Genomic DNA, 60,948 nt, shown 5'->3' with positions numbered 1-60,948 from the left:
CAATATACCCGAACTTTCTTTAGAAAGTGCGGGTATAATTACTGTATCGAATAACCAATAACTTTGTCTCGTCCGTCAAAGAGGTGGAGGTTAAGTCTCTCATCGTTGTCAACAAAAATTTAGAGTTTCTGATGTTATCAATTTCTTAACCAATGAGAATCTATTCGCCATCTGACAGACGATAATTACGTACTGAGTAGCGCCGAGAATGCCACGCCTTAGTGAAAGTCCAAACTAAGGTGGAAATCGTCTTGACAAAAACAAACAATTCAAAAACTGTTGATCTAAGACAATGTGGCACCGTATAATGTATCGTTTTTTTTTTAACTTTCCCCTTATTAATGTTCCATAATTAATGGTCTCTTACAGTATTTTGATCTTCTCTTGTGGTATAAGGATCTACTCGTTAAGGATAGCTTGATCACCTCAATCTTTAGATTAACTGACTTAGAATATTGCCAATACTGTTGCTGGATACATCATTATCTAGAGGATCGATGTGAATCATCCGTGGGTTACCGATGATGCGACGATAGAGAATCGATGTGAATCATCCGTGGGTTACCGACGATGCGACGATAGAGAATCGATCATCCGTGGGTTATTGAAGATGACAAAATTGGGAACATCTAGTAAACATGGATCACTAAAATGACTTTTTCATTGTAGTTTGTGTTAAGAATGCATCACACTGAAAGAGATTATATTTATTTGCAGAATAACAAGAAGACATTGCGTAACACTGTAACAACAATGTATAATCACAAATAACAAAGCAAGAGCTTAACATTATAAAATTTGAAAAGCGATAATAAACAGTACTTGGTACTTCCTACAGAATACTTACTCAATTACTATAACACTAAAACTATTTTTAGTTATCAGATCTTCTTTTTCTAAAATAAAAGAATAAAAACAAAATACAGCACTATAATAAGAAAAAAATGCACTTTCTTTTATGTCATACTTGAGCAAAACTTTAGAAAATATTTAAAAATGTCAATACTTCAGTACGGTGGGGATTACAAGGACTAGAGATTAACTGTAGATAAATACTGAGATACATGTATACATAAAATAGTAAACCCTATGCCATAATGATAATTAAACGGAGATTATAAATGTTCTATACATGCATGATTAACAATATGTATAATAATACATGTATAACTAAATAAAATTGAAAAATTATTTTAAACATGAAATTAAAATTCATTTTGTCCTTGTTTCCAGCTGTAACCATCATGATCTTCATCTTCCTTCAATATTACAAACAATGGAATTTCTATTTATGTTGAGGTGGCCAGATGACCTTCAAATGCGACCCTGAACTAAAATTTTTCTATGAAATCCATAAACACAGAATTTGTTTAATAAATATTGTTATTAATGTTACAGAGTTATCATTGGATGAAACTCCTGTATGCCCTTGATAAGAAATATGTACATACTGGCATTAAGGAACAAAAAAAATTGCTTATGTTAAGCTTAAAAATAAATTTGATAAAAATATATAACTATCATAAAACATAAAATCACCACTTTAAACATTAGTATTTCTTTAATAATACCCTATAAGTAAAGTTTGTCACATGTTGCCATATGACAAAAGGATCAATGTGCATGAATATTGCGTAATAATAAAATAAATAAATCTGGAGGGATTTGTAGAGATAAATATGTCAAATAGAATGATATTTCCTCACTTGATATACAAATCTGTAAAAATATTATAAGGAGAACTATATTTGGAGTCGTTCCAATTAATATTAACACTGATTTATTTATCAGTCCCAAAGACACCCCTTCTCCCTATAGATGAGTCAATAATGCCCAAAACATGGTAGCTGTCAACTGCATGCTTTGATCAGGTCTTTTAAAAATGTAACGTGTTTGTACATTGAATATTAATGTAAAATGGGGGTGCAGCAAAACACACAAGCTTGAAAAATACTGTGTTACACAGAACAGGTGCACATGTAAAGATATACAGTCTAAAAGAAATTTAACATCAATAAAATTCTGATACAATAAGGAATGCATTTAATACATATATCAAAAAAATTACCGGTATTTTACCATAATCAAATATTTACTGTTACTATAATAAACAAATCTTACACCTTCTTTAGCTTGAAAACAAACTTAAGCACTAGATGTTCATTCATGAAATAAGATAATAAATTGATCTTCACTCAGTTCCTTGATGACAGCGGACTATGAAAATCCACTAAGCCATTTGTTCATATTTGGATTTTCTGACCCGCTTTGCCAAACAGCATGCTAGTAATGCCCCAAGTAGCTGAAAAAAAGTCACATTAATTTACTTGTAATTGTTCAATATGTACAGTACTATCATTTTTAATTTTTAACCTAAGAATAGTATACTTAATGTGCTACAGATTGAGCATTGAGCTAATCCTCCAGTACACATGTCAACAGATCACTGCCCAGGGGTCATAAAAAAGTATGCATGTGGGACTTCCTTTTTTTTTAATTTAACTTTTTTTTTCTTTGTGGACAGAATAAAGCATCAGCACTCAAAAGCAAAAGTTTTTGAAGCAATATTCTAATCTGAAAGTCAGAAAAAATGTTTCCAACATACCTGGAAGAAAGAAATACCGAACGCCACCCCAGCTATGACTGCCATATTTGATTTCATGAAGTCCACGACCGTGTTGTAGCATCCCTGAAATAAGAGGCAACAAATAATGGATGGCACAGGAATTCACAAACTCAGGATAGCATTATCATGTCATGTGACTAATCAACATGGTTTTAAATGTAATGTGTATTTTACACTTTAACTGGACAATTTGTCACATAAATATGATTTTGCGATGCTGAGCCAATTTCCTGTTTTTAAGTTTATGCGATGATATGCACTTAGACTTTTTATAAGGACTATCATTAAGACTTGATAATAATTCAATACATGTGATAATTTTTTTAATCCATCCATATGCATGGCAACCATATCTTTATTCTTGAATATGGTTGGATAATCAATGCTTGTTCATCATTTGGCATGAGTATTACTCTGACCAGTCACAAAATGAGAAGGGGTATGCAATTAGAATGCTTAAACTCCATGGAAAAATATATTAATGTACCAATATGTCCAAGTAAATATGCTTTCCCCCCAGAGATTGTCTTTTCAATGGTTTACTGATAGTCATACTAAAATGAAGAATTTAGATAGATTGCTCACCACTGTGTAGATATCTGTGGCGTTTACACTGACATCCAGATTGTTACACACAGCGTCTTTACAGCAGGAGTGGGGCACGGCTCTACTGGAGTTGACTGTCTTCTCCCACGGGGTGATGAACCAGTCCTGGTAACTCTCACTCCCACAGCAGTGCAGCTGTCAGGCAAAGTACAGAATTTTAAATGCTGTTACGTTAATCACACTAATACTATCAAGCAAAATATGTAAAACCTACTTCCATCTGAAAAAATGGAAAAGCAAGGTGATTTATTATCAATGAATTATATAATAAAATTGAGTTTTTATGATAATTTCTTTCACTGACCTAAACAGATGATATTGAATTAAGCTCTCTATAAAATGATTACATATTCCTCCAAATTCATAATGAAAAAAAAAATACAAATTTTACTTTATCATTAAATGAGTTGGAATATACAAAAAAAGTTTTTATCCCTTGTAACTTCTTTTTAAAGCTTAGGTCATGCAAGTACATCTTAAACCCTTACTACAAGAGTATACACATATCAGGACAAAAAATTACCTGGGACTGCAACTCATCCATTGCTTTGCTACTATTGCCATACTGTTTAAGTGCATTATCCAGTCCCTCTTTAAATCCTTGTTCCAGCTTAGTTTTAAAAAAAAAAATCAGAATCAGAGAAGTAACTTTTAAAGTTTATAAATGCCCTATAAAGTCAATTTTTTTCCACCTCGGAGAAATTTCCAAAAAACACATGACAAAAGATACAATTCCTATCTTACAGTAAATCTGTGAAACAATCTCATTTTTCAGATTCTACTTGGATATTCTGATAGGACAATGCTTTCAACATAATGACATAACATCCTCCCTACCTTTCCTTTGTAGAAAAATCCTGCTGCACCTGCTCCAAGTTCTACAGCAAACACCAGCACGAGGAAAAAGCCATACTGAAATCAATACAGTTCTTTACAATTTGATAGATATAATTTTACATGGGCATTTTCAACAGAGTTCAATCAAAGTTTAGTTTTACTGCTAAAGAAGAACACCTCAAAATAAGAACAGATAAGTACGTAAATCTAGCGTGCGTCACAAGAGGTTTCGAACTTTACATGTGTTTTTTAAAATCTTTTTCCCCCTTCAAAAATGTCTTAATTATATGAAGACAATATTACATGTTTATTCCAAGAGAAGTTATGGAAGATTCCAGAAGCTAGACAGTGACGGAGAAATATGGCGAGCCTTCTCTCTTCCCTACACACCAAAGGCAACAAAGGCAATAAGTAAATAATCTTAGTATTCTAAAATACTTGTGTTTCATGTAACTCTTTAGGGAAAGAAATGTTACCATATATAACAACACAGCATTTCCTTTGGCTGTACAGCAGCATCCGAAGGAACCCACAATCACTATTAAAGCACCCACAGCAATCAGAATCCAGGGAGAATCCTTGTAGTAGATGGTAGAAAATTCCATGTACTTGTACAGGTCAACTTTGGTCCATATTCCCAGAGCCAGGATGGCAATTCCAGTCACCTTACATGAAAGTATTAATATACATGTAAACATATTGTATTAATTGATCTTTTTTGGATGTTGTGATTTACTCTATGTCTATAGTGGTTTTACAATAACTATATTAACTTTCAACAACAACAAAAAAGAAGTTCCAAATAATCTATTTTGATTTATAAAAATTCAAAGATCTACACTTTTTTGTTTGCCAAAAGAAAGCTTCCATTTATTACACAGTACTTGCTAATTAAAACATAGGTAATCAAAGATTACGAAGCTCACCTCGAAGAATGTAATCAGTCTAAGTAATGCAAATCTCAAATCATATTTTCTTAACAGTTAGTATATATTCTGACAACAATATTTAAGCAAGTTCTATTTAAATAGGTCTTAAAGTTCATTGGGGATTGATCTGTTCCAAAAACTTTAACCTGGTCATTCGTTTGGAAAATGTAGGTCAGATCCAGCATCTGAAGCAAGTTTTGACTGTTCATCCTTAGATGCATCATCCATGCAAGTTTGGTCTAGGTAGGGCTTATAGTTACTTGGGAATAATCTAGTCACTAATCTGGAAAATGTAAGTCAGATCCAGCATCCGAAGCAAGTCTGGTAGTGTCCATCCCTAGATGCATCAGCCATGCAACTTTGGTCTGGGTAGGGCTAATACATGTAGTTACTTGGGAATCGACCAGCTCCAAAAATTTTAACCTGGTCACTCATCTGGAAAATGTAGGTCAGATCCAGCATCCGAAGCAAGTCTGGTAGTGTCCATCCCTAGATGCATCAGCCATGCAAGTTTGATCCGGGTAGGGCTTATAGTTACTTGGGAATGGACCTGCTCCAAAAACTTTCACCTGGTCATTCATCTGGAAAATGTAGGTCAGATCCAGCATCCGAAGCAAGTCTGGTAGTGTCCATCCCTAGATGGAACATCCATACAAGTATGGTCCAGGTAGGGCTTATAGTCACTTGGGAATGGACCTGCTCCAAAACTTTAACCTGGTCACTCATCTGGAAAATGTAGGTCAGATCCAGCATCCGAAGCAAGTTTGGTAGTGTCCATCCCTACATGCATCATCCATGCAAGTTTGGATGCTTATAGTTACTTGGGAATAGACCTGCTCCAAAAACTTTAACCTGGTCACTCATCTGGAAAATGTAGGTCAGATCTAGCATCCGAAGCAAATCTGGTAGTGTCCATCTCTAGATGCATCATTTATGCAAGTTTGGCCCGAGTAAGGCTTATAGTTACTTGGGAATGGACCTGCTCCTAAAACTTTAACCAGGACACTGACGCCGGGGGTATAGCATAAGCTCATCTCGACTTCGTCGAGGTGAGCTAAAAATAAATGTGATTTTTTGCATCCAGCATAATTTATTCAAATCATTTTATTGACATCACCATGTTGGTATGCAGTCAAAATAAGAAAACAAATGACAGACAATAGGTAAAAGAAAAATATAATAATGCAAATGCAGGAATACAATTTCACACAATTCTTTATAGACAATAGTCCCTGTATATTTGTTTTCACTGCATTATTTATTATTTTATAGTTACCCAAAATATAAAGTTGAAAATCATCAAAAGAGTCTTCAGGCATCCCATGGCAGCTGTTGTAGCCATGGTAGATTTCGCTCTGTCTCGATCCATTTGATGAATTAGTAAATGGCTTAACTAATTCTCAATTTCTGCAAAACAGATGCGCAATATGTCTTTGACACGGCATCTTAATTTCAATCAATATTTCAAAACACTCATATCAAAACGTATATAACACGCATTAAAATAGAGAGATGTTTAACCTAGGATCAATATCTTCTTCTATAAAAATACATACCTGCTTTCAATGCCTGTGATGCCGTTTATGTTTATTTTATGTTAATAACGAACATCTTATGACCGGAAAATGTCAAAAGCGGTATAAAATTCAAGCCTTTCTAAGATATATCCGGAATAATATTAGTACAAAACGGAGGCCAGAATGGCGAACACGGGTTGCAAAATGCCATTCAGTTTTTGAACTAAGTATTCCGGGCAGAGTTCTAAATATTGAAAGGTATAAAATCACAAGAAATCACTGTTCTGCAGAAAAAAATCTTTCAGCGAAAAAATATATTCAGTAATGATAGAGAAAAGTTAAAATATTTGATAAATTTATAAATTTGATAAATTCTAGGATTTTTTGCGAAATAAGACACTGACATGACTCAACACATATCACACAAATCATATGCAGATTTTGTGAAATGATCATTTTTGTCCTCTCGTATGTGCACATTCTAGAGTTATCTCTCTTATCATTCATTCATTTATCCCCCCCCCTCAAAAATAATTAAAATAATAATTATTATTATGAAATAAAAAATCAGTATATGATGGTACAAGGAATGTTTTAATTATAGGTAGGCCTATTTACAATAATTATAGAAAGACAGCGCATACCACTCATAAATTCGAGTGATAAAAATACACAATTTTCTACAAGGAATACAGGATGGGTATTTGTTATCAGCATTGGATGTACGTAATATTTTGTTAATTGTTTACTGAATATTACTTATTACATTGGATTCCAATAAGTTGTGAAATTAATCTCCAACTTGATTGCTATTACATTGTGACAGGTAACACTTATCTTTTTAACATTTTTCCATCTACTCGTCGATCTCTACATGAAAATGTTCTAAATCTTGCAATTAAAAAATGATTGGTTAAATAAGCAAGCTTCGAAGAACTTTTAAAAGGGAGTATATCTTGCATTTCTTTCTTTCTTTGTACTTTAAAAAAATATATTAATGAGTACATTGTATTCTTCAAGCTTTCATCTTAGGTTTTCTCGACATAAATTTTGTTAATTGTATAAATTACATAAAAGAGACCAAAAATTAATTTCTGATTCACACGATATGTTCAGTATAAATGATCTCCGGTATCGATCACCAAAACTTGTCTCCAACGGCATTAGCAACCTGACAGGTACCAGACTTCTTCCAAACACAAAATCACAATAGATCTTTAGTGTGCTATTACGTTTCCCTTTCAAACATTTCGCATGCATATCTGCTATTGGAATTTCTCAACGCCCTTCAATAGAAAGATTTCCTTTTTAAACTTCCCCCATGATCATTTACATTGTACTTTCTTAAGTCTGTGATACATCTAGACGTCCATGAAAGTGTCGAAAAGCTCTTGCGTAGTTTTGAGTACAACAAAATATCAAAATTTTAAACTTAAGTGCATTACAAATTATATGTGTACTCCAAGTATGTAGAGATTGATGCATCCACTGGCATTTGTTTCTGTTATAAATTTTTAGCTAATAGTAAAATAAATCATATTGTCTAAAAATTCCATTTTAGTCTGATGTTAAACTGAACTGTCTTCATCAAAAAAAAAAAAAAAAAAAAAAAAAAAAAAAGAAAGATCGAGGGAGCTCTGAATTAAATTTATCTTGAATCTTCTTTCAGGCAAACATAAAAAAAATACTGTTTCTTTTTTTTCTTTTCTTTTTTTTTTTTTTGATATTTTTTCTTAAAAAAGGCGTTAATGGTAATCTAACAACCAAGCTCTATGATAAACGTGATATGACTAACTTTTTAATCGCCAACTTGCCTTACTTATGCAGCAATATACATTCATCACCTGCATACGGAGTTTATATCTCAGTTGATTCGATACGCGAGAACATGCTCTATTTATGTTCGATTTCTAGGGAGGTAAATTATTGACAAATTGATGAAATAAGAATATCAGCAGTGTTACAACTCACTTTGAAAAATTACGCACTTTGAAAATTTTTTTCAAAGTGCGTTAAATTTTGGGACCAAGTCAACGCACTTTGAAAAAATAAAATTTCTTTTCAAACTGCGTTAATATGGACCATATTAACGCACTTTGAAAAACTGTGTATGGATTTGTCAATATTCCTGCAAATCTTAGGTATGATAAATAATTGAACCTGTTTGATAATTCTTCTGTGAAGATGTCACTTCAGGATGTGAAAGTGAGCGATTTTGATTTTTCCATACTTTGAAAATTCTTTCTCGCTTAAATGCTTTACTGTACTTATTTTTTTTCAAGTTTGCATGCATTTTATGTAAACTTAAATTTATTGAAAGTTTTCAACGTTATACCCGTTATGTAAACACATATATTTGGGTGTAGCATAGACATCAGTACCGGAAAGGGGGGTTACATGTAGGCATATAAATATTTTGCAAAGATATACATAATATATACATGTATGCATTAAAAATTGGGACTTACCTGTGGGGTCAACTTTCAATTTGCTACCGACGGCTATGTACAATGTTTAAGAAAAAAAAAAGTTGGGATAAGAGACCTTCTACTCGTCTTCTCCTTGTTCTCAATGAGGTTAAATGAGTTCATGTAAATTTTAAAAAGTTTTTCGAAAGATATAATTATTACAATTTGATTTCCTCTATTACTAAAATCTAAGTCTAGAATTTTTATTTTCATACATATCTTTTTTTCAAAGTGCGTTGCCACACAGCAGTCTCGTTTAAAGTCATCAGCTCTATGGTCAATACAATGACCTTGTCAGCAAATACAACTTATCATAAGTAAAATGCTGACTGACGTTTTTCCATACTAATTGTTATACACTGGATTGACAACGGATTTTTCCGTTATATTTCCCGATCATGACAAGGAGCAATGCTCACTCCTCCATGGCACCTGATCCCACCTCGATCTGATGTTTTGGAGGTCCGTGTTTGCGTTGCTCCTATTTTGTATTGTTTATGGACTTTTGAGCTTGAATACTGTACGTTATCTCCATATGTTTCATTGACATTCTAGACCTAAATGATTGTTTTTGACAAGGTTTTATAGATAACAGAATGTAATTTTTGGTATGTAATAAACTGCATGAATAGTTAGTAGCGTATACCTAATTAAGAGCGCACGGACAATAGAATCATATCTGATGATAGATTACAGTGTGAATAACTCAGCAGGTATGTTAGTATTTTAAAGATAATTTTAAAAGCCCTTGCATTTTACTTTTAAAATTTCCGGTAAGCCGAATTCTTATAACTTTATTTGTAATAAACATGCATATAAAACGACATTAATGCGAATCTATTTGGTGAATATGTAATTCAATGAGAAATAGGACGAATCATAGAATGAAAAATAATTTAAACGAGTTTGTTAAATTAAATCCCTGTAACGTTAAATTATCATGCAGTGTTACAACGCACTTTGAAAAATTACGCACTTTGAAAAAATTTTACAAAGTGCGTTAAATTTGGGACCAAGCTAACGCACTTTGAAAAAATTATTTTTTTTTTCAAAGTGCGCTAATATCGACCATATTAACGCACTTTGAAAAAAAAAATGTAAAGATTGATCATATTCCTACAAATAATCGGTATGATAAAGTCACTTCAGGACCTGAGATATTGACGTTTTAAATATTTGAGGTTTTGATAAAATAAAAGGGAAAAAGGGTCTTGAAAAAAAGAGTGACGATTGTTTAAGATCATTCATTCGTTTCTTTTTTCTTTTTTTTATTAATTCTAGTCTTTGATAAGTAGATGTAAAGGTGTAAAGGGGGCACTAACAGTGGACAGCTTTAAGCAACTTAGCATTTATCATAATAAAAAGGGGGCAATTTGATTGTTCAAAACTATGAAAATTCTTTCTCTCTCATACGTTTAATTGTACTTAAAAATTTCTAGTTTTCATCTGTTTTAATTAATCATTTAATATTGAAAGTTTTCAACGTTATACCAGTTATGTAAATACATATATAAATGTTTTAGGTATAGCATAGACATCGAGACCGGGCGAAGGGCCAGAGGAGGGGGGCTAAGCCCCCACTTATTTTAGAAAGATTATACATCGTATAAGCATTGAAAATGCACCTTATCCTTTTTGGGTTTTTTGCTCCCCTCCCCCGTTTGTTACCGACACCTATGTATTGGAAAGATAAAGATTTGGATTGAGGGATCTTATACCCGTCTTCTCCTCTTTTCGATGGGAGTAAATCAATTCTTTTGGGGGTTAGGGTTAGGGTTTTTTTTTTTAAAGATAAATAACAAATAAAATCTTTCAATTACTAAAATACATGTATGATTTATTTTTTTTTCAAAGTACATTAAGTGTCTCCATGGTAAAATATATTGATGTAGACTCTTAACGCACTTTGAAAAAATTTTTCAAAGTGCGTTGAGTTGGTCCCAAATTTAACGCACTTTGAAAATTTTCTTCAAAGTGCGTTGACTTTGTCCCAATTTTAACGCACTTTGAAAAAAAATTTCAAAGTGCGTATTTTTTTCAAAGTGCGTTGCCACAATGCAGTGAGTAGCATACCTCGCTGTAAAAATTGTTCATACTTAGAGCAATTCAAAGCTCTTGAATATAGCAAATAAGTTGAGACATGAACAACACAAGCAGATGATTACTACACAATTAATGTATAAGGAATGTTGACGATTGAAAAGCTGAAGTCATCTCGTTTGACATACATTGTAAGTTGACCCTAATCGTCTATACTCCGTAAATATCTAAACATGAAAATGATGTTTCATTGTCCATTAACGATTAATTGTCAAATAACAATGGTTATTAACATTCTTATATCGAAACGCTATATCCTGGTGAGCTTGAAATAAAATATACCAAATTAATAGTCTGACACAACTGTTTCTTAGAAACTTTACTGCAAAAAAGACGTTAATGGTAATCTAACAACTAAGCTTAATGACAAACGAGATGGCTTTAACTTTTCAATCGTCAACTTCCCTTACGCAACTATTGCAAGCAATATACCTTCATCACCTGCATGCGGGGTTTATATTTCTGAATTGATCGATACACAAGAGCATGCTCTACATATATACAGTTTTTAAAATTAGGTAAGTTTTTGACAAACTAGAGGTACTATGGACACTGAGCTCACTAAACGATAAACCTGCCCCCGCCTCCCATATGAATATAATGGCAAAGTCCATGTTTTGCTCTTGGAAATAAGTGTTAGATAAAAAAGTAAAATGGGAGGTGTATAATTGCAGTATGTAGTAAAAATTCAGTGAAAGTGTCATTAAAATACATTCAGTGGTATAAGAGGAATTGTAGTTAAAAGATGGATACCACAAAGCATAACAGAGGGACGGACGTACAGACGGACATCCCGATCACTATATACATTCCCACTTTTCCAGCGGGGGTATTACAAGTTGCTGAAATAAGAATATCAGCACTTTCGTTTAAAGTCATCATTTTGTAAGTTCTATGGTCGATACAATGACCTTGTCAGCAAATACAATTTATCATTAAGTCAAATGCTGACTGACGTTTTTAATACTACGGAGTATATAATTGTTAGACCATTATATACAACTGAATTTTAGACGGATATTTCCGTTCTTTTCCGATCATTACAAGAAGTATACAGCGGGTGTGACCGGTCTGCAGGTGATGCTCACTCCTCCATGGCACCTGATCCCATCTCTGATGTTTTGGAGGTCCGTGTTTGCTCTGCTCTTATTTTGTATTGTTTAATGGACTTTTGAGCCTGAATACTGTTCTTTGTTGTCTCCATATTTTTCGTGAAGCAGACTCCATGGCTTTTTTTTTATATCGAGTTGACAATGAAACTAACTAAACATCGTTGATAAACCCGAATGTCGAATTGAAAGCCAAGTGTTTTCTTTGGAAAGCAATAGGGGACCCACTGTTATCTAAATATTTCCATAGATTTCCTTTTCTTGTGTATAGAAGTGTTATCAGTAAAGTTGTTTGATTCGAGGAATCAGTATTTAGCCACAGCTACCCCGACGACTGGATGGTGTTAACCATCCACCAAGATATCTTTCGAGATTTTTTTCGAGATTTATTGCACCTACATTTCGATATCTCATATCCTCTCCCGCTTTTGTTAAAGATTGGCCGTCTACGTTTAATAAAAATGTAGCATTTTATATCATGTGAAGTGCCCATCTCTTACTTAACAAAAGCAGAAAATGCATGATATCAAATATCAGAATATAGGAAAGATATAGACTAGACATTCATGTATTTTAAATTAATTTTTGTGTCTAAGAAAAAATTCAAAAAGGGGGAGGGGAGGATTAGGTTCTATCATCCATTCAGCTAGCTGTGCATTCAGCCTTTAAAAATAGGATATAAGATGGATAATTAAATCCAATTTATGTACACTGTATAACATTCGAATGTCCTCATGTATGATAAGTTTTGAAAATGAATAACAAATATTCCAATATAAATATCAAGTTTTTTTTTTCAAATGTAAAACAATATTTGTATAATATAAATATTGCACGTAGTCGGGATACCTGTCCTCTGTATGCTTTGTATACTGTATACCCATGACACTAGTTTGACGTTGACGCGGGCCAGGCTATATTTAAACGTTTTACCTGTAATTACACTTTTGACATGATAGACTTGATAATCTAATATATTCTGAAGAGTCTAATTACATTCGATTAAACCCCAGGTATGACATAGATAAAGGAACTGACAAGACCTTTTAATATGTTATGACGCTTTCGTCGTCAATAAACAACTACAGAGGTATACAATGTAGGTTAAATTGACGAAATACCGGTCTGGTATTCCCTGACTGACTCGGCAGGTTTACTGTAGGTTAATGTTTCTTATAATGTCCAACAAATTGTAAAAAATGAAGGTCATCTAGTTCTTCTATATATGAAGAGAAATTAAATCAGTATGGACTATTGCTTAATTCATATAGTGTAACAGGCAAACTCCTTAATTCAAATTTTCATTTTCCCACTGTTTAATTGCAATGACAATGAATTTATTCTCATGAACTGACATTAGTACAGTGTTGAGAAAGATTACAAGTATAGTTAAACATATGTGCATGCGTGAAAAAGAAAAAAGTACAAAGTAACAAAACTAACAATGAGCTGCTGTCAAAGGCTGTACATAATTAATTCCATCATATCTAATTTCTTCTACCAAAGCTGATTGTTTAATATTCTTCGATGTTTGCCATATTGTCCTTCTTTAAAAAGAGTTACATTTAAGTATGTCAATTCATAAGAAATTCAAAACTATGATAAGATTGCGCAGGCACTTGTTTCGATAACAAGTATAAGTTATACTTATACTAAGAGTTAAAATTTTATAGGCAAAACAAGTGCCTATGTAAGATTGTTATAGATAATTTTGAATTTCTTAAATATACTGAAACACAAAAGAAACGCAACAAGCAGTAATCTACAAATGTTTGATTTTTTTATCTAATGATTTTCAAAAAAGTACAGTAAGGCTAAACTCACTTTTCAGAACAACAGAGATTTGATAAAGATTTTAAATATTGAGAAGACCAAAATATAATTTTTTTCAAAAGGCCCTTTAAACAAAAGAGTATTTTACTATAATAACAAGAGTCTAGAAACTGTTAAAGAATTTAAATATCTTGGTATCATTTTTTCAAGATCTGGCTCCTTTTTAAAAGCCAAGAAACATCTCTGTGACCAAGCCCAAAAAGCAATGTATGGTGTTATCAGAAAAATAAGACAATTTAACCTCCCTGTAGAATGTCAACTTGATTTGTTCGATAAAATGGTTTTACCAGTGTTACTTTATGGTTGTGAAATTTGGGGTTTTGAAAACTTAGATATTATTGAACGTGTTCATTTAAAATTTTTGAAACATATTCTGTACCTGAAAAGTAGTACCCCGAATTATATGGTTTTATTATAATCCTAATCAAGACTGGGTTACTTCTGTTGTTAAACAAAGATTACAAGATCAATTTATTCAAAAATGGCATTCTGATATTAACAGTTCTTCTAAAGGTACTTTGTATAAAATTTTTAAAACAAATTTTGAGTGTGAAAAGTATTTAAGTATTTTGCCATTAAAATTTAGAAAAATACTTGTCAAATTTCGTATTACTAATCACCATCTACCAGTTGAGCTGGGAAGATGGGCATCTATACCATTAAGTGAAAGATTATGTACACTTTGTAATGCTAAACATGTTGCTGATGAATTCCATTTTATACTTGAATGTACTGCACTGTCAAACATCAGGAAAAAGTATATTGATGAATACTACTTTATTAGACCAAATATTCTTAAATTTTCTCAACTGATGACAAAACAAGATGCTATGTCACTTAAAAAACTCTGTATGTTTATACACTGTATTAAAAATATATGATTTAGTCTGTCCTCCATAATTTTTTTTCCTCACTTATCTCAATTATCACGTGTTTTTTCCTCCCTTTTTCCATTTTTTTTATTTTTTCTCTCCATTTTCTTTTTTTCTTTTTCTCCCATTTCATTGTCTTATTATGTATATCATGCACTTATACCTCTGACCTGAATGTATATATGCTGTAAATATTTTTCCTTGTCCTCATGTACCATGTATTTTAAATGGTTTTGAGTGAATAAATGAACTTGAACTTGAACTCTTTTAACTTTACTAAGTAACATATGACTGTTAAAACAACCCCCTCCCAGCCATTCAATTACAATGTGCAAGACTGTCCTAAACAACAATTGCAGCTTAATTTCTACGATACAATAGGTTAATCAATATCGAGATCTGAGCGAAAGAATTATTCTTTGCCATTTTTAAATGCCTGTTTTTCAGATGATTAGGTCGAATTTTCTCTAACTTAGCGCATTGTAGTAACCCTTGGACTTCCGGTCCAAAGGCTATCTTTTATGCATGTGCTATGCAAGACCCGGTTGAGGCCTAAAGTAGTGTATTTTTGCATCATCAACTCTCCATCACCTTTACTTTGAGATTTAATTGCGTACTTAAGCCATTTTCAAGAGACCTTAGCATCGTTACGGGAACGAAAGGAGATTTAATTTTGCTGCATTGAAATATTGCTGCATTACTTAAGATGAACAGTCCAAACCCTTAAAACTCCATAATATTGCCAAATGTTTTTTCAACATGCAATTTTTGATTTCTGTTAAGCAGACTCAAACTTGACCACCGGTTATGGTATGAAAATCGTTCAACCGTTAAATTACCGATATTTAAAAAATTGAAAATATCCATAATTTTAAAATACAAAATTCTTTACTTTACATAATTATTTCCCCCTAAAGTAGGATGTTGCATTTCTTTTGCGTTTCAGTATATAAGAGGAGAGCTATGAAAAAAAACCCTCAAAGATGACAATCTGTCCACATCAAACAGAAATTATACGAATCCGAAATCATATATTAGACTGAAGGAATTCTTGTAATTTGGCAACTGACAATCGCAATGCCTATCGAGCTTAGACATGTTTAATTGGCATATTTTTTTTCCCTTATTGATAATTAATAAAAATTACATGACATACTGTACAGCTGATTTACTGAGTATGAACATAGCAAAAATAAAAAGTACGAGCATCTAGTAAACAGGAAATGCCAAATAAAAAAAAACAGTACTGGACATCCCTGACAAGAAATGTAATATATTGTAAGTAGAATTGTAGACATCGTTTTTACTTACAATTATGTGTCACTTGATTAACAAGAGGTTTCAGGGAGAATAGTACGTTTTTATTTGAAAAAAAACTCGTATAACTCATGCATTTTATCTTATTTGTTTTTGATTTTTTTTTTAAAAAAGTGATAACTACGTGAAAATTTTCTAATGCATTTGTATAATTTTATTGATATTAACTTCGTACATTACGAAAAAAAAAAAATTATCCATAGAATGTACACATTAATTTTATGTTTTTTTTAGCTCACCTGAGCCGAAGACTCAAGTGAGCTTTTCTGATCACATTTTGTCCGTCTGTCTGTCTGTCTGTCTGTCTGTCTGTCCGTCTGTCTGTAAACTTTTCACATTTTCGACTTTTTCTCAAGAACCGCTGGGCCAATTTCAACCAAACTTGCCACAAAGTATCCTTGGGTGAAGGGAATTCAAGTTTGTTCAAATGAAGGGCCACGCCCTTTTCCAAGGGGAGATAATCATGAATTTGTTAAAAATTAATGGCATTTTTAAAAAATCTTCTTCTCCAGAACCGCTGGGCCAGGAAAGATGAAACTCATGTGGAATCATCCTCAGGTAGTGTAGATTCAAGTTTGTTCAAATCATGACCCCCGGGCCAAGGGTGGGGCCAAAATGGCCGACCCAAGTTTTACATAGGAATATATAGGAAAAATCTTTAAAAATCTTCTTCTCCAGAACCACTGGGCCAGGAAAGATGAAACTCATGTGGAATCATCCTCAGGTAGTGTAGATTCAAGTTTGTTCAAATCATGACCCCCGGGGCAAGGGTGGGGCCAAAATGGCCGACCCAAGTTTTACATAGGAATATATAGGAAAAATCTTTAAAAATCTTCTTCTCCAGAACCACTGGGCTAAGAAAGATGAAACTCATGTGGAATCATCCTCAGGTAGTGTAGATTCAAATTTGTTCAAATCATGACCCCCGGGGCAAGGGTGGGGCCAAAATGGCCGACCCAAGTTTTACATAGGAATATATAGGAAAAATCTTTAAAAATCTTCTTCTCCAGAACCACTGGGCCAGGAAAGATGAAACTCATGTGGAATCATCCTCAGGTAGTGTAGATTCAAGTTTGTTCAAATCATGACCCCCGGGCCAAGGGTGGGGCCAAAATGGCCGACCCAAGTTTTACATAGGAATATATAGGAAAAATCTTTAAAAATCTTCTTCTCCAGAACCACTGGGCCAGGAAAGATGAAACTCATGTGGAAGCATCCTCAGGTAGTGTAGATTCAAGTTTGTTCAAATCATGACCCCCTGGGCAAGGGTGGGGCCAAAATGGCCGACCCAAGTTTTACATAGGAATATATAAGAAAAATCTTTAAAAATCTTTTTCTTCAGAACCACTGGGCCAGGAAAGACGAAACTCATGTGGAATAATCCTCAGGTAGTGTAGATTCAAATTTATTCAAATCATGACCCCCGGGGCTAGGGTGGGGCCAAAATGGCCCCACCCAAGTTTTACATAGGGATATATAGGGAAACCTTTTAAAATCTTCTTTTCAAGTACTTCAAAGCTATGATTAGTGATATTTATATGGAATCATCCTCAGGTAGTGTAGATTCTAATTTGTTCAAATGATGAACGCCTGGAGGGGGGGGGGTATATTCAAGCCCTATGTGCTCAGGTGAGCGCTGTGGCCCCTGGGCCTCTTGTTAATTAAGAAGTAGTTGTGAATAGAATATTTCACTTTAGATATACATATAGCTATGTCTAACATATGTCTACTATCTAAAGAAAGAAAATATGAAACATTACTTGTAAAGGTGCATTTATAATCACAATGCGTTCATTTGTTGGATGTTTCAATTATATTACTTGTATAATAGTCAGCCCTTAATTTTCATACCTGTTTTATTGGACCCCAGTACCATTACTTTGATTTATTATAATGACACCAAACATTCAATTCATTCAGTATTTGTACTCTTTAACATGAATAGTTCATTTAAACGGGTAAAGGTCACGAATTAGAATAGATTGCCTTGAATTTAGATTTTCCTTCTGACTCAGTATGGAATTGTAATTCCCTTTAACGCAAGCATTCATTCAACAAAGTTAAATATCAAACAAACTATTATCCCATCATCACCCTAGAGTAAATTTGTATACGAATTCCCAAAACTTCAGATTTTCCTTTAAAAAGTCAATGCATATCTAATTATAATAATATTTTTAACTTCAAAAATGTAAAATACATTGAAAAATCAATATTTGTTTATTTATTGCGCAGATATTTACAACAAATTTTGCAAAGCATTTTTTTTCAGACAAAAATTAAAAAAAAATAACGTTATAATGTATTATTAATTGGTTTTTTATTTAATTTTACATATCTTAAAAAATATATTGTAAAAAAGCGTTTAAATTGTGCATTTATTTATGTTGAAATGCCTTTCGAGGCCCTTGATTGGTAATAAAACATCTTGTATCTTATAGAGATACATTATAGATTGACAATTTTAGTTTGTTTGAAATGTACACTTAGTTGATTTAAGTAAGAATGGTTTTATTAATATCTTAAATGTGCTCTAATCTACTGCTCGTCCACTTACAAGTGCAAAATGTATGTCATATATTAAAAATAAATCACAATTTATTTTTTTTTTGGGGGTAATTATTATCAGATTAGAAGAATAAATTGGCCTATTTCGCATCAGAAGTGAAATCAATCTAAAATGAAATACTTGTAGTTGATAGAAATATATCTAGTCAAAAAGAAAAGGAATGACCTGGGGAAGGGGACAGTGCACCCCTTGCATGCTACACGTGATATTCAAGGTCTTTTACATTGTTCCATGTATATATATTTAAAACCGATTTTCCATTTCATTCATTAATCACCATGTGCCATATCAACATATAATAACAGTATATTCTGCTATGTAACTAGCCTCATACAGAGAATGAGTAGTTTGGAAATTTAACCATGACTGTCGTCAATTCTGTATACACAATAATCGATATTTAAATTTCTATTGATTTTTTTCTTCAAAGCTTTTAAATACTTAACCCCTCGAAGAGTTCTGGCTATGCTGGTGATCTACATGTATGAGTCACTAGGGTTTTTTCCTTATTGCAATCCAGTTAAAAATAACCCCAAGAACCATTTAAAAGCCACATGCTCTGGTCAGAGTTGACACAATTTACCCTCAGCATGGACGCGATGAAAGACACTATAATCGACAAGATCGAATCTTACTGTTCTGGAGATTCTCTCTGGGTATGTTATACATATTTAAAAAATATATAAAATTAATACACATATATGAAATTATTAAAATTATTTTTTTATTTATCGAATGGTTTCTGATATATTACATTATAATGTAATATCATATAAAGCATTTGCATGCACATTTTCAATATACGGTAATACACTTCTTTATAATAAATTTTAAAACACTAGCAGTTTAAATTAATTTAAATTCAAAACAGCACATATATTTTATAAATCTTATAAGAATTTTAAAAAAGAATTGTTTTTTACTAAAATTTCTGCTATGTGTGCTAATTTCTGCTATGGTTAAAAAATTCCGATGTTAAACCATTAAATAATTCTCATGTTTACTTTTTTCTTTTGAATATTAATTTTTCTTATTTAAAAGAATCGCCGTATTTGCTTTCAGGACTTCAACCTGACGTGGAACACGGCTTCTCCCGATCTCACTCCCTGCTTCCAGAAAACAGTCTTACCCTGGATACCATGTATTTTTATCCTGATATTTTCACCACTCCGACTCTACTTACTGCCAAACGAACGATCAAAACAACAACACTCTACGCTAAGTCTTGCCAAATATGTAAGAACCTTTAGTTATGCAAAGGTCTTTGTTTATATCCATAAAGACATATCTTTTTAAAAAGTCAATTAATACATAAAGATTCTTTTGAATGAATAAAAAATCAATGACATTGTTTAAGTGATATTGATTGCCTGATATTTGATTTTAGATTTTGTGTGCTGGACTCATCTTGCTCTCGCTCTTGGAATGCTTGGAAACAGTATTTGTGAATTCTCTTGATGATGCCCTGCGACAACCGGAATTTATATCATCCATACTAACTGGGATAGCACTGGTAATTTAAATTTTCTCATATATTTTAAATCCTTATATAATACAAAATGTACTTGGGAAATATATGTACTTCATTACATTGTTACGATCTGCATGGAAAGATACTTGATTTGACTCTGATTTACTATATTTAGATCCTGGCCAATCACGTCATGTGGACAGAACGCCAACAAAAAATAAGATCCTCTGGATTTCTGCTAGTCTACTGGTTCCTGATGTTAGTCAGCTTTTCTTTGACACTCCAATCCCGAGTCAGGTCCCTCCTCAAACAGGTATAACTGGATGAACTATCTAAGGAATAAAAATTTAGCTTTCTCTCAATCCTGACTTAAATGCTTGCAAACATATGAAATAACACTCACATTTGCCATTTCAGGATGATATGAATGTGGACACGAGGTTTTGTTTCCTGTCAATTCAGACTCTTCTCTGTATAGCTCAGCTGACTCTGACAGCACTATTTGTTGACAACTTCCCTGAAGATGACCAAAAATACAAGGTACTTACTAAATGGATAAGAATAAAACATTTCTTTGGTATTCGATTTTTCCACTTCGAGTATCACAACCAATAAGAAATTCTACAATTTCCCCATTTTTGCTTTTACAGAAACCGTGCGTTGAGAACAGTACATCTCTATCTACCCTTACATTTTCTTGGTTTACTGGGTAAGCATATTTACATTTTCTTGTTTCATTTAAGGAGTACATGAATTTTACAGTGTTTCTTAATAATTCTTCTATCTAATGAAAAATAATTGCATGGATTTCTTTGTAAAGGGTCGTGCGAGAAGCTTACAAGAGACCATTGAAGGCAGAAGACATGTTAGACCTCCAAGAAAACTTGAAATCGGAATCAATTGTTCCTGTATTCGAGAAAGCATGGCACGACGAAATCAACACCCTGAAGAAGTGAGTGTGAAATCACTTGTATATTTCATTTCACTTTATTTTGAAATAATTGAATCTTCAATATATATGAATATTTTGTCATGTTTTAACAGGAAAACCCATGAAGTCAAAACTGAGATTAATAACAACAAACCCGAAGAAAAGACACACCAGGCTAGTCTCATTAAGGTGCTCTTCAAGATGCACTCATCTGAGATAGTCCTTAATTTCCTGATGCGGATGTCACGTCATCTATTGCAGTTTGTTGGACCCTTTCTTTTCAAGTGAGTAGAGATTTATCTCATATAAATACTTATGAAAATCAATTGATGAGATTTATCAGAAATAACTTTCTCATGTGTTTAAAAATAATGTCGATCTTATATTTTTTTCAGGCAGATGATTGACTTTGCTGAGGACAAAAATGATTTACTTTGGCATGGAATTTTATTTGCCACAGTAAAATTCATAGTTGATTGCACACAACTGCTTATGGGAAATTATGATGACAATATTTGTCATATGATAGGAATCAAAGTCAAAACATCTATTTGTGGAGCACTATACAGAAAGGTATATAATTTTACAATGAAGAGAAAATTAATTCAACAAACCATCCTTTAAAATATTCACAGTATATAATCTTTTAAGCTCATAAGAAACTTTGAGAAATCATTTTGGTATCATATTTACAGATGACTAAACTTTCGAACACGGCCAAGAAAGATTGCACTGTGGGTGAGATGGTAAACCTGATGTCTGATGATGCTCAGAGAGTTATACATGCTTTATTTCAATTGCACTTCTTGTGGATTGGACCTCTGCAGGCATGCGTGGCCCTCTACTTCCTTTATCAAGAGTTGAAGTTTGCTGCAGTGCTAGGATTTAGCCTCTTTTTCGTTTTCATTCCTTTGAATGTATTCATAGCAAAGAAACATCATAAAATCAATGTAAGTTCCTCCATAGAAAACTGCTTCTAACAGATTTACTGTGTTGCCTTAAGTCTGTTATTTAATAAAACAATTTATATTTGTCTGTAGAAAGAAGATACAGACATCAAAGATAAAAGAATGAAGGTTGTAAATGAAGTCTTTAATGGAATGAAGGTAAACTCTTTCTCTCTCACTATCTCCATTCTATTTCTCAAATATCAGTCTTTAATGATTACTTTGATTTATGTAATCCTCTTTCATTTATGTATTCCTCTCCTTTGAACAGGTATTAAAACTTTATGCATGGGAACCTTCCTTTGAAAACAAAATTGACGCCATTCGATTCCAAGAACTACGCGGAAAAATGAAGAGAAGATGTTTCGATGCAGTTTCATCTTTTATTTGGGGCATATCGGACTTTCTGGTAATTATTGATAAGTACATAGACACAATCATGTAAACTATTAAATTCATTTATATTGAATTTTTTTGAGAGTTTGATAAGAAACGAAAAAAAAAATAAAATGAATTCATAACTACGAAAAAAAAATTATGTCTTGAAGATAATGAAACTGTAGATTTATCTTCTTCTTTTCAGGTGACATTTGTCATCTTTGCTGTGTATTTGTGGTTGGACGATACCAATGTCATGACAACAAAGAAGATCTTTTACACAATATCTTTGCTTGGAATTCTCCGTGGACCAATTCTTCACATGCCACATGTGATCACAGCACTTGTTGAGGTTTATATCATTAAATTATTTTTCACTTTGTTTTTTAAAAATTTTGTCATAAAACATATAAAGCTCGATAAAAACACAAACTGAAATTAACACACCTTTGTTTTACAGACATCAGTCGCTCTTAAAAGAATTCAGAAGTTTCTGAATCAGGAGGAAATTGATGAGTCTGCCATTCAACATGATGGAAATAACGGAATGTCTATACAAATGAAAAATGCATCCTTTGCCTGGAATCGACAGAAAAATCCCAATTTGAAAAAGTAAGACACTTTCATTCTCGTCATTGCAAATTATTAACTGAAAAATTAATTATGTCTCTTTTATAGTTAAAGATGTAAAAAATATAAAATAATAATTTAATCCATGTGGTGTCATCCACAGTCTAAACATCGACATACCTGAGGGAGGACTGGTGGCTGTTGTTGGAGCTGTGGGTGCTGGAAAGTCTTCGCTGTTGTCAGCAGCAATCGGAGAAATGGAAAAGACTTCCGGAGAAGTCAGTGTGAATGGTTCTGTTGCTTATGTTACACAACAAGCATGGATTCAGAACAATTCTCTGAAAGAAAATCTTCTGTTCGGGAAAGAGATGAATGGAAAAAATTATAATAAAGCAATCGATGCATGTGCTCTACGAGCTGATCTAGACATCCTTCCCGGAGGGGATGAAACTGAAATAGGAGAAAAAGTAAGGAAGATTATATGCCTGACTGTCATATGTAGTGAAATTACAAGTTCTAAACAATTATGAGTAAATGATATTACTTCAATTTTTAAATTCTTTATTTCTTAGGGTATCAATTTGAGCGGAGGTCAAAAGCAAAGAGTAAGTCTGGCCCGTGCAGTTTACCAGGACGCCGACATCTACCTTTTAGATGACCCTCTTAGTGCTGTCGATGCACATGTAGGAAGACATATATTTCAAAAAGTCATTGGAAATGGAGGACTTCTGAGAAACAAGGTAACATCACTAACTGAGCGTCGTTGATATGTTGTCAATTTTTGTAAATTGTAATAAATTATATTCAAAAGATTCCTGACCTCATTTTGCCAATATTCTTTATTTACAGACACGTGTCCTTGTAACACACGCCATTAGCTTTCTACCGAACGTGGACAAAATTATTAATATTGTAAATGGAGAAGTATCAGAAGTTGGAAACTACAATGAATTAATGGAACAGAATGGCGCGTTTGCAGAATTTGTACGTAACCATGCACTAGAAGAATCGACTTCTGATGAAGGAGAACAAAGTGAAGAAAAGCCTAAGGCACCAGAGCGACAGTTATCAACTTTTGACCAGTCTGACAAAGATGATCAGACAAAATCAGAAAACAAATGTAAAGATTCCAAATTCATAGAAGAAGAAGCAATAGAAACTGGACAGGTGAGCAAGAACTGAATAAGTATTATATCAAAAAAGTGACAAATTGAAATGCTTTTGTTAAATTAAATTAAGCAGCAATATGTATACATGTAAATCTTTCTTTTGTAGGTGAAATGGTCTGTTTACACCGGTTATTTGAGAGTCGCTGGATGTTTTCTCCTCGTTTTGTTCTTCTTGTGTCTAGCAGAGAACATTACTGATCATTATAACCAGTACTGGTTGAGCGAATGGAGCAGCGACAACACGGATAACTGTACCACAATGAATATGTCTTCAACTACACAACAATCGCGAGAAAGATACAGACTTACCGTATTTGGATTAATTGGAATGGTTAAAAGTATGTTTAACTTTCGCCAATCAAGTTCAAGGCGATTTGCTCATCATTCAATGTCTTACTTTCAGTGCAAATATTCAGCGGTACACTCACTTACAATATTTTCTTTTGCAGCTATTTTTGATGTTCTCGGACAACTCTCTATTACTTACATCGCTATTACATCTGCAAGAAAATTTCACCAGAATGCCCTGTCCAGTGTTATGAGAGCGCCATTAAGCTTCTTCGATACAACACCGATTGGCAGGATCATCAACCGTTTCTCTAAGGACATGGAAACTTTAGATTGGTCTCTTCCATGGGTTACGAAATCTTTCTTAGAGAGTGTCCCTCATCTGCTGTCCACTTTTGCAATCATTACGTTGGGTACCCCCAAAATAATGTACTTTGTGATTCCACTGTGCTTCGTTTATTTCTTCATACAGGTAATTTACTTTATACTAGTATTTGAATGGAAGAAAAACTTTAATATTTTGATGGGAAGGGAAAACAGTTTTCCATCTTCAGACATGTAAACACATTGCCTTATCTTATTTCAGAGACTTTTCAGTGCCACTGCAACACAGACAAGGAGGATCTGCAGTGCCCTTAGATCACCTCAGTACTCTCACTTCAGCGAGTCCATCAATGGTGTCACAACACTTCGTGCTTTCAACAAAACTCAGCTGTTCACAAATGAGTCTGATCGCCGGCTAGATGCATACAATAAAGCTGAAGTAACAAACACAATGTGTTACAGGTAAAAACACATTCTAAATTTGATTCGAAGATGATAACCTTTTTTCTTCTCATAATGTGTGTTACAATAAATTACTGTCTTCTTTGCAGATGGCTAGGAATTCGTTTGCAGTTTATAGGAAATCTTTTGGTTTTCATTGCTTGTGTCATGGCTGTTTATAGAAGGGATGTGTTATCGAGTGGGATGATAGCTCTTGTTATGACATATGCAGGACATGTGAGTAGTTTTTCACCTAATATCATTTTCTTGCTATTGAAGATTTTTTTGACTAAATAAATTCACTATGATTTTTAAGTATACAATTATTCTTGAAATATTCCTTCTTCAGATTACCGGAATACTCCACTGGATTGTTCATATTTTTACTGAAATGGATACTAGAATTGTGTCCGTTGAAAGGATCCAGGAATACATAGACACAAAACCTGAAGCGGATTGGCGGATTGAAGAAACAAAACCTGCCCCTGAATGGCCACAAAAAGGCAATGTCAAATTTACAAATTTCGGCTTGAGATACCGTGAGGGTTTGGACTTGGTTTTGAAAGGAATAGACTGTGAAATAATGCCAGGAGAGAAAGTAAGTACATATTGTTTTGACTTCCAATTTTTAATTTTCCTTTACATCGTCCAACTTTCATTTTTTTCATGAAGAGTGATATACTATTCATTACATGAATTATATTTATTTTTTATAGATTGGAATCGTTGGAAGAACAGGCGCAGGAAAATCTTCATTGACTCTTGGATTATTCCGAATCATTGAAAAGGCTCAAGGCAGCATAACTATTGATGATGTTGACATATCCACCATTGGTCTTCATGATCTTCGTTCAAAACTCACAATTATTCCTCAAGTGAGTATTTAAAGGGGTTTCATGTAAATTAGAATAATTAAGTCTAGTCACAGTAATTGTGATATCTTTAAATGTATGTTTCCACAATTTGCTTAAACTATTCACTTGCTGTTTTTAGGATCCCATTTTATTTTCTGGTACAATACGGATGAATCTGGATCCGTTTGAGTCTTATACTGATGAAGAGATATGGGTAGCTCTGGAGCATGCCCATCTTAAAAAGTATGTGGAATCCCTAGACGATGGTCTTCAACATGAATGTTCTGAGGGAGGTGAAAATCTAAGGTAAAGATTTACCAGAAAAATTCATTGCATTTGACAATGTATGAACAAGTAATCATTTAAAATACGTCCTAAAATGTACATATTTAGTTATTTATTAATTCATTAATTGCAATTTGTAATTTATTTGCAGTGTTGGACAAAGACAATTGGTTTGTCTTGCCCGCGCATTGTTAAGGAAAACCAAGGTGCTAGTCTTAGATGAAGCCACAGCAGCAGTTGACCTTGACACTGATAACCTTATACAGAAAACCATACGACAGGAATTCTCAGACTGCACCATTCTTACCATAGCTCACAGACTCAATACCATCATGGATTATTCCAGGTAAATTAACATTTTCTATATATTATGTTTGGATATTAAAGGATTGCATGATTCCAAAAAAGTTTTACTCTCATTATAAGAAAAATGGAAATATATTTGAATTTTTTATCTTATGAAGCAAATTCACCTGAAATGGAGTTATGTTCATTATACTCTGCTAATAAATTGGGTTTACGTGGAAATTAAAAAAAGGACACAACCTATTTTTTAGCTGTGATAATCTTTCATTATTAAAAGATAACATAATAATAAATTGGTGTTAAATTCAACTATTACTCTATTCCAGAATTATGGTATTGAGCAATATTAGTTTAAGATTTTTTAATAAACTATGAAAATGTCTTTATTTATTTGTGTTTTTACTTGTATATAACTTTTGAAAATGGCTTTTCAAAGTCTTTATTACAAGAAAACTTTACAGAGCCTATATATAGAACATCTGAGACATCTTCCATTAGGCCCCTATATTCATGTTCTTCTTCGAATTCCCTCTACTACTGAGGCCCTGTTGGCCATTTTATTACTGGTGCCTTAAATGTAAAATGGGGACCTCAAATCACTTTTTTCCATCAAAAGGCCAAAATTAAGGTAACTTCGTTCTTTCAACTGGCGTCATAATTTCATAAATATTATGAATTGTATGGAAGATGATGCCTGGCGATGGGACAGACATTAAAAAAAGAAGACATTGACACTTTTAGAATGGATCAAGTGTATCAGATGTATGTTAAAACCTTTATTAAAACGGAATATGAGGTAAAAGCAATTCTCAAAAGCAAAATATTATAACTCTTCGATAAATTAATAATCGTTAACATTTTAGTCTGCATTCAGACGAATTTAACAGAATTAAGTACAAATGTTGACGTTTTGTGTATTGGGGTCCAGGAAAGGAAAATCCAACAAATCGTACGTTATCGCGGCAAAATGTCAAACAAAATATTTTTCTGCAGTGCCATTACAATTTGCACTTCAAATGGTAATAATTTTTAAATGTCATAGGTGCATTTTTATGGTGAGTTTACATTGATTTTTTTTTTCTTTGAAAGCCACGGAGATACGAGAAATGACCTAGCTTTTATCAGTAAACCTGTAGAGTAGAACCTTCGCGAGCCCCATGTGAGTGTCGCCGAGGCCCCGTGTCTTCATCCAATGATTATCTCCCAACTAATTTTTTCTTATTAGGAAAGTTGCTTTTCAAGCCCTATTTTCATTTTTTTTTCTTTTTTGGTCGACTTTGTCAATGTAGTAGACCTACAGGGCTTCCATCCAACACGTTGCGATGTAGATATTGTAAACCAATGACAAGGAAACAGTCTTTTCTAAGAGTTTATTTAACAGTGGTGAAATTATTAGAGAATACAAACAATGATCGTATAGTTAGACTGTCATTTTATGATGTACAATACATGATCCTCATTTACATATGAAACAAACAAATCAGATTCAAGCAAACAAGTTATACAATAAATTTGGTCAAAATCCTAGAACTTGATAAAATACATAAGCTTCAGTTCAGTGTCCTGGTATTGTGCAAAAGTTAATATAATGTTAAAGTAAGTTTGCAATGTTCCGTCACTCTTCCTGTATTGATGTCCGAAGATAGATAAACATCCTGGTTGATTACAGTGTCCTTAATCCGATTAACGGGTTTGTTTACTTTTACGGAAAGGATTATAGGTCAGTGCACTCTATCATGAGTACATTTTAATAAGCTTATTTTTATTTTCTTGATTAAAATAATTGTCTCAAACCCTATAGGTTTACAATACTAGTATTTATGGGCCATAAATAATTATCAACTTTAACGAAATAATCAGCATTATTTACTTATGAAACTTGTAATTTTCTAAAAGTGTATACATGTACATTTAGAGTAGTAAAAAACTTTCCAAATCATATCGCAAAATTTTTACAAGTCTGTTTTTTGATGAGATGCACCGTACAGTCACTTTAATGGTTGGGTTGAATTGGCTGATTTTGATTTGGTCATTTTATCGACCATAGAATTCGCGAAATGATGACTTCAAAAGACATTGCTGGTATCTTTCTTTCATCACCTTGTTAGTCAAAAGTTTGACTCGCTTCAAAAATGGGTCGTTAATCGCATATAGATCTACAGGTGAAACTGACAATAGAAGAGTTATAGTCATTACGTTTATCATATTCATGTAGTTGTGTTCTTTATAAGTTATAATTTACCTCTTTTTCTCGTAAAATTAAAATATCCTAGTATGAAACAGATGTGTCAGACGCTGTCCCGACGGCTTTCATGTTTCACAGGGCTGAGTTACACTATATAATTTAGACATTATAATGCACATTTGTTGTATCGTCTCGTATCCTGTTTTCGACCGTATTGTATTTTCGACCTATTTTTCCCAATCGGCTTCCCGTGCAGATTCTACGCGGTAGAACATTATTTTCGGTTGCTACACTTGGAAAAATGTCTTGAAGCACAACTGTAGAGAAAATACCCAAAATAATTAATTAAATGGAATTCCCACGATGATTTTAGACCGATGTCAGAAATTCTAGTCTTTTTCCTAATGCACATTTTATCTGTTGATTAATCAAAGCCGTAATCGGTTCATTACTAAGATTTTTTGATGACATTTTTCCGAAAGAAAATTAAGATCTCTGTCAAAGAGACGCATGAATATTGAAATAAATGGATGGATCAAACAATTTTTATTCTTCCTTAAATATCAGCACTTTCTTACAGAATTTTACTGAAAAATGCAACGTAATTTTATTGATTTATTTTCTCTCTCTCTCTCTCTCTCTCTCTCTCTCTCTCTCTCTCTCTCTCTCTCTCTCTCTCTCTCTCTCTCTCTCTCTCTCTCTCCCCCCCCCCCCCCCCCCCCCCCCCCCCCCCCCCCAGGAAATGCACAGCAACTAACAGATAGGTTCAACCAACGAATAAATTTATTTGCAACCAAAATATGCAACTTGTTCAATTTTTTTTTTGAGAGACAGACAATCGTATTTTTATTTTTTGGAATATCCAATGGATATTTATAGCCAATACTGATTTGGCGTTGATACTATATTTAGGTCGAAAACACAAGACGCTAATATTTTTGTAAGGAAAATTGTACCTTATCCATATTATGGCATATAAGTAAAATAAACACAAAACTGCAATTTGGGTTATATCATTTTATTTATCGACACATATGCTAACATTTTAAGCCCATGTTTTTTTAGATTCTATAATGTTTGCGATAAATTAATAAAGAACATATAAATAGGTCGAAAATACAATACGCCAGGATACTGTATTATCTGATCATCATGATGAGTATATTTAAGAAATGAACAACGTTATTCAGTGAACATGGCGTTATGAATAGCAATTGCTCTGCTGGCATAGATCTATTCCATGATGCGCGCTAGCGCATCATGGAAAATATGCCAGCAGAGCTATTGCTGTTCATAATGCCATGTTCACTGAATAATCGTTGTTTATTACTTATATTTGCATTCTTTGATTTTTTTTTCAAGAATATCAGAGGAAATCCTGACTTACATAAGGACGCGGCTTCGGTAAAGAAAAACATACTACTTTAAATTCAGTACACCTGATCAATGCTCCTTTTATCTAATAAATCACAAATAATTTATAAAGTATTTCCCTCTCAAACACAGTTATCTGGATACAAGCAGCGCATTCTCTTAATTTTTGTTTTGATGCAGCTGTGACGTCATCGATCAACGTTGTTGAAACCCTCTGACAAAAATCAATAATTTAACACTATGATGAAAAATGAGAATGCTTTTATAATGATTATTACTCCAGAATGCTTTTCTATGATTTTTTTTTTTAGTTTTTCTATTTATTTTTGATAGCTGAAATAGATAATTTATAGTTAGTAATTTTTTTCTTTCTGAATGTTAGTACCCAAGTGTGAAGAGTTATCGTTCTTTGTACAAATATGCATGAAACGAAAAAATAAAAATATGCAGTTTTTTACAATTTTTTAAAAGTTTTATTATACAATTAAATACATTGACCAAAATTGAATTTTTAAGGATATAAGTCAGCAATTTTAAATATTCTGAATTTCTTTTTTTTTCCAACGAATATTATTACAAACTTATTTTTATTCCTCTTTCGAAACATTTCATATATATACTTCTCAACACGATATGTAAGTGTAGTAGAGCTTGTTCTACACGTGTGTGATAGAGCAATTGCACTCATAGCAGAAGCAGTTGCGTCTATAGTGCCATAGCAGAAGCAGTTGCGTCTATAGTGCTTTGAACGCAGTTGATGTCTACATGTTCATAGTGGGAGAGAGCAGTGGATATGCAATTATATAGTTGGTGTACGTTGTACCGAATATTATACAGTTATTGACTGGGTATGAGGGCAACATATGATTTGTTGGACCTAAAGGTGAAAATGTTGCCTGAGGCCGCAGGCCAAAGGCAACATTTTCACCTTCAGGTCCAACAAATCATATGTTGCCCGAATCCCAGTCTATAACTGTTTTGTTATACCCTTCACTGCTCAATTAAGATTGATCAATTAAATCAATACACGCTATATCATCATATTTATATGGAAAATTATGGCTTCTTCAGTAAATATAAAACATTAAGCTGAGAAAGAACAAAATCAATTATATATTAATTGTATCACAAAAATTATTTATCACAAAACATACTCTTCCCTTCTTCCTTACCTTGCTGTTAGCAACGACTCTTGTAGCTCTTAACCTCGGCTATTTTCGCGTCGCCGATATTGAACGATGATTAATTACTTGTGACGTAACAGACGAGTGACGTTGCGGTCTAACAATTCTTATGTAAGACCGGTCAATAGTGAAATTGTTAGACCGATGTAATAAACAGTTCTTTTGTTGGACTTTTTATAAGTAATAAATATATAGAATGATATTTAGAAGGGTATAACAATACACAATTATTGCTGTGTTTTGAGGTGTGTATTGACCGAAAAAAACAGCAATAATTGTTTTATTATATGATTCACTAATAAAATGATAAAACCCATTACTTGTTTGCATTTGATTAAGTCCTATCCAAATACAATTAAGAGAGAAGCAGAATTAAAATGTTAATAAACCTTACAGGTCGTATTTATTTTTTTGTTAAGTTTTTTTTTAATCAATTTTAGTTGCCATGAAAAAAAATTATGCCAGTCTTTTTTCTAGTATAGAGTTTTAAAGGAAGGAGTATTATCAGGGAAAACTGACTGCCAAAAAGTAAAAATTGTTTTTCAGTAAAAGTGTTGGAGGAGTGTCCATGCATCCCCTTTTATCACCCTCACCCGAAAATATATATTCGCTTAACTTATCTTCACATGAAAAAAATATATATAGTTTATAATAGCTTTATATATATATATATATATATATATATATATATATATATATATATATATTTTATATATATATATATATATATATATATATATATATATATATATATATATATATATATATATATATATATATATATATTTATATATATATATATCTCAGCCAATCAGAGAGATGAAAACTATTCAATCATATAATAAATTATATTATATTGTGATCATTTAGATTGATATACTGTATAATGTGATTTCATGTGTTAATGTAATATGTGATTTAATGTAATATGAGCTGCTGTAGGTTGACATGACGGGTGATGGCGCTGTATTATGTGGCCATTTAAGATTTTGTTAAAACTAAAGACAAAAATCATTTGATAAATCTGGTTTCATTATTCATATTTTTTTCTCACCAAAATATGACTGAAATATTGTTGAGCTATAATAAATCAATTAATCAATCAAAGAAATTTAACTCCACATAGAAGATGTTCTGTATAGATACAATGTAATTTATTTGAAAATGTGTTTTATTTTCATTTGTTATTTCACATTGATATGGAATTATAATGTTTTTGACTTGTAAGTGTTTTAACATGACAAACACATTAAATATATTTATATATTCTCCAAGTTCTGAATCACAATCGAAGACATCGAAAACAATAATTTACACATACATGGGCCAAAAGATATCGATTTAGTCGACGGCCCTGAATATAGAACTCGATTCTAGTTAGAGAGATTAAAAATGTTAATAAATGGTTAACCTATTTTAATAGTGAGCAACGTAATTAAATGTCGATTTCCGTGACTAATACATTTTGTAACTGTCTTGCTGAAATTTTGCAATATCGACACTGCCAATCATGCTACGTTTATGATAATGTTTACAAAGTCCCATGGTGATAGATATTAGTCAAGATAAAATTGTATCAAAAGTATAAATTATTAACTGGAAAGTGATTTTCCTACATAAAATGCAGTTAAATGAAAATAGGAATCCGAAAATATACTTTCTGAGCTTTTAGTTTATTCTGTTGTTCCAAGATTTAATAGAGTCCTTTTCTCATGACGGCGGTCACATGGAAGAATCTGTATAATATTAATGAATGCTGAATGTACATGTACCTTTGTATGAATAATGAATAGAAGTAAATGAACAAACTTTCTTTCATGGGGAATTTCAGTAACACACATTCATCTACAGATTATGAATCCCGAATGTAAACTTTTCTACTACAGCTAGCAGAGGACCGAATTTTTATTTCATATAAAGCGGTCTTTTCTCGGCCATTTCTTCTCTCTTTTTTTCTTATTAAATGTAAGAGGTGAAGATATTACAAACAGAGATATCATAGAATTAAAAAAAATACTGACATTAAAACGATCCAGTGGTTGTTATATTAGGTGGGAAAATAGTGTAGAATAAAAAATGGAATCACGAAAATAAATGCATGGTGGGTTGCGTGATTCAGCCCCCCACCCCACCCCCACACCCCTCGTATATTTTCCGAGTTATTAATTTATAATCTGTGAGCACCATGATGACCGAGAGTTAAAACTGGCAAATGAATAATGATTTTTTTTTAAATTTTGATTAGTAAGTGATAGATTTTTTTCTTCATCTAAAACCTACATTATAAAAAAAATGATAAAAATTTTTAAACTAACAATCTATATTGAAATATCATTCTTAAGTAATTCTTAGTGTTTCAAATTTTTTATTTGTGTAAACAAACCAAAATAAATAAATCATTCATATTCAAGAATAAAATCATTTTATTTTGATGGAAAGTCCTTGGATTTTATTTTAGGATTGTTCGTGGGCCTCATTCCCTCACAGACTAAGGAATCTTCTGTCCCGGGCTGGGCACAACACGCCTTCAGGGCATCTATAACGGGCTGACATTTCTCCCTACTGAGCTTGTTGACTGTCAAAAAAATCAAATATATAGTGAGTAGTTTTCAGGAGAAAGATTGTAAACCTGTAACCTTGGTAACATATAATTTACAGCAGTCAATTGTTTTTATACCCCCCCCACCCCCCAAAAAAACTAACAACAAACAATTGTAATACTTTATGCATTATGACACAAATATGCAGCCTATATATATAATACACATGTTTCCATCTATACCCATAAACATGTTAATGTATCCGTATATTATAGAGCATGAAAGACCAAAGAACAGTTACTGGCAAAGACTGGAAATATGCTGCTTATATATAAAACATCCCTAACCATTTCTTATTAACATTTGAATACGGACATATGCAGTTAATGAAATAGTTTATAGGTAAAATTAGACGTACACGGACGTCCAATAAAACACTTGGTTGAAATTTTAGTTTGAAATTCTCAAGTATGCTCTTTAGCAGTTTTATTGACTTATCCAGAAAACATAATTTTAATTAAAAAAAAAAATTTCAACCTTTATACTACGAAATATATATATATGCAGCCGATGTGCTGGAAATGGCAGCTAGGTGAAAAACCTGCCATGGAAGAGTCAGGAAGTGTCTTCAGGGACCAGATCGAGACCTTTAGGGAGGGAGGAATCTGGCGGTTAGACGGGTTCAATCGCCGGTGGCCAGATAGTTCCGTTTTAAGAGCACATGTCTGGAGAGCCAGGGGTCCAGGTTCGAATCCTGCTCTGGTTCGATGCCTTTTTCTGACCTCAACTGTTTACGGATACATATTAATTTCAAACTATCGGTACATCTATTTCGGATTGAAAATCATTTGTCTTAATGGATAAAACATTGTCATTCTGCGTAAGAAAATAGCTAAGACGGGATGAAAATGAAATTTAAAGTAGAATTTAAATCCAATGCTTTCTCAGACGTCCGTGTGGAATTTGTATTCTATTTGGCATTTACAGCTCGAGTGCTTTGACTGTCAATTTAACAGATAGAAATGACGTCAGCTGCATATTTCACATCTTGTAAATTAATAATATTCCGTGGTCTTCTATGAAATAAGTGTAACATGGACACTACAGAGAGATATACACAGCTGAGGAAATCCATTATAATCAAGTAGAAAAAATATATAACACTCAATTTTTAAATCTGGACGAATCTTTATGCAACTTCTTACCAACAAAGCAATGTTGAATGTCACAGGCTTGTTTCTGACACGGATCTCTCTTCTGTTTTGGCATTTATGTCTTTCATATCCACAGCCGCGGAAATTCGAACTCGAAAGTTGAGAAAATTCGAGCTGCGATATTAAACAGCTCATACCAGTTTTACTCTTGATTTGCTTATAAACTAAATACTAAGATATATCATACTATAACCAAGGACAAATATTTTTAGCAAATTATCGGAATTTTTACTTAATTTTGGTTCTAAAGTAATGATTTAATCATTTTTTTGTCATCTTGAAACAGTAAATGAACGAGTTAGCTAAAGTCATTTAAAGAACCCGGATAAACGGTGGAGACGACAAATATCTCGAAAACAAAAATCGCAGAAACGGGGAATTATTGTTTATGTGGGAAACATGGCACCAGTACAGGGGATATGGGGAGCTCCAACTTCTACCATCGATTGGTGTGAGGAAAACTATCATGTCACTCCACTTATTGCTGAATTTTGTAAGTACCAAAAGATGCGCAAAGTTGACTGCATCATTGACTCTCTTTATCGCACGTGCATTTTATGATTGCATGAATGTCAAGCAGTATCGTCAAACATAATAGATTGCGCATAACAGCGCTGATGCTTGAATGTTTTAAAAATCAATAAAACCTCTTCGAAAAAATCAAAATCACTTAATTGTAAAACCACTTTTTTAGCGTTAATTTAAAAATAAAAAAAAAAAACCGCTGCATTTTGTCCTGGGCATTTTTAAAACCATGTCCATAAGTCAGGATAGTCTAGGTGATGGGGAAAAAATATATCTGAATTGTAATGTATATGAAATAAATAAAAATTATAATTTTTAACTGTTCATGAGACTACTGAGTAGATCTGCAAGTAAAGTTATATGTATTATATAATTGACTTTGCAACAAACCTGGGTAATATGTATGTTAAGTCTGCATTATGACAGAAACACATCTAATGCTGTTATCAAACATTGGTTAATTACAGAAAACTGTATAGGAGCCCTCATGTCAATACCTGGGACAGTCCATGCAATGCTTAGAATGTTTACATTGATCTCCAAAATCACCAAGGTCTTAGATTAACTTATGTTGAATGAATGGATCATATTTCTTTACTGACTAAGATGATTTATTTGATAACAAACAATAATTAAACAAAGAAAATGGAATTTAAAGATTTCACTAGACTAGATGTAGTTTGTTATGACTATGATGATGTATCTTCTGTATATATTTGAATAATATCTATATTAAAAAATAGAGTTGATGTATTAATATAATACACATGTATATTATACAACTTACAAGGGACAAAGCTAACAATTTAAAGTGATGCATATATACCCAGAATCACACATAAAAAAGAAAGGCATTGAAGGTGGCCAATATCTAATCCTAGGCTAATATTTTATAAATTATAATTAATAAATTTGAGGGTAATGACATGTACACATCATAAATTCGTTTTATCATAAGTTTCATAACATCCCAATTTAATTATGTTAAATTTTTCAAGAACTGCTTAACAAGTTGAAAAATAACAAGGTTTTGAGTAGAACAAAGTTTTTTTTTTCTGCCTTCCATGGATTTTTATGATGTTTTTGCAGGGAACACCATAAGCAATGTGATTTTCATTATCCCCTCCCTGTTGATGCTGGGAATAGGAACCATAGAGGGACATGAGGAGAGGTTTCAGTGGTGTCATTTTTCTGTGTTCAGTAAGTATTTATTTTTATATGTTCAAAAATCATATACTGCTGCGTGCAAATTCTCAATTTTTTTATACCCAGATCCAAATTCATAAAATGAAGATTTGAACATGACAAGTAATTAGTTTTAATATTTTGATTTGTGTGGTCATTGTTAAAAGAAAGTTATTTATGTATACACCAGGATTTGATTTATTTAAATCTGAACTAGAAGCAAATGACATTAAAAAAGAAAAGAATGAAATAAAAATGACTTTAGAAATATTTGTATTAGAAGCATGTCTAAAGCCATTTTTATTTCATTATTTTTCCTGATTTAATTCTTGATCAATGGACACCACGAAGAGGAAATAGCCACTACTGGGGGCATATTGATTTTCAAACACATTCAGTTTCAATGCTTTTAAATTATTCTAAATCACAATGAAATCCAAACGGTTCTTGGTTTAAATTGCCTCTATTTTAGTTTGCTTAATTGTTATAATGCTAATATTGGTTGTTCATTTAGATCAGAAAGGCTGCCAACAGACATAGTTATGCATGTACTGTGTAAAGGTCCAAATATTTACTTAGTTGTTTTGCAATAGATATGTTGTAATGGGTATCTTTTAAATCACTCAAAAATGACTATAGAGAGTAGATGATGCAGCACCGATGCCCTGAATTGAGTTTAGGATATGCCGATATGGTAGTAATAAGGTGCATTTTCAATCAATCTTGTCTTGTGTAAAAGCAGGTCAAATCAATTTGAGCACATTTTTATATCCTGGCCCTAGAAAAGTGCACTTCAAGTTTGTTTTGGATCAATCTGTCCATTGAATTGACTGAGGAGCATGCAAAATTTTCTGCATAACTTTTAGTTAAAAATAAATACCTGCAACATTCTGTATAAAAGTTGATTTCTTTCTTTTCCTAAATTTTGTATAATTTGTCTGAACTAAATCAGTGAAATGTCCAGCATATCACAGCAGAATTTACAACCAAATAAAAAAAAAATACTTGAGTTAATACATTTCTTAGTTCAAGGATATTTTATTACTCGGTCTTGAAATGGAAACTTTGTGATAATTAAGTTGATATTAAATTCAGCTTCAATGTTAATCCCCCAAACATGGTATTATTTGAGAAGGAAAAATAAGTACATGTACATTACTTCATATATATATATATACATTTACTTATACATTATCTGCAAATTTTACATTTCATAGCTTAAAGTAGTTTTAAATGTATAGATATCATGGATATACCATGTTCTTATATATTAATAATCATATAATTGATGCATCATAAAGTTGTATTTATAGTCACTTTATAAAACTGCCCTAATTTACTTTTACTTTTTACTTTTTTAAAATTTCAATTTGAATATGCAAGTAGAGAATAATTAAGTAATGTTTGGTATTTAAACAATTTTTTATAAATTTTTCAATTTGAGAATTTTTCTTTTGCATTAAGTGTGAAGTCCATTTTGCTGCAAAAAAATAATCATTGACAAAACATGTATTTGTGTTTTGGACTTCCATATTATTTATCTTGTTTATACATGAGGCACATGCATTAAAATTTGCAGGTTATATAAATGGTGTATTCTTTATTTTTAAGTTACAGTTAATTCTCGATAAACCGCCACCCTTTGTAATTTAGAAATCATGGCGGTATAACGAATTTGGCGATGAATTGAATTTTCCATCTTTTAGGAAATAAGACATAGAGTTATCGTTCTTAGAAATACCATTTAGCGTTTCTATTCTTATTATCACATGTACATGTGTATATATAATGATATTTCTATATTTGAAAATACTTCAAGTAAGTTTTTTAATGTACAATTTTGCTAAAACAAAATATTCAGTTATGAAATTAAGACAAGTACATGTGTATGTATGTAAATCTTTTTATTGAAAAAAAAATGCTGCGATCGTTATAGATTGTGCAAAATAAGTACTTGAATAAATTCATTGTTTATGAAATCATTGTTAATGAAACGTTCACAATTTCTGACTTATAATTATTTTTTAAGCAAACTTTGAATTTTTTTTAAAAGCAGAGATCATCAAAATGATATCGTTATCGTGTTTTCTTGGCGAAGCGTTGAATTATAAATGATTTTATTAAACAGAAAACAAAATAATTCTAACAGTAAATGTTAAAATTATTGTTTATTTAATTAATTTACTTAATTGCATGTACCTTGACTGGCTTTGCATGCTTTACAACAGGGATAGCGTAAAATTAGCCGCGCTTCACTGACCACATGCACCTGTTATATAAAATTGACACTTAAAAATGGACGTTTGTTGTGAAAACAGGGTGGCGGATTATTTTTTATAAAGAGAATTTTATATAGCAGGAAAAACGTTCTTGGGAAATCATGGCGGTATTGCGAAAATGGCGATGAATCGAATGGCGATAATTCGAGAATTGACTGTATTTTATTTTTAAGAGAGTAAACAGTTAGTAGTCATGAATCCAGTGCACTTGTTATTCAGAAACATTTATTATATGTTTTAAAAGTAAGCCAGGCTTTGACAGCTCTAGTTGCTTGTAGCTGTCCAAAAAAAAAAAAAAGCATTTACTTGAACTTTTCAACTTGGTAAGAAAAAATGATTGAGCTCACTTTTTATCATAAAAAAATACAAAATGATATCCCTTCCTTTGAGAAACAAATGTATGTTAATTAATTGAATCATATGTATTCATACATGTACAGTGTATATAAATTCTATGATGGAAAATTAAGGAATACATGTAACACCATTCATTTGATACTTGAGTTAGATATATATAAAGGCTAACACTATTTATTGTCTCCTTCATAAAATTATTTGTCAACTTAGAGGCTCATTTTTTCCTAGAAATGCTACTTTTCACACTTTTTTTTGTATCATAAAAGTGACATAACTGTATATAAAATAACTACTAGAATCTGTACCTAAATTTGGCAAATATTGTTTCATCATGTTCATCTAGTTAATATTTATATTTTTCATGTTTTTTTCAGCTGTTGGATTTGGTTCTTGGTGCTTTCATATGACTTTATTATATAGTATGCAGGTTTGTTAATTTTTTTTGTCAGAGACTTGTCCTTGGGGAAAAAACAGACATGCTTGTATTGTCAGATTCCTTGAATTCATTTTTTCCTTCTCAAAAATTTAACTCTCCTTGTTCACAACATATGCATGCCTAATAATAAGCTAAGATTTATTTGACAATTAAATGCTTGAGAAGTTTATGAAGTATTGATATAAAGCTTGTGCATCTAATTTTTTTTTGACAGCTTTTAGATGAGTTACCTATGATCTATGGAGCAGCTTTCCATCTTTATTCAGAGTATGTTTGTATAATTTGTTGTGAAAAATGAAAAGTACAGTAAACAGAAAATTTATCACCTTGCAAAAATAAGCATATGATTTGCATTATGAAAAAAAAAGCTTGTTTTTTTGTCAGGAGTTTACAAATTTATGATCTTTTAAAACCTTTTTTTTTCAAAGTTAAATCAAAATTATATGCTTCCAAATTTCTCAGAAAATTTAATATGAAACAATAAACAGTACACTGTATGCCATACACTTGTCATTTCTTGCCTTTATTGTGTGAGGTTGTAGGAGTAGACCTAAGACTTGTATTATATTTGTACAGCCTGGAAGTCACTAGTCCTCTGAATCATAAGAATCGGCCGCTACAGATTGGCCTGGCTATATACTGTGCTGTTGTCACCGCGGTAAGTAACAGATTTAACTGAATCATAAGAATCGGCCGCTACAGATTGGCCTGGCTATATACTGTGCTGTTGTCACCGCTGTAAGTAACAGATTTATAGGACTGTCTCAGTTACCAGATACTGACTGCTCCCCAGTGTAGCCTACAATTACCAGACATGATTTTTTTCAGCTTTAAAGCGGAAATCCGCTATCCGGATTGTTATTTCCGCTCTTATTTTTCAAATCCGCTTTTATAGTAATTCGGATTTTTTTCCGTAACTAATTTGACTTTTACTTTCTTCGAAACAGTTCCTTTATTTTTTTATGTGAACGGCTTATTCATTGGTTGAATAATTGCCTCCTTGTTGACTTTTTCCAATCAGAAATCTGTTTATATAACCATCGAGATCTGGACATGTGGTGTTTCTCATTGTAATTTATTTCTCCATAAAAGAACTTTAAGTAGACATTTTCAAGTTTATTTTTAGCTCTACTGGTCAGAGACCAGAAGAGCTTATGCGATAGTAATGCGTCCATCGTCACCTTTCATAATGTTAACTCTGTCTGTAAACAAATTTTCAAATTAAAAATGCTACAAATATTAATAAAAGTTTTGGGTGTATCACTGACGTTTCAATATAACTTGGCACACAAGTAGACTACACTATACATAATTTTGTGCATCGGTTTTTTATTTTTTGATGAACGGTGTTGCTGTGGTTACTTTTTTAATAGAAATTTCTGTGAAATTCTTTAAAAATGCTACTCCTTCTACAGTTTTGTGTAATTTCAATATAACTTGGCAAAAAGTAGACTACACTAAGATATATATTCTGTGCATCGGGTTTTGATTTCGATGAACGATGTTGCCGTGGTTACAAAAATAGAAATTTCTTTGAGAATTCTTTCAAAATGCTACTCCTCCTACAGATTTGATGAAGAATAACTTGGCACACAAGTAGACTACACTAAGATACATAATTCTGTGCATCAGGTCTATATAAACGGTGTTCCATGGTTACTAAAAATAGAAATTTCTGTGAAATTCTTTGCAAAATGCTACTCTCCTACAGTTTTGGTTTTTTGATATAACTTGGCAAACAAGTAGACTGCACTAAGATACATAATTCTGTGCATCAGGTTTTTGATTTATATATAACAATGTTGCCCATGGTTACTAAAAATAGAAATTTCTGTGAAATTCTTTCAAAATGCTACTCCTCCTACAGTTTTGGTCTGATTTCAATATAACTTGGCACACAAGTAGACTATACTAAGATACATAATTCTGTGCATTGGTTTTTATTTTGATGAGTGGCAAGGATCATTTTTCTATTTATTGCTGATTTAAAGTCTCAAGTTCCAACTGCTACTTTTCTCTTCCTTTGTTTTAAGTATAAACCAGTAGAGCTACAGTCTCGACAGAGACTTCTGGTTTACATTCAAAATTTAAATATGTGCTCTAAAATTCAGTTCTCAGGGGGTTTTTTAATGTTAAAATAACCATTTTCCCTCCCAAGTCATAAAACATGTCATTGAAATGATAATCATGTGCCCTCTGATCAGGGGCACTGCCCCTTAAAACCCCTCAGGGGGAGGACCCCCAGACCCCCCCTCAGCTTTTTTTTCTTTTCTGTGGAATCATGTCTGAATTACATTAGCACTGCATTTTAATTCACATATATTGTAAATTAGTCAATGAATATTTAATTTGCATACATGTATTTATCTTTTTTTTCAGTTTTACTTATTCAGCAAACATGTGATATTTTTTCAGGTAAGTGCATATGAATTGCATATTTATGAACTTTGAGGAATTTTCAATGCTTGAAAAAAAAAAACAACAAAAATCTGTGGTGTTGATAAATCATTTAATACATGCTTTTGATATTTATTTTAGTAAAATACTATAAATAAAGACATTTCTTTGATGTCTATTAAACCTCACAATCAGTCGATGTCTGACAGTTGTACAGGTAAATCTGCACTTAGGATGAGCCAGTCCTGATTTCAGAACACTCCTTTTTATCAATACACCTTTCATAATGTTAACTCTATCTGTTAAAAAAATATCTGTCAAATTAAAAATACACAAATATTAATAAAAGTAATGGGTGTATCACTGACGTTTTAGACAATAAGGAAGAAGTTTAGAAAAAAATGTACAAAACATTATACATGTTCATTTTTTTTATTTTTTGTTGCCTTTTTCTTTCTTTTTTTAATGTTTTTATTTGAAAAAAAAAATGCATTAAGGGCTGTGTAATTTTACTAAATTAAAAAACAAAAAGGTGAATATATTGTACATTGCCTCAGATAAAAAATACTTAAAAATTAGGTCCAAAAATTAACAAAAAGAGAGAACTGCTCATATCTCACCTTATTACACCATGATTGATGAAGAAATATCTATTTAACAATCTATGCAGGAGCATATCTTTTACCAGTCTATATACACTGAGCTTTTCTCTTTCATGAAAAAAGTTGGTATTTTTGCCTGTAATGCACAAGTCTTTTCTTTCAGGTTTCTTATGGTTTTCTAGTCACTCTTATGGTTCTTTCAAGTGTCAGGTTAATGTTGTAAGTATTATATATAATCAGTTTTACATAATTCTATGTTTGATAATACATGTAATATGTCTGAGACCATGTGTATGTTGTCTTGTTCTAGGTTCTGTTATTGACAGTTGTTCGTCATCTGAAAGCTATCATGCTTTCTAATGTAATTTTCAGTTAGGACCTCCTGTGAATGTTTCCCCTTCAGTGAGGTTTCACTTATCTTAGTATGAGATAACTTGGTAAACACCAGATATAAAAGTTCCTTCATATAAAGCCCTCTATAGCTCTCCTCTTTAAAGTGCATGAGAAATGTTGAAGTGGGGCTATATAAAGAGTCCTATTTCTGTTTTTGCATATATAAGAAAAAGATTCAGAATCAACAAATTAATATTAATGTAGACTTGTATTTACATCTTTAAAATCCCCAGAACCCTCCCAATTCATAAAACATATCATTAAAATGGTAATCATGTGCTTCAATAGTTTACATGCATTAAAAATATAGATAAAAAATATCCTTAAATTTGTTTTTGTCACATTAAGATGTAAACATCGTAAAAATGTCATGATTGCAGATCGTGAGTGTGGAGCTAAAGTTAGGCCATGAAGAGGCACATAAATTTCGTATATTAAAACATATAAAACACAAAAACAATTTTTGAAGTCAATTACTATAAAAGCATCATTATGAAGTGTAAATTATAATCTATCCTCCCTGTATATTGCGGTAAAATTAGGCAAAGTGTGACTGGCCGACTTTTCTTGTATTAATATGTTTTTATCATTATATGTATCAGTATCACTTATGCAAACAGTTACTAATACTTTGCAGAAAAATAAAACCCATTTAACTTGTAATTTCTTTCTTTCTTGTGCACTTATAGACTAGCATGTTAATAATAATTGATGGTGATCTGTACTGTGAAAAAACTCCACTCATATTGCATCATCTTTTCACCCCTTTTACTAACTGCATATCAGGGATATATAATATATTAAGTAATCCAGGTTCAGGGAAGGGTGTACATGGTTTTTATTCCATATAGCCTGAGGCAAAAGGCCATATGATAATAAATTTATTTCTCTATATGAACCCAAATAAATTCTTTCTAGATACAAGTCCAATAAAAGGCATTTGAAACTTGAGATAAGAATTACCAGATGCAACAACACATCTTGACATAATGTAATTCGTGTTTCATCATAGAGAAACTATAAATTAATTGTAATGTCACGTTATTCTCCCCTGGCCTAAGTCTGGTCTAATGAAATTTACGACTGGTTTGCTTACCAATCAAATCTTTTGGTACAAGCTAGAAAGGAAATAAATTAAACCTACTTGAGACGTTCTAATCTGCAGTGTTCAACTGTAAACAATTATGCATCTGCATGTCCATATTTTTATGAAGGCATATATGGTATCCTTAATGTTAGGGCATAAAACAGAAGGACTCCTTAAAGTTGTGTATTGTTTGACAATTAACATTGATATTCGAGAATTTAGTATCTTTCACAATTAAAGCAATGGACCAAACTGATTTTTCAAACAAATTAATTTAACTACTGTAAATCACTTTTTATTCGCGAGAACTTTACTTTCGCGTAATTACGCGAGGCAGAGTGCTCGACCATAACCTATGGATTATATAGAGCAATCAACAATTCAAAAATTTATAAAGTGGCAATGACTATCTCGCGAAAATAAGGTGTCGTGAAAATTTAGTAATCTACAGTATGAACTGTTAATAAAGGGCAATAACTTTCAACAAAGATTCAGAAAGGTATTACCACATGAAGTAAAATTTAATTGTTCTGAAATTAAATTTAAAATTACATAAATATTGCTGTTCAGAAGGAATTTAATCAATTTATTACCAGAGTTATTGGACAATTTAAAGAAAAATTTTAAAAGTAAAACAATTCTTAGCAGGACATTGTACATGCAATACTGATATTACCGTATATACTGGTGCATTAAACTTAATTGATAACAAATATGCTATGCTTGTCAGAAAATTATTTTGTGAACAGATACCACAATTGTCCAGTGGAAGCAGCCTACATTTGAATTTGACTCTAATTTGAAGATGTTACAAAATTGCTATATAGACCACACTGTATTGAATTTTTAGTGAGAGGCAAGTTTTGTGTTGTAACCCTAAAAATTGATATGTAATTTAAGTGAAAAGTAAATTTTAAATTAGCTATTTTACAATATATTGCATGATAGCCAAAGCTCCTTAGTGCTGAATGAATTATTTGTATTGTGCAATTTTAGCAAACTCAGCACCTTTGCTAATAATGCCAAAATATAAACCTTGCTAAAAATTCTATTTATGTGGTATATAGTACTATATACCCATATTTTGTTGAACATTTACTTGTAATAATTGATTCTTTGTTTCTCTTATTCCTAAACTCTGACTGCATATTTCAGAAACTATGAGCACAACACGCCTCTGTACATAACTGGTCTTGTTACCTATATGACTGGCTTTATACTCTGGAACTTAGATCAACATTTCTGTGGAAATCTCCAGTACGTATGGCTAACAATGTAAACACTGTAAATGCTGTTTTCTTGGATATTTAAATTTAGAGTTGTTTAGAATATTTTCAAATGTCAGATTTCTGAATAAACAATTATTTTTATTTGTGTGCAGCAGCAAGCTTAACTGTTATTTTTCAAGTTACAAAATATCAACAAATATTGGAATGCCTTTATTCAATACAATACCACAGGCAATACGAACAAGTACAGTGTACTATAAGTTGATCCATACACCCAACTCGTCAGAAGTTTTGATAGAAATATGTTGATGTATTATGTAAATTACATGAAGTGATAATAGCTGTTTGTTAGCTCATGAAATGTATCAGTGTATCTGTTTTGTAGGCTCATAAGAAAAGAATATCTTGGGATGTTTGCTCCAGTTTTCCAGCTTCATGCCTGGTGGCACATCCTGGCAGGGACCGGTACCTACCTCTCAGTATTATTTAGGTAAAACACAAATTATTACAAAAATTTTATGGTTATCTAATTTCTATAAATACTGTAGACAGGGAAATTTTTTAACAGAGAATGCTATTTTTTATAACACAATTTAATGAGCATACCTTTTTTTTTTAGTGCCACACAAGATTTAATTTTCACCCCTTTCGCCCTCGTCAGCAATGGGCAAATTTAAAATGGGGCGAATTCAAAGTAAACAGTATTATATCTTAAATGAAAAATAATTCTGGGCGAATTTAAAATGGGGCAAACTTATTTCAATATATGAAAGGGCAAAAATAACACGGGGCAAAAATAACACTGTATACAGTAGTACATGTATTTGCAGCTCAATCAAATTTGCAAATATTTTTATTGATTACTTAAGTGTGTGTGGGTAGGTGATGAACTGGATCCCATATCATAAAATCACTTTAACAGAGAATGCTATTTTTTATAACACAATTTAATGAGCATACAATTTCTTTTTTTTTTAGTGCTCACACAAGATATTTATACCTGGGAATGAAACCTGAAATTAAGGTATGCTAGTCTGATGTTTGTTTATAAATCTTATGTCAGACTCAGAAAACCTCTTCTATGAAACAGGTCATTAAATGTGTATATCTTATCAAATTCTCAATTATATGGGATTTAAAGTACCGGGTTTTATGTGTTTCAAACATACACAAAATTTTATGATACATTTTTTGACATTTTTGAAAACTTTATTGTGTTGTTTTTAATAAGACCAAGACAAGGAAAATATAACTAATTGACTGTTCCCTTTGTGTAGTTCTGGATGGGGTTCTGGCCTTACCTTAGACTACGGAAACAGAAGAAGGAGTAGACAACTCTTCCCTGACTCACCACAGAGGTCTTCAGATCCTCCTTATTTATATCTATTACTGCCGTCTATATACTATAATTTTACATGAATATATTTCTTTACTCATATTTTTTTATGCTTTAATTGTGCCATCTATCAGATAATTTTTAAAGGATATTTACAAACATATTGTTTTCTCCTAAAAGTTGTACAACCATATCATTTTTAGAAAGTAAAATAATATTTAGGTAATGCCTTGTAAAGTAAAATTCAGGAGTATTGATATTTACAGTTGATTTTTTGTTTGCTTTGTTATAGATTAAAGCAGTTTAAGATTTAATGTTGACAGTAGCTACAGATTATTTTATTCTGAGTGAAGATGTCCCGGGACGGAGTTGATGATATATGTTCATGTAGAAGTAAAACACCTTTTATCAGAGTTACTGCTGCTATTGGAAGCTGCTAGGGCATAATCTGGCCAATATTGTCTGCCTTTAATAGACTGATTTCTTTCCCCCAAACTTTTCAATATCCACTCTCATGTCATTTCAAATCTAGAAGAGAAACTATACATATAAGTAACATTCCTAAAAGGACTATTAGTCAGGTGTGTAGCAATGGTTAATTTTAATTGCACATTTAACAGTTTAGGAAAATAGAGTTATTCCCTCCTGAGAGTGAAATGTGTTTAACTTTTTTGTGCTGAATATATGTATAGAATACCTCAAGTATCTCTTTTAAATGAAATTCTACTTTGCTAAGAGTGATGTCACTAAATCCCCAACTCCAATGTTTTCCGCTTTATGGTGACAGAGTTTGGGTACTCGGGGATAAATACATGTATATACCAGCAATTTTCATTAGTGAATGCGGGGGGTGAACATTTAATATAGATTTTTCAAACAGAATTATAAGTTGTGTTCCATCTTGTTATAACTTAAGTTTTGCATGTGTTACGAATTGCCCAGTAATTTTACGTGTTTAATTAAGCATGCAGACAAAATTTCATTGGAATACACACACAAGTATAAAGCATATTGAAATTATTTATTTGTCAGTGAATCAGGAAGGGCTTTTGAAATACAAAGTTGCTCTGTAGAGGTTTTGCTGAAGACTGTTCAGTATTACTGGATTTTAATTTATATACTGATGTTTATTGAAGATTACCTTGTATTCATTATACACCTTTTGTGATAAACTTGCTTTTATTAGCTATTAGGACAATATCATTTCTGCCATTCAATGCAATAACTGTCTTGATGTATGTATAATATGTTATATGAAGTATGTTACTACAAAACATTATACATTTCTACATATACTTGTTTGTATACACCATTATTTGCATTAAGTACATGTACATAGTGTAAGATTTTCAATGCCTATTCAAATACTTAGGAGCTCTTAATATAAAAGCTGGTATTATTATGTGTAGTGATATCAGAATATTTAATACAGATGGGAATGACATGACTTAAAAGTGGTGAGTTCATTTCCTAAGTCCTGCACAACTTTTAAAATGATATTTCTCTCTTTTTTTTATTTTCTTAAGAAAATTGTAATCAACTTTAAAAAGATTGATAAGCAGATGAACTTTTACTAATGTTTGATATTTTGGTTTAGAAGTTCTAGAACAACATATGTCAAATCTGGATTATTACAGGGTATTTATATAATTTCATATGGATATTTTTTTTCTGTTGACATTTTGTATTATTACTTAATGTTAAAATGTGAAATCCTTTATTTTTCTGTTTAATAGAGTGGTTTGTTTTTGAACTCACCAGTATTAAGCTGTTATTTGTGACTGATTCATTGGTTGTGGGATATTTCTATATATAGATATAATATATACAGTGTATATACCCTGGTGATTATTTATATCCATTGTAGATCAAATATAGACTGTCTTGTATAAATGCCTTGTTCTTATAGATCAGTAGTTTTATATATACATGTACTTGCATGATATAATGCATTATAATGGAGACTATATATGTCATGAACCTGTCTTTATTTCTCCTACAAATTTATGACGGGTTTGTTTTTGAAAAATTGCAGTAAAGTATAAAAGGATGATAAGAATATACATGTATGTATACATTTGTCAGAAAATGTGACCACCACATTTGTTTTGATTTTTTTTTCAAAGTTCAATATTTTTATTTGACTGACAGTGCAATGTATTACATTAATGGTCACTGATTCAAAGAAATGAAGTCACACATAATTATTGTTTAACATTCACTTTTCAGTTCTAAATATGAACTTTCAGGATATGATCTGCATTTCAACTTTGAGCAAAACAGTCTGTGCCAATCATTGCTCTAAAATCCAATACCGGTATGTATACAGTACTGGGAGGTACATGTAATACTAAAATCAAACTGACCTAATCAAATATGCCCCTGCACAGAATCAAGTGAACTGAAGAACTATGTTCAAAAAGTGAGTAACACACATGGAATTAAAAGACTTAATCAAACATACATAAGAACCCTACAGTGCTATAAAATACTGAGTCAGTTACATATGAGCCCCATATGTAATTGTAAAGCAGTGCCCCTGTCTACTTTCCCGGTCAGGTTTGGAGGCATGATGATCAACACAGTACTAAAAAGATTTACTGGGGTAGAATATATTTGTAATCATAATTTGTAATTAATATAATAAACAAACTATAGGATATCTTAATTTTCTTTACATTTTCAACAAGAAAACAGATACATTTACATTCAAGTGCTGTGAATGTTTTGATTTTTTAGGGAAAATATTTCATAGTTATGGTGCTACTCGCATAAATCATTGATCTCCTAGGATAAACATTTTTGGACTACACATTGGCATTTTATATATTACATTTGCATTAACTGGTTTGTTTGTTAATCAACATGCCCAGTGATAAATACTGGTACTTACATTATGTACCAAGGTTCACCTCAGGCTTATCTATATGTACATGTATAATAAGGTTAATAGAGAGAAAAAAAAACCCAATAGTTTGTATATTTGATTAGAATTCACAATGGTATCTAATGAATCCTTTCAATATACGAAAGAAATCTAAGCTACATATTTATTGTAGATTGTTAATTTGTTTAATTTTCTTTCATAAACTGTCTTGCATTTAGTTCAAACTTACTGAAAAGAATGCTCAACATGGTGCCTCCTCATCAGATCTTAACTTCCAAATATTTTTCTTTGTTCACATTATACATGTATGTATTTTATTATGGAGTACATGTACTGCATTCAGTACTGATTTCTATATTTTTTTATTTTATTAGTATACATTCTTGCAGTGTACCAAAACCACAATTAACATCTCATTTAAAAAAATGGCTGTCGTTAGAGGGAAAACTTGCTCATCAAGTACTTAGTTATATTTTTATTTAATTTTAAACTAAAAAAAAAATGCATGTACATATTTCTGAAAATTCAAATATTTGTTGAATATTTGTTCATTGTTTGAATAATTCCGTTACAAATAAATATAGATGGATTTTTGGCATTCTTCATATGAAATGATTTATAATAGGCTAGCAAAGAGTGTTTTGTAAATGTTAGATAAGTATGTCTAAATGTAGTTGCTATATACATGTATATCCTAATGTTTGTTCTAGAATCATAGATGTTAGAATTTCGGTGGATGGAAGAATTCAAAATAATTTTGATTCCATTTTTCATTTCATAGAGCATTGGTCTTTTATGCTAATATAATATATACCAGTAGTATAATTAAGTTTTTGGTAATTAAAACCAAATGAGTGAAATTTTTAAGACAGATTTGTTGGGATTTTTATGATAAATGTAACATAATTTAAAACCCTAATATATTCCATGCTGTTTTGATCTGAAGCTTTGTTATAATTGTCTTCAGCACAAAACGTGTTATTGTTTCCAAAGCAATATATATAGTTTATCATATTTTGCTTATATCAAAAAAACTCAAAATTACAAATTGTAACTGTGATAATAATGAAGTAATTAAAAATATTTACATTGCTGTATTTTTCTTTTGTGCTGAAGTACCTATATGCCACCGTTTACTGAACAGAAATTCACTTTTCCTCCAGACTAAGTACTGGTAGTGCTTTTCACCACAATATTGCAAGGTATCAAGTGCCCTACTGGTAGGGGAAAAAAATCATGACACAGTTAGGGATACTTGAAATAATTTGTAGAACTTCTTTCTGGGACAGATTTGATCAAAAGGTGTGCCTACTGAATGAAGATCAAGGTTTTACATTTGTAGCTCAGGCAAGCTCAAATATTAGACCAATCTTTTGAAGATATGCCTCTTCAGACTTGTTTAGAATATTGTCCATTTCTGGCTATGCAGTCACATCTGATTTACGAAGTCAAGTAAATTTTACTGATCACACTTTCTGGTGTCCACCTGTTTGTCTTTCTTTAAACGTTTTTAAAAATCTTTAGCTTTTTCTCACCCAATAGCTATGGCCAGTTGTGCTTTGTGCGTCAACTTGTTGGAATTTTGGCACATTGCCCAATTTGTCACAGTATCCTAAATTATAAAGAAGGATGTGAACCTTAATCATGGGGAGATAATGAAAAGGATAGTATTGGTTGCTAAAAATCTTTACGGAACTGCATGTCTGGCCATTAATGTCTTATTATTATGTCATAAAAATCTTTGGCTTGTTATTTTTAAGGACTAGGATTGAATCTTTTCAGTCGGTGCATTTAAGGACCTCATCATTTTGACTTAGAAGGAGGTCATAATGATCTGCATTTTGAATTTTGCAACTATTCATGTTCAAATTTATTTTGATCCATATCTTGAACAGTTTGAAACCTATGATCACCAGAACTTGTCAGTTTATGCTGCATTCGGCTTTAAAGTGTTTCAACAACAACAAAACATAGGTAATCAGAGATTACAGAGCTCACCTCAACGAATGTTGTCTTTAAGTAAGGCAAAGTCACACAATTAACCAACAAAAAGTGTACATCCCAAAAATGAAGATATTTATGCAATTTTGATCTGATACTTTAAATAGACCTATATAAAAAATTCAAACTAGTTCTTCTTCATGAAAATGTAATTGAAATCCAGCATCTGAAGCAAATTTGAGAATTTTCATCCCTTGATGCATCATTTGTGCAAGTTTGGTTTATACAGTGTTATATAAGCCTTATAGTTTTTTGGTAACAGACCTGCACCCATAACTTTTACCTGGTCCATTATCTGAAAAATGTATGTCGATTTCAGCATCTGAAGCAAGTCCATTAGTGTGCATTCTAAGATGTATCGTCCATGCAAGTTAGCTCATTATAGGGCTCAGAGTTAATTGGAAATGAAACCTGCATCAAAAACTAACCTTTTCACTCATCCACAAAATGTAGATCAGATTCAGCATCCGAAGCATGCCTGGTAGTATGCATCCTTATATGTATCATCCATGCAAGTTTGGTCATTAAAGGGCTCATAGTTACTTGGAAATGAATCCTGCACCAAAAACTTTACCTTGTTTACTCATCCATAAAATGTAGGTCAGATTCAGCATCCGATGCAAGCCTGGCAGTATGCTTCCTATATGTATCATCCATGCAAGTTAAGTCATTATAGGGCTCATAGTATCTTATAAATCAAACCTGCATCAAAAACTTTAACCTGTTCACTCAACTGGAAAATGTAGGTCAGATTCAGCATCCAAAGCAAGCCTGGTAGTGTGCATCCTAAGATGTGTCATCCAAGCAAATTTGGTCAACAAAGGGCTTATAGTTACTTGGAAATGAGACCTGCAACAAAAACGTTAACCTGTTTACTCAATCGGAAAATGTAGGTCAGATTCAGCATCCGATGCAAGCCTGGCAGTATGCATCCTTAGATGTATCATCCATACAAGTTTGGTCATTATAGTGTTCAAAGTTACTTGGAAATGAGACCCGCAACAAAAAATTTAACTGGTTCACTCATCCATAAAATGTAGGTCAGATTCAGCATCCGAAGCAAGCCTGGTAGTACGCATCCTAAGATGTATCATCCATGCAAGTTTGGTCATTATAGTCTCATAGTTACTTGGAAATGAGACCTGCACCAAAAACTTTAACCTGTTCACTCAACAGGAAAATGTAGGTCAGATTCAGCATCCGAAGCAAGTCTGTTAATATGCATCCTTAGATGTATCATCCATGCAAGTTTGGTTGACATAGGGCTTGTAGTTCCTTGGAAATGAGACCTTCACCAACAAGAGGCTCATGGGCCACATCGCTCACCTGAGCACTAAGGGTAGGAAAAAGTAGAAAATGGCTTTTTATTGTAAAGTTTAAATCCAAAAGTAGTCCCATGACCAATCATGGATTTGCTATTTTTTAGAAAATAATTTTTAAAGAATTTTCCTATATATATATCTTTAAAAACTTTGATCGGCCATTTTGGCCCCACCCTACCCCTGGGGTTCATGATTTGAACAAATTTGAATCTACACTACTTGAGCATGCTTCCATATAAATATGATGAATTATGGCTTAGTCATTCTTGAGAAGATTTTTAAAGAATTTTCCTATATATTTCTATGTAAAACTTTGGTCGGCCATTTTGGCCCCGCCCTACCCCCGGGGGTCATGATTTGAACAAACTTGAATCTACACTACCTGAGCATGCTTCCATATAAATATGATGAATTATAACTTTGTCATTCTTGGGAAGGAGATTTTTAAAGAATTTTCCTATATATTTCTATGTAAAACTTTGGTCGGCCATTTTGGCCCTGCCCTACCCCCGGGGTTCATGATTTCAACAAAATTGAATCTACACTACCTGAGCATGCTTCCATATAAATATGATGAATTATGGCTTTGTCATTCTTGGGAAGAAGATTTTTAAAGAATTTTCCTTTATATTTCTATGTAAAACTTTGGTCGGCCATTTTGGCCCCGCCCTACCCCCGGGGTTCATGATTTGAACAAACTTGAATCTACACTACCTGAGCATGCTTTCATATAAATATGATGAATTATGGCTTCGTAATTCTTGGGAAGAAGATTTTTAAAGAATTTCCTATATATTTCTATGTAAAACTTAGGTCGGCCATTTTGGCCCCGCCCTACCCCCGGGGGTCATGATTTGAACAAACTTGAATCTCCACTACCTGAGGATGTTTCCCCATAAGTTTCATCTTTCCTGGCACAGTGGTTCTTGAGAAGAAGATTTTTAAAATATGCCACCAAATTTTCATTAATTCCCAATTATCTCACCTTGAATGAGGGCGTGGCCCTTCATTTGAACAAACTTGAATCCCCTTCACCCAAGGATACTTTGTGGCAAGTTTGGTTGAAATTGGCCCAGCGGTTCTTGAGAAGAAGTCGAAAATGTGAAAAGTTTACAGACAGTCAGACGGACAGACAGACAGACAGACAGACGGATGCCGGACAAAATGTGATCAAAATAGCTCACTTGAGCTTTCAGCTCAGGTGAGCTAAAAACTGCTCCAAAAATGTTAACCTCCTCCAAAAACATTAACCTGGTCATTCCTTTGCTGAAATTGCAGCATCTGAAACTTTGACTGGTACAATGAAACACACTAGAAGCATCTTCCATGCATGTCTAATCAATATAGGACATAGACATACTTAAAAGGAAGACTGCTCCCAAAAACTTAACCTGGGACGCCGACACTGACACTGACGCCGAGGGTATTACATAATTAAGCTCCCCCAACTTCTTTGAGGTGAGCTAAAAAGAGTTCATCTTGCCTTTCTATCTGAATTTGATGACTAAACAATTCAGTATGTCATGGCAATCTTATTAAAATCAGACTTCTTAGATCTGCAACGTATACACTCTGTGTAAGAACTGCAAATTATTGGAATGTTTCCAAGTCCAAGGGGCATAACTCTGTCCTTTATGGCTGGATCATACCCAAAACATAACTTAACCTAAATATTGTTATGATAAATCTATATACCAAATTTCATTTCAATATCATGTGCAATCAATGTGAAAAAAATGAGCGAAAACTGATGGTGGACCGACTGACAGACAGCAGCAAAGCAATATGCCCTCCCTTCTTCAAAGGGGGGCATAAAAAGATAAAAACAAAGTTTTGGTATTTTATAGGATATCTCATTGAAAACAAATTTTTAATTCAAATACATGTACCTATACAGTTTTATTTAAATACATGTACACATACAAGGCATTTTAAAACATCAAAATATCTGTAGATCTAGAGAAATTACAATACTGGGTTTTGTAAAATAGGTCCTTGAGTTATACTTTTGAAGTTCATATACCAATTGGTTGAAATGCTCAAGACAGGATATGATCCACTAATGTGAAGTTTTATTGCCTTACTGGTAAGTAATGTGGCAAGCGTTCACAAGGCATTAAATACTGCAGACTTACAACATTTCAAATTGTACATAGTAGTCTAGAGTAAAATACATGTATGTATTGTCTGACAAACTTTTATATCTTTAGCAAACTGTAAACTTAATAAAATGTCAAAGCATTCATCCAGTAATAGTGTTTATGATAAATATTTAGGAACATATGCTGCACTGAAATATCACAGTTAAGGGATACAACCATGTAATTCTTTACATGGTGTTTTCATAATATGTTAGTTTAAACTTTCACATTGCACTGCCTCCATTTAATATCCGCACCGAAACAGGGTACCTTTCACAAACCATTCCAAATTATCTTGTGCAGTGACATTTACTTCGGCAGACCTCACTCTTTTCTTTAGCCTGATCCTCATTCTAGCTATAGACACTATCAGCTATTCATTTCTTCAACTAAAGAGTCTACCATATCATCTATAGTGAGAGGTTTTTGTAACATTCCTGTAATTTGAGAAAAGAAAAGACATGTTCTTAATCAGGTAGGCTAGAAGGATAAACATGATAAAAATATCTGGATTTCAGAACAAGGTACATATACCTACCACTGATTAGGTCCTTGGGAGGAATTTCTCCCCCATAAGCCAAGACCTCCCTCCTAAATCTCTCCCCTACTTCTCTGTAAAATGTAAAAATTTTGAATCCTCTTTCTAGAAATTCTTATATGTAAAATATATATATACACATGTATATATATACTGAGTATACAGTAAAACAAACTAATAATAAAGTGCCAAGGGGTGAACAAATTTGTCTCAATAATAACTAACAGTTACACTACTGACAATTTAAATCATTGGCCATCAGAGACATAGAGAGCCTCCTTTGTGCTGAATTCAGTGCTTGACAAACCTGTATAAAGACATTAACCTGTTTAGAGGATCCTCCTTGAAGCACTGCTGCCAGATCTTAGAAGCCACAGCTCTTGACATCAGGTAAGAGTAGTACCTGGCTCCGTAGCCATTCAAATGACCAATCCGCAGGTGTGGAGCCTGAAATAAGGAAAACAAGAGTAAAGTAATGCCATGTAAGGTTTAACATTTGAACTGTTTTACTGAGCAAAGAAAGAAATCAATGTTGGATAGTGAAAGTGAAATATTAGACCTGCTGCAGACTATTTGGACTGCTTTGATGTTTATTACACCAAGTTGTAGGCAGGATCATGCAGCTACATCTTATTTGCATTTCTTGGTATTTGGCAATTAATAAAGGAATTACTTGAGTTAAATCCAGAGTTGGTAAACAAAATTTACCCCAATCATTGCATCAGCCAGTGCATGATTCTATTTAATAGCCAAGTCAAGTAAATTTTATTTATAGCTGCCATTATTGGGTTTGTATATACAGTATCACATATTAAAATGAGCTGTAATGGCTCTTTAACCTGACTTTAACTTTGCCTCTGGCAAATACATGTAGATTGGTTCTTAGGTCCAAGAAATCCATGTTGATTCAAACCAAGTCAATGAATGTATATTGTGTTTTTTCTTGAAATGAAACATTTTCTATAACAACTGTATATTCAATGACAAAGAATCTAACTCCATAAAGATCTGTGTACGTCAATTCAATTTAAAAAAAAAACAGACTTGGAGCCATCTTCACCAGCCAAGGGTTTTCGGTCCGCTTCGCTCTAATCTGCCAAGGGTTTGTGGGGAGTGGAGCAAACCAAAAACCCTTGGCTTGCGAAGATGAATTGGATCTGAATTGAACAACAATGATGAATGTTACAGAGTTATTGCCCTTCTTGTTTCTCAGTTGTGAGAGACTTACTGTGCCTTCAACATACGGCACCCCCATGTACTGGTTGTGGATTTCTGCGTACAGCTCTGTGGTGGATTTGCCTAGAGGGTATTCTCCATGTAACTTCTGGCTCAGCATTGAGTACACAATCTGGAGCTGCATTTCCTGAAGATGGCAAGGAAAGATCAGGAAGTTAATACATTATGAATTTTAATGTGCATGCATAAACCCAAAAAAAGTATTAATTGTGCATGTAGTAACATGTAAGACTGCATGATTAAGTCCTTCTTCAGTGTATTTTCTTTGGATTTAGATAACTGCACATTTTGAAAAAAAAACTGTTATGATGCTGTAAACCAACTTTTATTCGCGATGGCTTTATTTCGCGATTTATCGAGGGTAAACCAGTTCACAACGATTACTTTTTGTGATCAAGCCTTTTTTTTGATCAGTTTTTAATAGACACAGAAACCTTAAGGATCAGTTTGCGGAGGAAATATTTGTGATGATGAGGCTATCGTGAAACTAGTGAAAATTTCTTGCATGCGAATAAAAGTTGGTTTATCGTATACCAGATCCATGCAAGTAAGGACTTCTTTTCTTGTGAATTGCTTTTCTTTTGTACTTTCTTTACAATCTACTTACTGAAGCTGAATACATATTGCTTGCTTTACAAAATTTCTCAATGGCATCCAGAGGTAGGAGTTCCCCTGTGCGAAAATGACGAGCAAACAAACTTATCACCTACAAAGGATTAGGTACTCAGTTAATGTATATATATACAAAACATACATGTATGTAATGCCATAATTGAAAATAATAATAAGTATCATTACTCTGGGATCAGTAGCAAAGAATTCCATAAATTCTGAAGGAACTTCAGCAAAATCTGTAGGGCACCTTGTTCCTGTAAAAAAAAGCTTCCACATATTAAAATAAAAAGTGCCACGCCACAGCATGATACGCCCGTCAAAAAATTACAATTACAATGTATCTTAAACAGTTAAAAGTGCAGGAAAATCATGTCAACCTTGATTTTAAGATTTCAATGATTTTTACACACCTAAAAAAATTTGTTTATCCATCTCCTGTTGTGTAGGCATTAATTATAGCAAATATTACACCATTCATAGATTTCTATACCTTGCCAAATGCCTATCATATTAAACAATATCAAATTAGTCTTCACAACTTAATCTATACCTAATTAATTTTGGAAATAAAAGGCTAGCCATCAAATATAAACTGACCAACAGTTCTTCTGTCTAATTCCCGAAGGATACAGATAAGACCATGCTCTGAAGAAATGAAAGAGACATGCAGCTAGCCTTCCTACATTGAAAACATTAATTAATCTTTAACTGGATGCTTGTCTACTCATTACTCCAAAAAGATTATTGGATCTGCACTATCTACCATAAAACATTTTTAAAACATATAAAACATCAATGATTTTTTTTTTTAGATTTAATGTCAGACAGTTAATTATTAATATGCAATTCATATGGACATGCAAATTCCACCCCTACCCCCATAAAATTAATTTTTAAGTTCATAATATTATGTAATATCAAAATAGTTTAATATGCAATATCAAATTTGTTTTAATTACTTCTAATCAAATTCATTTTCAAACTTCGGCTAGCCAACAAGAGCTATTTTTAATCCAACAGGCTTACCCATTTGGCCCAATACTCAAGGGATATAGATAGCACCGATGCTCTTACAGCTACTCCTCACACTAAACTCATTAATTTCTCTCTCTAATTTGACATGCAATTTTCTGTTATCAAAATTCTTCTTGTAATTAGACTCATGGGAGTGGTGGAATTTCTCTAACATACATTATATTTGTTATAGATTGCTGTCAAGTATATGCTAAAAAAATAAGTATTTTCTTGATTTAACATTTTTCTAATAAGGTTAGTGCTATAGTTTTACATTTTTTTGAATGTGTAAATGAATAGAAAAAAAAACAACATTTTTTTTTAAATTCCACTTAAATTAAAGGTCACAGTGACCTTGAAATAGGTCACGACACACCTTCTACCTAAGATGCATAAACTGGCCAAGTTTGATGATTCTTTTGATGATTCTAAGTCTAATAGTTTTCTAGTTATGGACCGGACAGGATTTTTCCATATTTGGCTATAACTTTTCAATTATAGGTCAGAGCGACCTACTTTTTGTGCGCGACACACCTTCTACCCAAGATGTATCAGCTGACAAAGTTTGATAACTCTAGGCCTTATAGTATTAAAGTTATGAGCCGGACACGAGAAAAGCTAACAGACGGACGGACGGACAGAGAGAAGGACACGAAGCCTATAACATAATACGTCCCGTCTTAAGACGGGAGTATAAAAAATCCCCAGGTTACATCCACTGATAAATTTTTTCCCTGACTCTGAATCAAATTAAAAATGTAAAATGTGAGAAAACAGACCTGTGACATGTTGATACTTTGTCCTTCCAAGCATGGAATGCATAGCATGTCCAAACTCATGGAAGAGATTCCTCATGAGTCCAGGGGTCAGAAGCGTGGGGACGTTATTCTGGGGGCGGGTCAGGTTACAGTTCAGGACCACGATAGGGAGCTGGTAGGAACCATCGTCCTGTTCTCGCCCTCCATGTATTGTACAGTGACAGTCCTTAGGAGAGAAAAACATAACACTTGGTCCATTTTGACTTTCTCTTAGTTCAGTAGGGTGTAAGTTCATGAATTTTGTATATACATTGTATTAAAGCTATCAAATGTTCTCACCATTATGTGTTTCCCCTGTCTCTCAAACAAGTCACAATAGATATAACCCAGGACTCCTTCTGTGCTGTGGACCGCTGCCTGTTGTATTGGAATGGAAAGTGTTTAAAACATCAAAACGTAAATTTAATACTCAAAATTTTAAACAGAATTACTATGGAATCATCATTGTTCACAGGGAACCAATGTTCATGGATTTCGTGGGTCACCCTTTCCCATGAATGCACACACCCATGAACAATTATTTTGTCAACAGAAATATTAATTGAGTCTTTGTATAAATGTGTCACCCATGAAATTACACTACCACTGATCAATAAAATTTTGCGTGCCCTTGAACATTGACCCTCCACAAATTAAAATGATTCCACAGTACGGGAACAACAAAGAAGACTACCCACCAGCTTATAAACATCATCAGACCAGAGTTCTCCACACTGCGGCTCTACTGTCTGTAGAGACACGTCATACAAACTCTTCAGGACTATATTTATCCCCTCCATACAGTTACCCAGGGAAAAATAGGGGGCGATCTCATCACCGCTGATATCGTACCTATAACATAACTTTATATCAATAAATATGCTTAGATACTCTCTTAAGAAATTGTTTTTGTATACATATAGACAAAGTATTTTAGTAGTATTAAACTAGATAAGTTGATATACTGACTTGAGGTGTCTGCCAAGTGCTGAGTAGTAGGGGGTGTCCCAAGGTCTCAGAACCTACAAAATAAGTCAAATCACTGGACTAACAACACAATTTATGTTCACAGCCAATATTTAAAAACATGCAAGAGACTGGGTGGCTCTAATTTCAATCATCCTATTACTTAGATCAGAAAAGAGCATTTACTGCAACAGTTTCATTAAATACACAACATTGAAAATCTAGAGTCACTAAATCTCTCAGCTTTCCTAACTTTATCATGGTCTGAGATTGACAGATCTGTTTGTATTGTGGGCGTCTCTTACTAAGAGCTTTAGAATTCCTCTCTACGTACCACATCACTGGTTGATCCTCTCTCTTT

General features: G+C 32.6%; 4 protein-coding genes across 9 annotated transcripts in view; 2 read left to right on the top strand and 2 right to left on the bottom strand.

Annotated features, from left to right (window-relative positions):
• Positions 1-692: 692 nt before the first annotated feature.
• On the bottom strand, positions 693-6,624 carry LOC134229808 (tetraspanin-7-like). Its single transcript, XM_062711603.1, has 8 exons — positions 6,555-6,624; positions 6,275-6,405; positions 4,546-4,734; positions 4,070-4,144; positions 3,756-3,842; positions 3,212-3,367; positions 2,606-2,689; positions 693-2,302 (listed from the first exon to the last, which is right to left on the bottom strand). The coding sequence occupies exons 2-8, from the start codon at positions 6,365-6,367 to the stop codon at positions 2,231-2,233; spliced, it is 756 nt and encodes a 251-aa protein (XP_062567587.1). The 5' UTR covers positions 6,368-6,405; positions 6,555-6,624; the 3' UTR covers positions 693-2,230.
• Positions 6,625-19,245: 12,621 nt separating this feature from the next.
• Positions 19,246-26,791, top strand: LOC134229807 (multidrug resistance-associated protein 1-like). Its single transcript, XM_062711602.1, has 25 exons — positions 19,246-19,439; positions 19,846-20,019; positions 20,171-20,296; positions 20,430-20,567; positions 20,672-20,794; positions 20,905-20,963; positions 21,075-21,206; positions 21,299-21,469; positions 21,581-21,758; positions 21,881-22,135; positions 22,226-22,291; positions 22,404-22,541; positions 22,716-22,862; positions 22,971-23,122; positions 23,244-23,547; positions 23,653-23,820; positions 23,930-24,247; positions 24,356-24,587; positions 24,699-25,009; positions 25,124-25,323; positions 25,413-25,539; positions 25,652-25,900; positions 26,019-26,177; positions 26,296-26,462; positions 26,593-26,791. Exons 1-25 carry the CDS (start codon positions 19,338-19,340, stop codon positions 26,789-26,791), a joined length of 4,395 nt encoding a protein of 1,464 aa, XP_062567586.1. The 5' UTR covers positions 19,246-19,337.
• Positions 26,792-35,554: 8,763 nt separating this feature from the next.
• LOC134229806 (alkaline ceramidase 3-like) lies at positions 35,555-47,687 on the top strand. 2 transcript variants are annotated; one of them, XM_062711600.1, is made up of 11 exons: positions 35,555-35,737; positions 36,859-36,969; positions 39,965-40,017; positions 40,241-40,293; positions 40,603-40,684; positions 42,406-42,441; positions 43,189-43,244; positions 45,661-45,762; positions 46,120-46,224; positions 46,713-46,758; positions 47,012-47,687. In XM_062711600.1, exons 1-11 carry the CDS (start codon positions 35,644-35,646, stop codon positions 47,063-47,065), a joined length of 792 nt encoding a protein of 263 aa, XP_062567584.1. In that variant the 5' UTR covers positions 35,555-35,643; the 3' UTR covers positions 47,066-47,687. The 2 variants fall into 2 exon arrangements, with proteins under 2 accessions (XP_062567584.1, XP_062567585.1); XM_062711601.1 differs by lacking the exon at positions 45,661-45,762.
• A 7,470-nt stretch (positions 47,688-55,157) lies between these two features.
• LOC134229805 (mitochondrial intermediate peptidase-like) overlaps positions 55,158-60,948 on the bottom strand; it is a 14,352-nt gene continuing 8,561 nt past the window's right edge. For all 5 annotated transcript variants that reach the window (XM_062711596.1, XM_062711595.1, XM_062711599.1 and 2 more), the window contains 11 exons: positions 60,922-60,948; positions 60,591-60,643; positions 60,320-60,473; positions 59,922-59,999; positions 59,604-59,808; positions 57,994-58,064; positions 57,803-57,901; positions 57,188-57,322; positions 56,285-56,406; positions 55,960-56,033; positions 55,158-55,858 (listed from right to left, as the gene is read on the bottom strand). The exon at positions 60,922-60,948 is cut by the window's right edge and continues 37 nt beyond it. In XM_062711596.1, the coding sequence (XP_062567580.1) occupies positions 55,791-55,858; positions 55,960-56,033; positions 56,285-56,406; positions 57,188-57,322; positions 57,803-57,901; positions 57,994-58,064; positions 59,604-59,808; positions 59,922-59,999; positions 60,320-60,473; positions 60,591-60,643; positions 60,922-60,948 (1,086 nt within the window). In that variant the 3' untranslated portion in view covers positions 55,158-55,790. The remainder of the gene's footprint in view (positions 55,859-55,959; positions 56,034-56,284; positions 56,407-57,187; positions 57,323-57,802; positions 57,902-57,993; positions 58,065-59,603; positions 59,809-59,921; positions 60,000-60,319; positions 60,474-60,590; positions 60,644-60,921) is intronic.

This window comes from Saccostrea cucullata, unplaced genomic scaffold (genome assembly GCF_032062105.1).
Source record: "Saccostrea cucullata isolate Sc308-1 unplaced genomic scaffold, CSIRO_AGI_Scuc_v1 ctg114, whole genome shotgun sequence".
Lineage (NCBI taxonomy): Eukaryota > Metazoa > Mollusca > Bivalvia > Ostreida > Ostreidae > Saccostrea > Saccostrea cuccullata.
This window is presented reverse-complemented; position numbering and strand designations above follow the sequence as displayed.

What these genes read in the sequence shown, in the direction of transcription:
- LOC134229808 (XM_062711603.1), bottom strand. Translation starts at nt 6,367, where the DNA reads ATGGATCGAGACAGAGCGAAATCTACCATGGCTACAACAGCTGCCATG. An exon ending in TTTTCAACTTTATATTTTGG is followed by an intron (nt 4,735 to 6,274) that starts GTAACTATAAAA and finishes CTTTCATGTAAG; the next exon opens with GTGACTGGAATTGCCATCCT. An exon ending in TGGATGAGTTGCAGTCCCAG is followed by an intron (nt 3,368 to 3,755) that starts GTAATTTTTTGT and finishes TTTGCCTGACAG; the next exon opens with CTGCACTGCTGTGGGAGTGA.
- LOC134229807 (XM_062711602.1), top strand. Translation starts at nt 19,338, where the DNA reads ATGCTCTGGTCAGAGTTGACACAATTTACCCTCAGCATGGACGCGATG. An exon ending in AAGATGACCAAAAATACAAG is followed by an intron (nt 20,795 to 20,904) that starts GTACTTACTAAA and finishes TTGCTTTTACAG; the next exon opens with AAACCGTGCGTTGAGAACAG. An exon ending in AAGTCTTTAATGGAATGAAG is followed by an intron (nt 22,292 to 22,403) that starts GTAAACTCTTTC and finishes TCCTTTGAACAG; the next exon opens with GTATTAAAACTTTATGCATG.
- LOC134229806 (XM_062711600.1), top strand. Translation starts at nt 35,644, where the DNA reads ATGGCACCAGTACAGGGGATATGGGGAGCTCCAACTTCTACCATCGAT. An exon ending in ACTGTGCTGTTGTCACCGCG is followed by an intron (nt 40,685 to 42,405) that starts GTAAGTAACAGA and finishes CTTTTTTTTCAG; the next exon opens with TTTTACTTATTCAGCAAACA. An exon ending in CATTTCTGTGGAAATCTCCA is followed by an intron (nt 45,763 to 46,119) that starts GTACGTATGGCT and finishes TCTGTTTTGTAG; the next exon opens with GCTCATAAGAAAAGAATATC.